The following is a 72089-nucleotide window of genomic DNA, read 5'->3' as shown; positions in this document are numbered from 1 at the left end:
CAAAAAAACAAATAACCCTGTTAAGCAGCAGCAAAGGACATGGACAGATACTTCTCAAAAGAAGACATACTAGTGACCAACAAACATATGAAAAAATGCTCAGCATCAGGAAAATTAGAGAAATGCAAGTCAAAACCACAGTGAGATACCACCTCACTCCAGTCAAAATGGCTATGATTAAAAAGTCAAAAAATAACAGATCTAGTGAGGCTGCTTAGAGAAGGGAACACGGACACTGTTGATAGGAATGTAAATTAGTTTATCCATTGTGGAAAGCAGTTTGGAGAGTTCCCAAAGAACTAAAAATAGAACTGTAATTCGACCCAGCAATCCCATTACTGAGTACATACCCAAAGGAAAATAAATCATTCTACCCAAAAGACATTTGCATCCATATGTTCATCACAGCAGTATTCCCAGTAACAAAGACATGGAATCAATCCAGGTGCTCATCCACAGTGGACTGGTTAAAGAACATGTGGTACATATATACCATGGAATACTACACAGCTGTAGAAAATAACAAAATCATTATGTCCTTTGCAGCAACATGAATGCAGCTGGAGGCCATTCTCCTAAGTAAACTAACACAGGAACAGAAAACCAAACACTGCGTGTTCTTACTTAAAAGTGGGAGCTAAACATTGGGTATGCATGGACATAAAGATAGGAACTATAGGCCCTGGAGAGTGCAATAGGAGGCAGGGGGGGCACAAGGGTTGAAAAATTACCTACTGGGTACTATACTCACTACCTGGGTGACATTAGGTTTGAAAAATAACCAAATAGAGGTTTTAGAATGAAAAGCAATAAGAAAAAATTGAAATCTCCACAGATGGGGTGATGACCAAATTAAACACTGCTAGAAAGAGCATTAATATATAGAAAGACAGGTCAGAAGTTACATAGAATGTTTCTACTCAAGGTATAATCCATGGACCAGCAGTACAAACTAGTAACCATGTAAGAAATGTAGAAATTCAGGTTTCACCCCAGGCTTAAGTTAGAATTTGCACTTTACAAAATTGTGGGTGATTTATATGCACATTTAAGTGTAAAAAGCATTAATCTAAAAAGTGTCATAAAGGGACACAATGAAAAAAAATACAGAAGATAGGGTCAAATACTGGAGGACACAGAGAGAAGGCCTAATATATATTTGAGTCCCCGAAGGAAAATAGGATAGAGACATTATTTGAGATGAATGGCTGAGAATTTTCTAGAAAAAAAATGAAAGACACCATTTTATGGCTTTAAGGAGTCCGAAGAATCTTAACATAAATAAACAGAAATCCATACCTCGGCATATCATAATATACAGCTACAGAAAACCAATGATAAAAAATATAATCTTAATGGCAGCCAAAATATCAAAGGTAATAGAAACAAAAAGTATCAGTGAGTTGACTCAAATGAGTGAGTATCTTTCCTCACACATAGTTTGAATTGTTTATCTGGTTTGTTTTAGAGGCACTTCCTTACCATTGAAAAGTAAGTTGGTATATTATTCACATAAGAACTGGGTTCAAGGTGCCTGGGTTCAAAGCCTCATCTATGACTAACTAGCTGACTAGCATGGAGTCATTTACTTGGCTTTTTATACTGCTAATGGTACCTTCCTCAGAAGCTTATGTGATGATTAGGTGAGGCGATGCCTATAAAGCACTTACAATGATGGGCATATAAATCCTACTTGATAAATGTTAAACATTATAAATATTATTTTCATAGCATACTTTAAATAATATTTATTTGCATTTTATAGCACAGATTTTTATAGGTCATTCTGTAAAGAGTCAAGCATCTTTTTTTCAATTTGCACATTAACTCATTATATTATTGATAAGGGATATGAAGAAGTTCAATATGTTCTTGACGTACATGTGAAAAGTGATTTGAAAACTAAAACTCCCCACAAAAATCCTAGTCGTAATTTAATTTATGCCACATAAAAATTGCATGGGGTTTGAATAAATATGCTCATTGTGCAGGTGATAATAAAAATAAGCTTACATCACGCGTACCATGTGCCAAGTCCTGTTAGAAGTGCTATAAGAAGTGCTATTATCTCATTTCGCAACAACGTTATGATGTAGTTATAGCTATAATCTTCATTTTACAGGAAGAAAACTGAAGCCCAGAAACCTTAATATATTACCCAAAGAGTTAGTCCACATTGAACTGGGAGTTAATCCTGGCTGTCTGGCTTGAAAGCTTTTGTTCTGTATCTTGGATGAATAAAATAAACCTTAGGGAGACTTCCTAGAAGTAAATGAAACTGGGATTTGATTTCAGTGCTTTCTGTATTCTAGGAGTATCCTTGTACACTGCTCATACAGAAGTTTATAAATGGTTGCAATGTATCTATTTAAATATTGCAAGAAGTATTACATAGAATAGTATTAAAATTAGCAATTAAAACCCTTTAAGTTGTTATATACCTACTTCTCCTCTCCACACACATTTCTTTTGTTTCTTAGATTATGTTTTTCTTCCAAATTTGAGTGAGTAGGCTCTGTAAAATTTCTTTTAACAAAATCTGAAAATAGATATGAATTAGATAGGTAAGAGCCTCACAGTGAAATCTGAATATTGGAGCCATACTGATTCTTGAGGGATGATAGAATTTCTATGTAAAACAATCTTAAAATATTGTTTTCAAAGTAGTTTTAAGATTATTTCAAAGAATCAGAGAGGAGAGATTAAAATGGCTGTTGATCCAATATTTATAACACTCTATTCTGGGTAGGCATGTAATTGTAAACTTTATAATGGTTTGAGGATTAAAAAAGAATAAGGGAGAACATGTTGGAGGTGGGCAAAAGATATACATTTTACTGAAATAGGAAGCATCTGTTAAGAACTTCAGAGAAATAGCAAGAATGTAACAAAAGGACAAAAAGGAATCAAGTTGGATGTGTTTTAATGATGTGAAATGCTACTGAAGCACTTTTCTTATTTATGATTGCCAGTTTTCCTATTCATTAAGTCAGTTCTTATTTCTGACAGTGGATGATGGTTCATTATCCTCAAATGGCAGGGATGGCATCAAGCCTGATGCATCCTGGGCGGTGAGAAAGTTGTCTGATTTCAGAAAGCTACTTAGGCCCTCCCAGGCAGTCATCGAACCTTTAAAGAATGGGAAAAGCAATACTTTCTGCTCTACTTGGCATCTATTTTGCTTATCCTGAAAGGAAAAAATGTTAGCTAAATTATAATCTGACTTGGCCTTTATTTAACATTTGTGAAGAGAAAAATGACAATAGCTTTAGTGGTAAGCACAATTGATAGATCTGAGAACTTCCTTTTTGCAGTTTTTTCCCAAGTCATTAGTGAACGAGAGCCCTTAGGACAAAATACTGGGGTAAAAATTCAAAATGGCAATGATTCATAAAATTTCTTTCTTGTAAAAAGGCCGTGGTTTTGCAGAGCTCTCGTTTTACTTTCATTTATGCCTACTTAGCAATCTATTGTTGAAACATGGTTTTGAAGGCAAATATTCACAGTGTCAAGACACTTAAATATGGCCGAAGAAGAATAGCAACAACGTATCTCTAATTTATTCTTTACATGACTCATAGGGGTCTAAATTTTGAAGGTGAAAAAGAAAGGGTTAAGGAAGGGTCACCTGAAGGACTTAGTTAACTTACTCACATGTATTTTTCTCCATAAGCATCTATTATATACGAGGCACACTGCTACGGATTGAGAGGAAGATGACAAACAAAACATATAACTCCTAATATAAGATAACCCACAGAAAAACAGGGGAACTATTCTCATAGCAGAAGCAAGTGAGAGCCCTATAATTTTCTAGGTAATAGATGCTTGATGTACCATAAATACTCTCTTCTCTTCCCACAAAAGGCAGTAATTTCTGCTAAGTGTTGAAGCAGAGAGAAGGAGGTTCTGAACACAGAAAGGTAGACTAAAGCAAGCCATTGAGTTGAGGCATGAGATGAGGTTACAACACAGATATGTAGGTGCACCAACAGTCATGGCAAAAGGAAGAAGCAATCAACTCTCCAAGAGGGGACTAAAAAGGTAGAAAAGACTTCATAAAGAAAGAGGTGTCTTTTGCTGGTTGCCTGAAGGATGATTAGGAAGGCATTTCCAGGCAAGCAAGGTGACCTGGGAAGATATTTGAAGCACTAAGCAAGAGCTTAAGGCAGGAGGAACATCTGGAGTTCAAGGCAGAATGAGCAGTTAGGTATGGCAGAAGCAGAGGAAGTCAAGGGGAATAGTGGGCCGAGATTAGAGAAATCAGAGCGGGGACTCCAAAGACCTGTCTGGTTTTGAACAATAGACAGTGGACATATGTTCATTTTTAAACAGGTGTTCAAGAGGCAACTACAGTCAAGGTAGATGTAGTATTTTAAAAAGCTATTATATTTTGCATTTTAGGAAGAGAAAGATTATTTTCATGCATCCTCTCAAACACTATTCTGTCCTTCAGATTTTCCCACAAACTCAGTCCACCTAGTCTTAAAGACTCAGATCCCAAAAGTGTCCCCTGGTTATCCCACCTTACACTTTCCTCCCTTCTTTGAACTCCTAAATGTATGAGGGTTTCCTTTGGCACTTCAGAATCCTGGAACTTTTAAACAGGCTTTGTGTTTCTAGATCAAGAAAATAAGCCCCAGAGAGATGAAATCACTTACTGAGGATTGTTAACATTCTGCCTTATATTTCTAGTTAACCTTTTATATGTATAAATCTTTACTCCCCAGTTAGATAGTAAACAAATTAAAGGCTGACTTCCATTTTATCAATTCCTACTCTCCCTTCTACATCTTGACTAATTGCTCAGAGAACAGGTTCTCAATGTAAGTTTACAGATTGATTAGTAAGGTCACTTGCTTTCTGGAATACATTTCCCTTTAAGAAAAAATTAAAAAAAAAAAAAAAAAAAAACAAAAAAAAACTTTTGGACACTCAGAAAAAAAAAAAAAAAACAGATAATGTTTATTGTACATTTAAAAAAAAAAAAAAAAAAAAAAAAACCACACTTTAGTCTGCCTTTCTGCCTTCAGAACCTCCTTCTCGCTGTTTTGACACTTGACAGAAGCTATTGTCTTTTGTGAGAAAAGGAGTATTTATGATACATCAAGCATCCATTACCTAGTAAATTATACGACTCCCATTTGCTTCTGCTGTGAAACACCAAGATCACAAACATGACTTCAAGACAATTCATTATCCACCTATAGATTACTGTCAGGTTTGCAATCTCTTGCTTTCACAAGTATTGAATTTCATTTGATCATTTCTACATCTCAACCCTATTTCCAAAGTGTCGAGGAGTATTTCTGAATCTGTCATGTCATTTTTCCTAACTGAACTCTCCTTCTTCAAAAACCTTGACTCTACTATATGTCTATGCTCTTCTCAAGGGATTTATTTTACATGAAACTAGCTCCTCTTAGCCTATATTTCATTACAGATATGAAAATATCTCTGTGATATGAGTTTTGCATGTGTAATTACCTTGTTCTCTAAATATTAAACTCCTCAAAATGAGAGATTAATAGCAACAAAAACACTACATAGTGGTATTGGAAGAATTATTCTTTTTGGGTCTTAACTTCCATAACTTCAGTGTTTGTTTTTAAGTTTACTTTCCTAATTTAGCTTGCTTCTAAGAGATTGGTTAAGAGTTTTCCAACCCTGCAGGTAAAGACCTGGAATCCACATTGTTTTTTCTTGCTACGTGCTAATATTTCTTCAATCTTCTCAAACATGAATATATAGTACTTTCTTGAGAAAAAACTTCTATTTGAAGAATTCATCCTCAAATGTAGGTGGATATTAACGAATAGAAATTAAGTCAAAAAATTATCTCCAAGAGGAAGTAAATGATGCTTCTACAAGGGCTTCCTTTGTTTGTTTCATTGACCAGACTCTTAGTTTTAGATGGACAGACCTGGATACCTGACATTGCCATTCAGTTAGAGTATCCCATACCTCAGGGACTGACTCAAATTACACAAGCTCACAGACCAATACATAAAACCAGAATGCCTATTTATTGATTTATGATGAGAAAAATAGCCGTTACACAGACTGGAATACTAATGTCAACTTTCCATTCCAGGAAACCATATAACAACTCCTACATGAGAAGCTAAATTGCAACACAAAGATTGCTTGGTGAGCATGTGATCAAAACAGGGCATGATTAAGACCTTTAGGGGCCACAAGCCTTTAGTGTGCCTCCCAACTTCCCTTATGTTATTCAAAATGTAAACAATAAAAAACTACAAAGATGTGAAAGAAGTCCAATAAAATCTTTATTTTTCCCATGATGAATACTTTTAAACCTTCACTGAAATATCAAATATCATATTCTTTTGAAACTATTTTTTTCTTTTTGCAATTTGTTTTGTTGATATCCAAAATACACAATTTATTTTTTCTGCTGGGCTCAAAACAAGAGGAGTTAATTGTAGTCCTTAGAGTTTTGACTGCAACAAGCCTAAATGAAACCTTCATAAAGGAGACTAAAACTCTCTCCTTTAGATCCTATTTGGGTATATGCCGCTAAGGTTTGTGAAGTGACTCTTCTCTGTGCTTCCATAGACTAGTTGGTCCATTTCTGATTGACACATTCTTTCCTTAAGTAGGTTAATGTATTTAATCAATTTACAGCCAAGGAAAGCTAATCTGAGAATATTCTGTCTAAGGAAAATTTGCATATGATCTGCTTCATCGTGCATGAATTTCATAATGTGGAACTCACACAGAGGGTGGCCAAATGCCCACCTCGGCCCCATAGCAGTCACCACTGAAAAGCTGAGAAAATCATCTATATCCCCATATCATTGTCATAGGCCAGGCCAAAAGATCTGCTTGGAACAACTGTTCCTATCTACAGATATTATACAGGATGGGGTCAAATTTCTATCATCCTGGGCACAACTACAGTCAGCAGCATAAATGACCACCAGCCAGAAGGTAAGATTTTATGCAGAGTGTCTTGAATAATTAAAAAGATACTTAAGGAATGAATAAATGAATGAATGTTAAGGAAGCATTGCAAAAGGCTTCAAATAATAAAGACAGTTAAATAACTATAATTTTTATGCACTACACTTTTAATGACAGATAAAATGATGGATTTAAGAAAGGCAGAGGACCTCCTCCTACAAAACACTTGTTAATTACACAAGGAATAGTCGTAACTTCATTTTGGAAAAACCCAGCAGATACCACTTCAACCAAATAAAATTATGTTAGGAGACACTCGGACCATATTCCTCCTAATATGATATACTGAGAAGAAAACAATATAACTTTGGTGATACTCTTGCCCAAAATGCATAACCTCAATTTAGTCATGAGAAAACATCAGACAAACCCAAATTCAGAGGCATTCTATAGAATCCCTGGCTCTTAAAAAAGCATAAACTTTATGAAATGCAAAGGAAGACTGACGAAAGAAGAATAAGGAAGAACAAGGAACCATGACAGTTCAATAAAATTGCCACCCCGGGCGGATCCTGAACTAGAACAAAAGTGTATTAGTGAGAAAATTGCTTTAATTCAAATAAGCTTTCGTCATCGCGAAGACCAACAGGATGTCTTAATAGTAGAAAAGAGAGTTTTATTGATTATACCAGTTTGCAAACTAAGAGACAGTCTCTAGGGTGGATCGAACGGGCTCTCTCTTCACAAAGGGAAAGAATAGGTTGAGTTTTATACCTCACATGTCCTGTATAACACAATACAGTCATATATATTCAGCAGTTTTGGGGGAAAAGCTATACATTTGAGGTGAATCAAGCGCATGGGCAATGGGTAAACATATATGCAATGTACAGCCCATGTTCAGTTTGAGGTGGGGTTTTAGCATTAAAATGAAATCAGATTTGGCTCTTTACATCAAAAGGTGAACTATAAGACACAAAGACAGTTTGTGCACAGTCCCTGTAAGCTGACTGAAACTGGTCTGAAGAATGTTTGTGGCCGAGCACAGTCATTCACTCCTGTAAAGCACTTTGGGAGGCCAAGATGGGCAGATCACTTGAGGTCGGGAGTTCCGGACCATCCTGGCCAACATGGTGAAACCCTGTCTCTACTAAAAATACAAAAATTAGGCTGGGTATGGTGGCTCATGCCTGTAATCCCAGCACTTTGGGAGGCTGAGGCAGGCAGATCATGAGGTCAGAAGTTCGAGACCAGCCTGGCCAACATGGCGAAAACCTGTCTCTACTAAAAATACAAAAATTAGCCTGACGTGGTGGCACGCACCTGTAATCCCAGCTACTCAGGAGGCTGAGGCAGGTGAATCGCTTGAACCCGGGAGGTGGAGGTTGCAGTGAGCTGAGATCGTACCACTGCCCTCAGCCTGGGCAACAGAGAGAGACTCCTCCTCAGGGAAAAAAAAAAAAAAAAAAAAAATAGCTGGACTTGGTGGTGGCATCTGTAATCCCAGCTACATGGGAGGCTGAGGCAGAAGAATTGCTTGAACCTCGGAGGTGGAGGTTGCAGTGAGCCAAGACCTCATCACTGCACCCCAGTCTGGGCAACAGTGCAAGATTCTGTCAAAAAATAAAAAAGAGAGAAAGAGTGTTTGTAAGTCCTGTCGTTTGTCCAGTTAGAGTTGTAGTGACGGGTTATAAATCAGAATTAGGAAGGGTTTGACAATTTACCTGATAACCCCCATTGTTACGGAGTTTACCGAGGATGTGGTTTTTCTTGTAGCCATAGGATTTTAGGGATTTGCCGTGTTAGCCAAGCCCCAAACCCTTGGCCTGTAGGTAGCTTTTGTTTTGTTAATGGAAGGGTCTGCCCTGATTGACAAAGGGAGGTCTATTTTAGTCTCTCAGATCACAGTTTGTAGATTATGTTTATTGAATCAATGTTAATTTTCTATACTTTAATCATACTATGGTTGTCTAAGAGGCTAACATTAAAAGAAGCTGGATGAATGGGAACTCTTTGTACTATTAATTTGTTTTTATAAATCTGGAATTGTTTCCAAATAGGTATAGAAAGGCAGAATAAGGCAAATTTCATTGATAAACAAATTTGGAATTATATAACTTGAGTAAATATATCTAATTTTTTTTGGATATATCATCTGAATGATGTTTGAAATCTGTCATAGATTAATGCCAAAAGCCATTCCTACCCAGTACACTGCAGTAGCTTCTGGAAGCCTTTTTATACCTCCACTCTTTCAGAGTTGTCATGTGCAATTTATATTTTCATAATATAGCTTTCAAATTATAACTAAAACACACATGATTAAAACATATCAATGACTACTAATTTTTTTTTATGGAAAATAAGCTTTTCCTGTCTCAGCTTCAGCCATTCCTTAGCCTTCATCTCTAAATGCATTCATTTGGACTCCTATAGAAATTTACTAGATAGTCCTTCCTTACCCCTAAATACTATGTCTTTAAGAATATTTAGGTTAAAATTTTAGACAAGATCTTTTGGCTTTCCTCCGTGATAAACAGATTACTTTCACCTTTTACACCACATCTTATATTTCCTACCCTATGTTCTGATAAAATTATATCCCTATTTAGTTAAATCAGTAAACCAAGAGTAGAATACAGTATTATTATGTATGTATGTAATTGTCTGGTTCACTTCAGAAATAAGTTGTGTATCATGCTTTTTTCTTTCCTTTCTTTTTGTACAAGTTTTTGCTTTTCCTAGATTTTCCATAGGCTTTTATTGTTTCTTATATTGTATCCTTAGTCTGTTCACTCAAACAGTTGATCAGGTGTGTTACTGCTCTTTCTTTATTCTGGAGACCTCTACCCAGGACTATGAATTCTCCTTCTGCAGTCTGGGATGCTTTCTCTCTACACCTTTGGCACAAGGCTGTTCCTGGAGTTTCCTTTCCCTGCCTTCTTAAAGACAGTGAATCCACTGGCTCCTAAATCTTATACCACTGCATCTGAGTACTGATTCAATTGGGTATAAAGTTATAGGTTGAGAATATTTTTCCCTTTGTCCTTTGAAGAAATTATTCCACTGTCTTCTAGTATGCAGTATTACTGCTCCCATTTTTATTCTTCTGTAGGAAGTGACCTCCCGCCCTCAGCCTTCTCTACCTCTAAGGTTAAGAGATTCCCCTATCCTTAGATGTCCTGAAATTTTAGAGTTATGCGTGTAGGTATATTTGTTAATTATGTTTGGCACTTGGTTCCATCATTCAATCTGAAGAAGAATGCCTTTTCTTTCATTATTTCATAGTATAATTCTCTCCATTTTTTTTGTTCTCCTTTCCTAGAATTCCTGTTAGAAGTTATAACTCTTAGGATGCTATGTATTCCTTTTAAAACATCCCCATTCCCAAACTTTTAAGGTAATTAACTTGATTTAATTCTCTGTTCTGATTAGTTTGTTATTCTGGTAATTATTTTTATTTTTTCAGAAGCCCTTTGGTTTCCTTCAGTTTATTTCACATAGCAAAATCATTTTAATTTATGCATAAAATATCTTCTTGGATCATGCCACTGTCAACTGGATTTTTTTTTTCTAAGCTCTCTGTGTTCCTTAATGTGTCTATTCAGGGAGGAGTCATTCTTTCTTTTTTACTGATGTTAAATATGTTTTAAAGTATAGGTTTTCAACAAATATCAGAAGATATTTGCTTATCTGATTATATTTTAAAAGGAAGCAGTAACAAAGGAGCTGAGTGAGAAACGTGTGTACCGTTTGCAGTACTTGGACACCAATGGGGTTGCCACAGCATGTGTGAGCAAGAAACCATCATGTTGTGGGTCTCTACAGTGCTAGATTATGAAGGTCTTTCTCTTCTTTCTAAGCCAATTCATATTTCTTTAAACTTTTTTTTTCTTTTTGCTTATGATAAGACAGCTGTGAAAAACTATGTCTGAAGGGTTAAGCAATTTAACTGTGGTTAAATTAACAGCAAATCCTATTTTCAGTTTCAATAGTGAGCTCTCGTTTTAGTGAAGCACCATTCTCACTCCAGTTTTTCAGAGTATCTTCTTACACTAATGAGTGTTGGTGATCTCCATGGTTTTAGCAATCTGATTGTCTCTCTCACTAAGTCCTCTTTGGGATATTGTCTAGGCTGCATCTTCCTCCACCTGTTTTAGCAGTTACATTTCCCCATTTTTATCTTTATTTTCTAAAAATGTGTTGAAATCTCTTTTATCAATATCTGCCTTATCATTCTCTTCCCCATTGTTATAACATCTGTATCCCTTTACTATCATCTCTTTTATTTAATCCAGTTTAAAAGGGGAGAAAATTTGCCCTTCTGGGTAATAACAAAAAGAATCGTGTGTAGCAAAGCATCTGAATCAGGGTGAAGTAGACTTGGCTGAAAACTGAAACAAAAAAAAAAAAAACGGAAAGCTAATTGAAAAACATAGTGATTCTTAAACTCTCATGTACATTAGGATAATCTAGAGGTCTTTTTTGAGAAAAAAAATCCACACCAATTCCAGACCTATGAAGAAAGAATATTCAAGATTTTAGCCTTTTTTATGCTTGCTTTTAAGTTGAAAAATAGTATGTATTTGCATAGCACTTCAAAATAATTTTTGGTGACTATCATTTGTTAGTTCACTAAGCACATGCTTGGTCTATGGATTTAAGGCAAGCAGAAGTTACTGGAAGACAGTAGAGTGAGGTGACATCTCTGGTGTTTTACCACCAAATAAAATAAGGGTAGATGGAGAAATAATGATTTTTACCTGTTACCAAACTTAATTGCTTAACAAGGAGTGTGCATATCTTCATTTTTCAGTCACTGTTCTCCTCAAAAGAATCACTATTTCTCCTCAAAAGGCTCTTAGAGCCTCAGTATGAACCCAAGAAGGACCCATCCCTCTTTTACCCATTTAGAATGTTACTTTTCAGGTTGCAGGGGAAAACTCTCTCTCAAAAGCCATAACCCATCCTGACCTTTGTGCCCTGGCACAACATCCTAGGGTACCTGTGTGAAGATGGAGATTGGTCATGACATCTGTCAAGAAAAATAATAAAATAATTCAAATACTGAGACTTCAAAATAGAAAATTAATGAATTTCAGATACGTGAAGTTCTTATTTAAATCAGATCAGTTTTCTTTCCCTTTCTTTAAGGAAAGCCAAGTTATATGAGGCATATGATATTCAAGGCTTTTAAGTTGGAAAATAGTATATATTTGCATAGTACTTTAAAACATGGTTGTAAAATATGCTATTTGATTTAAACATTAAAAATAACTTTAGATAATAAGGACAAATTTTTGAAAGTTATTTTCATTTTACAGATCTGTAAACCAAGGTTCATGCACTTACTTTTTTTCCAAAATCATATACATTTTGAAGTGCAATATTGTAACTCAAGGTCAAGTATTCTGTCTTTAAATTCTGTGCTCTTTCCATCATTTAACATTGACTCAAATTCATCAGTCACAAAATAAACTCATCCTATTAGTTCCCTGCCAGTTTTGGTGACCTTCCTATGACCCTGCTGGCAGTGAATCAGCCTACAGAAAGTACCACACTATCGGGCAGGCATTTGGGTCCAAGGTTTCTAAATATGATAGAGCTTAGAGGATCAAGCCCATAATTAATTATAGAACTTGTAGAGGGTCAGTTCATCTATTTAAAATTGCCTGATTAGTGTTCTGCAGATTCCATTTATATGAGGCTCTTAGCAATAATTCCCAATACCTATTTGGAATCCCAATTTTCAAAGTATCAAATCGGGTAACTGATGATGAGTTAGACCACCATAGCACCATTAAGATCAAGACTCTGTGGCTGAGTAAAGTTGTAGGTTATCTTTGCCTTTTCTTGGAATTCTTTAAAATTAGGTGCCTATCACTGTGTTAAGTTTAAAATGATACTACCAGCAATCAAGAGTTACAACAGACAATCATCCATTAAGTATTACTACCAATTCAAGGGAAGTAGGGAACAGCACTTTCAGTATAAAAATTGAACTAGAGTTTTCTGATGTGTAATTATAATTTTCAGCACATTGTTAACATAGAAAAGTGATGTTTTTTCTTATATAAAGTGAGAGCTGTCAAATAAAGAAGAAGAAAACTAATTGCATCTCTAATAATACCCTAGAATAGGAAACAATAGGCTAGGTAGATGGGACAGATTTTGCCTCAATCTTAGAAAAACTGCTCAGCAATGAAATGGGTTGAGTTTCTCATCACTATAGATATTATCTGAAAGAGGGCTTTATAATGGTTAGGTCCTAGTATGGAAAGTTTGGTTAGACCTTTCCAGCAATGACATTGTTTCCAATATTGTTACCTTCGTGCCATGTAACCTTAGTGACCTGGAAATGGTTATGCTGCTTCTGTCTCCTTATCTTACAAATAATTATTTAGGTAGACTACTTGTAATAATTACTTGTTGATAAAAGTAATGCTTCTTGATATCAGGTTATTGTTAATATTAGTTGGATAAAAGTAATGTTAGTAACTTTCTTCGGTAAAGTTATCTGTTTTTTTTTAAAAAAATAGGACAGTTATCCTCATCTTTATTCCATTGCCCCCAAGTACTTTTGTCTTCCTCTCTGATCAGAAAGTCCTATATAACTGAAGCTTCCCTTGTAATTCATTCCATAATCCTCCTTCCAATATCTGTAGACATTTATGAGAAGCAGAAGTGTCAAACACATGGCAGTCTCAGGACCCTGTTACACACACTTTCTTAGGACCCACCAGCTTAATAGGATGTTTAAAAATCTTCCAAAGACATTCTATCTTTACTAACTTCTACTTGGTATAATGCTAATGATCTTGGCTACTTATAGAACCTGACTTTTGAACTTACTTTATAATCTCAAACTATTGCTGACATGTTTTGCATACCTTTGTCAATAGAACGCTTCAATCTGGGGACATTATTCATCAGGGAGGGTGGTTGTCTATTTGGTTTTAACCAGTAGCAGACACGGATGACAAGGATTCTAGTGCAATCGTTCGTTTATCAGGTGATCCCGGGAAACACCATTAGGGGAGAAGATAAGTGAAACAAAGCATGACATGATATCATTTTCATCCACAAAGTTACTACTGAGGACAGCTGGAGCTTAATCCCACTGGGGAATTCTGGGGGTCAGTGCAGATCATGCCTCAGAGCTATTTCACCTTAGAGGGATAATGCTGGAACATTTATTCACCAAACTCCTTCTGTCATTTGTCATGTGCTAATTCCAGGGATATTAACACTGCCTCTGCAGGCTTGCTCTTTCCTTTGAGTCTGTTTCCACAGCTGGAAAAAAAAAAAAAAAAGTATTTAATTAGAGAATCTGAGGTGCTCCTAGTAAGCAGCCTTTGGGCAGTTAGAGATGAGTGTCAGACTATTGACTATACCTGCTTCAGTGACATATCCTTCTGTCCCAGGGATTAGTTCAAATCAAAATTAGAAACCTCTTACAGCAGGAACTGATTTGGAATCGTGGTTGGATACTTTTGAGGTGACTTACACCTATCATGCATGTTCTATGGAGCATCAGCTGTAAAAAAATGTTGACAATTAGTACAGTGTTCAAACAGGCTAGAGAAATGCTGGTTTATGCAAAGTTAAACGGTTTAAAGGATTGTGCCCTAAGATACACTGTAGCTTTCCCAAAATAGCTTTCTCCAAAATTACTTGATATGGAACATTTCCCAAACTAACTAAACCAAAGAACCTGCTTTTTTATGATTAATCCCTTTTAGGTTGGTGTTCTGTGGAACACACTTTGAAAATGCAGTCCAGTCTTCTCATGCTACAGCTAAGACAAATGAAGCTCAGAGACCTTGTGACTACTCCAGTTCATTCTTTTCATCTTATCCTGTTGTCTTTCATTTTAGTTCAAGAAATCCTTTGTGACTCTTAGTTAGGGATATATATTATCTCTGCTTCTTGAGTCATAGATATAGCTCCTGCTTCTTGACATGTATTCAGATGTCTTTGATGTCAAGGATACTTACAGCTTTCCAGTGAATAAAGTTCATGAAGTCCACCTAGTGAGCTTTTCAAGATGTGGAATCATATGTATGTGGGTCTCATCAAGAGGCTTGGCATGGTTACTGTCAGGCTTGGCTAAAATGGTGCATTTTGTTCCTATTCTGCTGTGGGAAGAAAGGCAATAATATAATGTATCTGTTAGAATGATTTAATAAGTTTGAATCTACTGGGGAGGTTGTTCCTTTTCCCTGATGCAAAGTAGGAGTGGGAACCTGCTGGCAGAGTTCACTGTAGCCTAGACTAATCTGATCAGCCCAGTGCTCCAAAATATAGGACCCAAGGGACACAGACACTGTTTGGCATTATCCAGAACAGGTATATAGGCCACTACAGGCAGAGATGTTCTCAGTACTTCCTCAGAGGCATAGTGTAGCTTCGATAGAGATTTTAGGGGAGTGAAAGGTTTTTCATGGTTTCTCTCGTCTCTCTTATTAAAAACAGCAGCTGGCCAGGCATGGCAGCTCCCGCCTTGAATCCCAGCACTTTGGGAGGCTAAGGTGGGTGGATCACTTGAGGTCAGGAATTTGAGACTAGCCTGGACAACATCGTGAAACCTTGTTTCTACTAAACATACAAAAATTAGCTAGGTGTGGTGGCACACATCTGTAGTCCCAGCTACTTGGGAGGCTGAGGCAGGAGAATCGCTTGAACCCAGGAGGTGGAGGTTGCAGTGAGCTGAGATTGTGCCTCTGCACTCCAGCCTGGAGTTCAGTGAGACTCTGTCTCAAAAAAAAAAAAAGGAGAAAAAGAAAAGAAAAAATAGAGGAAGCATATATTTAGACACTTTCTTGTGGTAGAGATTGTACTTGGCACTTTGTTTAATTTAACTCATTTAATCTTCACAACAGCAATGTGAGGGCAGTACCATTATTCCCTTTTCTTACACAGGCAAATTGAGGCTCAGAAAAGGTATTCAACTTACCCGTGGCCTCTAGCAAAATGTAGGAGAGTCCATTCCAGAAATGTACAGTTTTAGCTCATGTATTCTTCCACCTTGGAGACTGCATTGATCTATGCTAATTAGGGTCATTTCCTCAGTAAGAGGACAAGAAATCAAAAGAAAATGAAAGAAATTCAGTTGATAAACTTGTAGAAATTGATAGTGTTCAGTAATGCGAAGAAGCTATTCTTTGTAAGATAGCCACACATCTACCACTCACACAGTTACTCCATGCTAACCCTCAGAGAGATGTCGCAGTTTGATTTGCCAGATGAAAATTATGATGATTACATTGTATTCTCCTTTATGGAGGCAAATTGAAACCTTTTCCTTAAAAGGTTCTGCTTATGATCCTAGGAAATTGTCATGGAGAGATGCAGCTCTTTTTAAAGTCTTTGAAAATAAAAACAAAAGTGCACCCATGCAAGCTTTAACCTGAACAGGTAGAGTCAATTTTATTAACACATGAAGCCATATGTTGGGAGACTAGAGAAATAAGAGGACAATGAATCAATTGTCAGACTCGCATGGATAGCTGAAGGATGAAACATTTGGTATCAGCTGTATTTCTCAGATGCCCTGATTGTGTTGGGTGCAGTTTCAGTCAGTGAATAATAGAGTGAAAACAGAGGGGAAAAACAGAGAGGTAGGATAGAGAATAATTTTTAAAGAGTATAGCAGTTCTACAAAGCTCAAGCAGAAGCACTGAGAGTTCTTAGAGAAAGGGTGAGATAAATGGCAACTTTGGGGTATTCTTAACTGTAAGTGATACTCCCCTGCACACTGAAGACAGAATCAGGCTTAATAAATGCCATGACAATATATAACTTTGCCCTGGTTCTTTGGCTGCCTGGGTAGCAAATGAGTCAATGTGAGATGCTCTCTAAAGACTCTCACGGTGCCTTATGCCTAATAGATTCAACAGATGAAGCTGAGGTGTTTAAGGACTGGGAACTGGGCCCCAGAAGGCTGGTTAAAATGGAGTGGCATGGTTTGCCCTCTCCCCAGGACATTCACATTTCAGAGATAAGAAAACAGTCTCTGGCTAGCAGGCAGGGGTAATGCTGTGGTAGAGTGTAGCGAGGGATGGTAATGGAAATGCATTTCAAACCCTGACTTTGCGGGTAACTGAAAGGCACTGCATATGGCAAATGGCCAGTGTGAGGGGCCCTGAGGTCAGCCAATAATAGATGAGGAGGTTTTATAATAGAGAATAGTGGGTGAAATGGAACAGATGGAGGCTGTATTAGGCACGGAGGTCACACCAGCCCTAAGGAGAGAAGTTGGCATGAATTATGCTGCCACATTGTAAGTGAAAATATGTGATTACTTAGCCAATTAAAGAGGTAATGAATGAAGGATAGATTGGAAGGTGACACACCAAAGTTGCCAGAGTTATCATATGTCATTTAATCATGCTGATATTTCACAAGCAAGAAGAAGCTGATCAAAAGACGGCATATATTAGTGCAAAGAGCAAATATGTTGAAGTGAGGGAGAACTAACAATGTATACAAAAATAACAGTGTGAAAATGGGCAAATTACTTATCCCTCTGTGTCTTTCTCCCCTCATTTTTAAGTGAAGATTTTTATAACCCCAAATATTACACAAATGGTCAGAAGTAGAGGATTACTCTAAACTCAGTGCAGTTATTAAGCGATTATTATCAAAGTGGAATTAGTTTTCATACAAAAGAAGTAAATTGTATTTGCCAGTATGTAAGATGTAATTAAAGCATATGAACGTGATACCAAGGGCAAGACTTACTAACAAGGCAGAGGTGAAGGGCCTGAGTTTGAATTCCCATACATCCGTGATTGAATCCAAGTTTTTCACTCACCAGCTGCCTGATGTTGACATACACCTACCTTTTACAAGTTTTGTTTTACTTATCTCTAAAAAGAAAATGATCCCTGCTCCTTCAGGGGTTATGCATTTGAAGTTAGATATGTCCAAAGCCCAGTTGTTAGATATACCCAAAGCACTGAGTAAAAGTCCGAGTGTGTGCCTTTTTTGTGACTCAATTCCATAATGGAGTCTACTATACGAGAGACAAGAAGTGGCCTAAGGCAGGTAGATACTGAGGTACTAGATAGAAGCATCTACTGGCACAAGAACCATAAAGCTGAGAAAATGTGGAGTGATGAGATGGAGAGTAAATATGAGCAACAGGCTTATATTGGTGTCATGTCATGAGAACATGACAGGACCTGTGATGGGAAACATCATATTTGTGCTCATCTCTTACATTTCCCCTTGAGAGGAAGAAAGTTGAGGCAGGTCTTTAAAGAAAGGATTGTCTGCTCAGGCCACTGAATGGGTAGGAGCAACCACTGAATGGTCTTAAACTACTCTTGCACAAGCTCTTAAGCAACATGGAAATAAGGTCGATGGAAAATAAACATCAGTTTCAAAAAAAAAAAAAAAAGAAAGAAAGAAAGGAATGTCTGACATACTCCTTCACAAGTATCTCAGCACTCAGAATAACTCCCACTGATCCCCACCTCCCAATATACACACCCTTTAGAATCTTCTCTTGAGTGTGGGCTGAACCTAATGTCTTTTTTTTTTTTTTTTTTTTTTTTGAGGCGGAGTCTCGCTCTGTCACCCGGGCTGGAGTGCAGTGGCCGGATCTCAGCTCTCTGCAAGCTCCGCCTCCCGGGTTCACGCCATTCTCCTGCCTCAGCCTCCCGAGTAGCTGGGACTACAGGCGCCCGCCACCTCGCCCGGCTAGTTTTTGTATTTTTAGTAGAGACGAGGTTTCACCGTGTTAGCCAGGTCAGGTTAGCCTGACCTCGTGATCCGCCCGTCTCGGCCTCCCAAAGTGCTGGGATTACAGGCTTGAGCCACCGCGCCCGGCCTTGAACCTAATGTCTTGTTTCTAATAAATAAAATATGGCCAAAGGGATGAAATGTCACTTCCACAGTTAGGTTACAAAAGACTGAGACTTTCATTAGTTTGGCTGGAATTCTGTCTCTCTGGTTCTTCTGGTTGGATCACTCTGATGAAAGCAGCTGACATGTTGTGAATTGCCCTATGGCTTTACAATTACAAATCCAGTTAGTGATAAAATTACTTCAAATTTGGTGTAAATGAAGTACCATATTAATACTAAAATCTTACGTGTTAGGATATATGTTTAAAAGCTGTGTAAATTAAGGATAGGCTACCATTTTTATCTTTAAAAGTTTGGTTTGTAATACCTATGCCAATAGACTCTTGTAAACACTAAATAAACTAATGCGTATAAAAGTATATAGTACGAGACACTGATTGTCACTGTTGTTTTTTAAGTATATTACGTTCAGGTTTTTCGTAACAGCATTTCACTGGAAGTCAGAAGTATGACCGTACTTAAAAATCAACCCCCATTTTCCTGTCTCTGCCACAGTTTGCCTTGAAACCAAGGAACCAAGTTTGTAGCACACCACACTGAATAGTAGAGGGGGAAAAACCCAACACTAGGAAGAAAAATTTCTCAACTCAAACTTCTATAAAATTGACATAAATATCCAGAAATGCTCATAGAGTATGTAAATTTGTTTTCATTTTACTTGTCTTTTAATGTTAAACTGAATTATAATTTTTAGAATATAAGAAAACGTTTTAAAAATATGTTTTTAAAAAGTTTTTAAAAGATGCTCCATGTTCAACTACTATTTTAACCCTTTTGAAAGTCAAAGACTAGTAAAAATGGGAGAAAACTCAGTATTGTTCATGGAATACATATCAGGGATCAGTTCTGAATAAGATTAATCAAGCAGAGGATTGTGACCTAAAAGTAAGCCATAGAGGTAGAAGCTCCCCACTTATCTAAAGGCTCAAAGCAGCCAACTGTTTTCATTCAATAAATATTCTTTCAAAGGTGTTCCAATGCTATTTTAGGGGCTTGGGTTACATCAGTGATCAAAACAAACACTCCTGTCCTTTTTGACAAATCTTACATTCTAGTGGGCCAGAAATTAAACATTAAACATGATAAATAATAAATCATATAGTATTAGAAGTAGTACAGCAGGTAATTTGGACATGTCTGTTCCCCCCCCCCCCCCATGTGATTTTTTCCTTTGGAGCATATGGAGCTACTGAAGGGGTTATCACCTGTGACACTCAATTTCACTTGATGGTAGCATGGTGTTATAATTGAAGTACTGTGAAGCTGCTCATAGAGACTCAGGATGTGGGTATTTTTGAGGTATGATAACATCATTATAGAAATAGCTATAGTAATATTTGAAAATCTTTAAACATAAAATAATAATAATTTATTCCAAGAGAATATATCTCTGGATGATTTCTGGACACTTATCTTATCCCACGCAGCCATGAAAAGGTAATTGGAGTCCAGAAAGTATAATGGAAGGTTATTGAGACATTTTGAAATGGTTGGGCTGGATTTTGCACTACATGTGTGATAACATTCTTTATGGCCTGGAATCTTTTGTGTAAGTTTGGTTTTAGAATTTAATAAGCCTACAGATAGGAAATTCGGAAGTTATTTGTTCCCTCTCAAGAATCCAAAGATGGTATCTCTCTAACCCCCAGGGTAACTGATTATTACTATCTCTGGGAGAAGTGGGTCACCCATGGAAGAATCACGTATTTTTATCATATTTATGTTAATATAGTATTTTATTATGAAGAAATGTCCCTTTGTGGTTGGAAAATCAAATGACATAAAAATAAGATTGACAAAAAATAACATTTTGAGGTCAAGTTTATAGGTTCTGAAATAGTAAAGGACCTCTGTAGGTGGTACTACTTCCATCAAGCAAGTACTTCTAAAAATTATTTGGTATCTTACAGAACGTACAAGAGGACCAGGTATCAAATGTGAATGCTATAGAGCCTAAAATAGGAGCAATACTTATCACACCCCTAAACTAATTTAATGGAAATCCCATTGCTGGTTCTACTAGTTACTCAAGTCCATGAAGTCGGGAATCAACAGCTAGCACTTTTTCTATGGCTGAGGCAGCAAAGCCAACAACTCAATGAGGCTGTGCTTGCCAGAACTCCTCAGTCACACAATATTCACGTTTGTCTTTCCTGTCTCCTAGAAAGAGAGAAAGGAAGCTGGTCAAATGTTTATACCTAATGTTGAGGAGGTTAGTCAAATGTTTACACCTCAAGTGAATGGAGCCTGAGAATAATAATTTAGGAATTCTACTTAGGGAAGGCTAGATTTGTGATATTGGTGAACCCCCAGAATGGGGGAGGGATTTCAAAATTTTGGTGCTGCCATAAATGGCTGATACATTCTAAAAGCTATGTGTACATTTTTATCTAATAATATTTTTCTAATATCTTTGCATTTTTTTATTCCGTTAATGCTTACATCCCCAAAGGGCAAAATTGTACCTGCAAAAGAGTTTAATTGTATCATTTAAAAGGTAGCTACTTCTGTTCTCCTGGTAGAGACAAAAAGGAAGAAGTATGTCGACCTGCTTACTTATTTTCTACGTATATTTAAACCAGGATATATCAGTTATATTAACAATTTTAAAAGTTATGCAAAAGTTTCTAGTAAAGGTGATTCTTCATTTTATGGTTCTGTATCTTGAGAAATTCTTTGAAGTAGAGTCATTATTGCTGTTGTATTTCCTAATTAATTGTGAATACAGAGTGCTGGAACAGATACTACAGGTGTGGTCTTTATGATCAGTTTCACCACATGTACATTGGTCGTGTTGAAAGTTGAAAATGCCTTGGTCAGTTGCTTAATTTAGTTCTATTTGAGAAGATAAAGATCACTTAATTATGAAATATAGAAAGACTGAAGGGAAGTTGATAGTATGGGATAGTTCACTTCAGCATGTGAAGGATATCCTTTCAAGAGGAGCAAAGGGATTATATTTGGATTTTGTTATTATTGATTGCTGACACTGCAGCAACGAAGAGCAGGTACTCTACAGATGTGATATAGCAAATGGTTAAAACAAAGCTTGTATCTTCCTTCCTGGTCTATTTAATAGATACCCACAAAGTTGGAAAAAATAAAAGAAAAGCTATCCCCTCTTTTTCTAAACTAAAGCTATTTTCAGCTTGCAATCCTGTAGCACACTTAAGAGATAGCATTATGTGGATAATGTAGAAGTATCATACCTCTCAAGTAAATGGACACTTATCTTATCCCATGCAGCCATGAAAAGGTAATTGGAGTCCAAAGTGTAAAGTATAATGGAAGGTTATTGAGGCATTTTGAAATGGTTGGGCTGGATTTTGCGCTACATGTGTGATAACATTCTTTACGGCCTGGAATCTTTTGTGTAAGTTTGCTTTTAGAATTTAATAAGCCTACAGATAGGAAATTTGGAAGTTATTTGTTCCCTCTCAAGAATCCGAAGATGTTACCTCTCTGATCCCCAGGGAAACTGATACTAGTAAATGAGAACCATTTTAGTATCATTTTGGTTATTTTTAGTTACAGCACTAAAAAAACAATAAATAAGGCAGTCTGCCTTTGGCGTTTTTCTCAAGGTATAGGATCTCAGTTCCCAAAACTGGGGGCTGAAGAGCTCTGATGAAAAGGTCAGAACTGCAGCCATGCATCCAGGAATTCCAGCCCCTTAGTTTAATGAACTGAATTGTACTTTCCTAAGATCTAATCATAAGCATTACTTTAATAGCTACCTTACAGAAATAGATGAATCTCTTCTTCAAAGGGATCAGAGAATGCATTAATTTCTTATTGCTTTTTGCCTAAAGATATTCTAAGCCTAGCATCATTTAAGATATAGAAAAACCATAGCTATTGAATTTCATTAAGTTTTGTTGTGTCCATTTCTAAGGGTATCTAAATCATTATGCATTGATTATCTACTGTTCACTCTTAACTCAGTAGAAGAGGGAAACATAACTATGTGAACACACGCCAGGCAATGCACAGGGCTCCCTGCATGCATCGTCTCTACTTGAATCTGGGTTCAATATGAGCTGAACATAAAGATAATTTGTTTTTCTTTTTATTATATTTGTGATATGTGATTATTTGTGAAAACTTAAGGAATACAAAACTTACAAAAAAGGAAACTGAGTTTTCTCTGAAACTCAGAACCTTACCTGCACTCTTGACCCAACTGCTCACAATTCTCATGGGACTTGGATAAATTACTCAATTTTCTAGTTTCAATCGTTTTCTTCACTCTTTTCCCACTTCAGCCTACGGGTGTTCTCTAATCTTCCAAACGCTAACAACAGTTTTTCTTCCATAAAAAAAAAAAATCTCTTGTTGATTCTGAATTTCTCCTCCTTTCTCCTTACTACCAAACTTTTGGAGGTTGTTGTCTACAGCCCATTTTGATTTAATGCTTCTGATTCATGCCTCAATATACAGTAGGCTAGCAATTCTTTCCACACTCAATGAAAACTATTATAAAAGTTACAGAAGTCCATCTAACTGCCACATAGCTCTTATTCCTTCTCTTATTTTGCCCCCTTGTAGACTGTGGTACATTCTAAGAAAATTTTCCCTCAGTTTTATATATATACACACACATACATATATATACACACACACACACACTACTTTTTTCTAGTTCTCTTTCTTATACTTTTATTGTTGGTTCTCAGACCTGGTGATATGGTTTGGCTGTGTCCCCAGTCAAATCTCATCTTGAATTTTAGCTCTCATAATCCCCACATGTAGTGGGAAGGACCTGGTGGGAGCTAATTGAATCATGGGGGTAGGTTTTTCTCCCATACTGTTCTCGTGATAGTGAATAAGTCTCATGAAATCTGATGGTTTTACAAAGGGCATTTCCCCTGCACACCCTCTCTTGCCTGCCACAAAGTAAGACATGCCTTTGCTCCTACTTCACCTTCCACCATGATTGTGAGGCCTCCTGAGCCCTGTGGAACTAGGAGTCCATTTAACCTCCTTTTCTTTACAAATTACCCGGTTTGGATATGTCTTTATTAGCAGCATGAGAAAAGATGAATACACCTGGATTCTTTTTCTAATCAAATATCTTAAGTATCTTATATATTGATATATCCCCTACTTTCCCATTTCTCCTTTGTCTCAGAATCTCACTCTAATCGATGTCATCTATTGCCATGTCTCAATACTATTCTCTATGCTGGATCATCAATACCCTTGTCTATGTCATCAATACCATTCTCTATGCTGGAAATCTATTCTGAGAAACATATTACTCACTTGGATACTTAATGAATAACTCATATGTACAATGTCCCCAATACATTATTTGTGAAACATATCATTTGAGGCTGCCCTTTTCCAGATGCCCATTCCTAAACATGTTTTGCCTTCATCCTGCTTTGAAAAGAGTCAAATTACCTGGAGCTATAGTTCTTGTATAGTTCTCAAGATTTTAATCTTAAGGCCAAAGACAAACATCATAAGGAGAGTGTATGCAAAAGGTGAAAAGAGCCTGTATCTCCAAAGGCATCAATGAATAACAGGAAAACTTCCAACACCTGACAGTATCTGGACTTCATTTTTGAAAACAAAACAAATCTTTATTGTTTCCACAGGAAAGGCAAGGCAGGGCAGAGTACACAGTTTAGAACTGGCTGATTTGAATAATTTCAGCAGGGCCGAAGATGTTACAGTGGTGCCTATTTGCCTGCTACCTGGTACTGAGATGATTAAGGTGAGGAACAGTGCTGCTTAGAGAGTAGGGCCAGACAGAGAAGGGAATGACTCTGGATTGGTTAGCTTGCGTAACAAAAGCAAGCCCTGACTTGATCCTTCACGATCTTAGCTGTCCTTAGGAAAAGTTGTATTTCCCTGGCCAGAAAGACTTTTGAGATGTCAAAACATCACAATATACAGAAAACAAAAAATATAAACAATGAGAAATCAATTACTTCATGCAAATAATTTAAAAAATGAACTAAAAGTTGGAACTGGTAAAGGAGTGTCAACAGAAGGTAGAAATTTTATAATGATGCTTGAGAGAGTGATATAAAGACAGCTCGGGAAAAATAAATGTTAGCATAGAACTGTAGTTTTGTTAGTAAATTGAAAGCTAAGATACTGATAAAAGAACCTGATGTTTCGATGCTACAACTCTAGAAGCACAGTGGTATGTCCTATGGTGGTTTGAGTATTTAATTTTACATGTTACAAGCAGAAAGGAATTGGGTATTTAGAAAGGAAGCTAGTCCCAGCTACTCAGGAGGCTGAGGAAGGAGAATTGCTTGAACCTGGGAGGTGGAGGTTGCATTGAGTGGAGATCACTCCACTGTACTCCAGCCTGGGCAACAGAGCAAGACTCTGTTTTAAAAAAAGAAAAAAAGGAGCCGGGCGAGGTGGCGGGCGCCTGTAGTCCCAGCTACTCGGGAGGCTGAGGCAGGAGAATGGCGTAAACCCCGGGAGGTGGAGCTTGCAGTGAGCCGAGATCCGGTCACTGCACTCCAGCCTGGGAGACAGCGAGACTCCGCCTCAAAAAAAAAAAAAAAAAAAAGAAAAAAAAAGCTAGCCTGGAAAATGTATCTTAGAATTATTCTAAGAGAATTATTTTTAATTCCTTTCAAATATAACAATGCAGAGCAGTTCCTGGCTTCCTCCCTTTAGAGAGTAATCACGGGGGAAAAAAAATCAGTCCTCTCATTGCTTTACTTAGTCTGGATTTTGGAGCTCACCTGAGAATAAAAAGTTTGACCCTGGTGGAAGCAGGAGGTGAGACACACAATATAAGCAGAATTCCAGCATAAAAATATCACAGGAGGCACCAAAGTTGAGTTATTCAGGACCTACAGACTATTTTACACTATGGCTTCACAACTTGAGTTTTAGGATCAATTTCAAGGAAAGAAGCAACTTTAGTTTATAGACTCTGATGTGTCATATATACTCACAAAGTGTTCTCTCTTAACCCCACACATTAAAGTGAGAGCTCTATTATTTGTATCCAGAGAGCATGCAAGAAGCACAAAGTTTAGCACCACAAAATGCACTGCTCTGTGTCCTGCGGAAACATTTTAGGATTGGCCAGGATTGGCCTATTGATTTATTGTTTAGGATGAATAAAGGAGCAAGAAAGGGATAGGGCAAACAGCCCAGGAGACCAAAGCTTTTGATTTATTGACAAAACAAGTGTAGGCTTCTGGCCACTCTCAAGGCGACACCTTTATAAACCGGAGTTTGTTTCTATTCTGGATAACCTTGAGGACAAGTGAGTATGTCTGTTCTCCAAATCCTAGAGCCTAGTAAGGGCTGTAATCAGACACAAATCTACCATTAATGAACAGCGAAGCTTTCTGTGCTACTTTTGTAGCAGTGAGACACAGTGTTTCTAATCAGCTGAGAAACTAATTTCTACCTTAATTCCAGTAAAATGAAAGGGTGCTTTTTCATGGATAAATTCCCAATAAAAAAAGCTCTCCTATGGTATTGCTAGGGCTTCAGTGTTTGTCCCCTCCAAACCTCATGTTGAAATTTGATCTCCAGGTTGCAAGTGGAGCCTGCTGGTGAGGAATTGGGTCATGGGGGCAGATTCCTCATGCATAGATTAGTGCCTTCCCTCAGGGGCAAATGAGTTCTCATTCTCTTAGTTCCCTGAGAGCTGATTGTTAAAAAGAGCCGGGTACATCCTCTCTCTCTGGCTTCCTCCCTTGCCATGTCCCTGGACACTCTAGCTTCCCTTTGCCTTCTGCCATGAGTATAAGCAGCTCAATGTTTAATTGGTCTGCGACTCTGAAAACTAGAAGGTTTATGATTGGGCATTTCTCACCCGATGCCCAATATTGAAATTCCTAGTTGTCAGAGTCATTAACCAATTAAACCTTTTTTCTTTATGAATTACCCAGTTTTGAGTATTCCTATATAGCAGCACAAAATGGTCTAAGACAGGTATGTATATCATGATAGCTTCAGAAAGAGTGTAATTTATATTCTTTAAGTATTTGAAACTTTGAACTTTACAGTTTATGAGTGTATCTGTAATTATAAGGATTTAATCATAATAAGCATTGTTTTTGAAACTTTGTAATAAGTTTAACCCCTTTAGACAAATTATAATTAATCATTATTAATATTTTCCTTGGAGTTTTCCTGTAACCATGTTTGCTCTTTCCAAATTTGATGTCCTAAAGATAAAAGAACATAATAGCTAAGGATACATGCTCTGCTGTTTTAACCCACTGCCTGGGTTTTAAGGTTTTAATCTTGGTTTAAATACTGTACTTACTGCCTGTGTAACCCCAATCAAGTATGTAAGTTCTCTGTGCCTCAGTTTTCTCATCTGTAAAGTGTGATTAATAATATTATCTCTTCTTAGAGCTATTGAAAAAATTGGATAAGGTAACATAGGCAAAAGTACTTGATGCATAATACAGTACTTGGTAACTGTTTATTGCAATTATCAGTTTCTGAGAATTATTTTATAAAATCCCTGAGTAAAATCAATTGTATTAAAGCTCCACAGCAGATCAGTTCTGTGGCAGTAGAAGTAAGGCTTTAAGATGGAATGTCAACTTTAAAACATATTTTTGGAGTGAGTAAGTAGGGTTTGGGGAAAGGTCACTTTCTCTAAACAATGATGGTGTAAAATTTCCAAAAGAATGAGTGCTGGATGGATAAAAGACATTTTATCCATCTACATTTGAAATATCAACATTAGTGTCTAATTATTGCTACCTCTTTAAACATTTGTTTATATTTTGTGATGTTTTGAAAATTGTATAGGTGTCTAGTCCATTCTTACATGTTCTGTTCTTGAAATGATTATTTTGTATGATATTGTGTTGTTCTCCATTTTGACTTAGTTTTTGTCTCATACATGTAAAATCAATCTTCCACATACCAGACCATCTGTTCATTCCAGCCTTCCAAGCTAACCCAGTGCGGCTATAATTGGTATTTTGAAATAACCTTGAGTATGTGGACTTACACAACCACAGTCTAGTATATTACCATGCATTAATAAAAATAGCGTCGTATTTCTATGGAAGAGGAAGAAAAATACCCAGAGTAAATCTTGAGTATACTGAATTTCCACTTTGTCACCTACATGTGGTATTTCTGTTATTTAGAAATATTTTTTCTGTTAAACTGGATATAATAGATTGTGTGTATGTGTGTGCATGCCTCAGAGAGAGAGAAGCAGAGACAGAGAAAGACAGAGGCTTAAATTTCTCAGGACATTGCAGGTATTGTCTTCTGCACCAAGATACATCAAAAACAGTCAGGTCCATTAAACCAACATGGATACTCACTGGTAACTCTTTCATTCATTTGATGATATGGTATGGATATATGTTTACTCGATTGGGCTTTTACTTTGCATTGAAATTGAAGCAACATAACATCGGTTTCCTTAGTATTGTGTTTGACTTGCCTATGAAATTATTTTCTCATAAATGCACTTAGATTTTTTGAAAATATCTGTAAAGTTATAATTGTTTCAGCAACAATTTCCTGAGTGTACAATATATCTTTATATTTGTATACCAACATTTTGAAAACAGTATGGCTGATTTACATTTCCCTGAAAATCTTGAGTACCAGGAAATATTACTTTAATCCTTCTCAATGACTTTGGGAATAGATCTTCAGTTATTATATATGTACATTCCAAGAAAGAGAGCAAAAGGTCACATGTTTCTCAGAAGCACGTTCATTTTGACAGATTTTATTTTCTAGTGATGATTGTAACAGTATCTCCCATCCACATACTCTTCTGAAATGTTTCCTTGACTTTAACCCAACAAAAAGTAGAGCTGAACTTTCCATCCCATTGAATCTAGTAAGCCCTGTGATTGCTTTGACCAACAGAGTATGGCAGAAGTCAGAGCCAACTTATCTACCAGACCAAGCTAGCACAGTGCCTAGGGCTTGTGATACTGTTAGGGGCCCATGAAAATATTTTGATTTTTTAAATCAGAAAAAAAACGATTTTTTAAAGAAAATGTTTGAATGTATACTTATATTTTCATCTTTATATCAACACTGTCATAAAATATAATTATAGATTTCAATTTTATGTGTGTATTTATTTAATATGCCTTAGGAAAATGTTCATGTTCACTTAAGTACCAAAAGATCTTAAGAAAAGGTGTATTACCTGAATTATAAAAGATCCCAGAAAATTCATTTCTTTTTCAAAGAGCTAAAATTTTGAAGTGATTAAGTATTTAAGTATTTTTGAACTGAAACACCACCAATCTGTTTTCTGCTTGGTCTGGCAACTTTCAAGTTCAGCTTGGAGAAAATAATAGGCTTTGCTTAAGAATCCCCTGTGTTGTTTCAAATATCTGTTCTGCAGGAAGAAAATCGACTGCTTCTTATCATATTCTAATGGTCAATGGCCCTCACGATATTGGTAGTATATTTAGGAGAGAAAGATAAAGATTTAGACAAGATAGTAGAAGGTAATTTTATGTTCATTTTTATAGTTAAGTGAGAAAATAAGCCAAAGTGTAAATGACATAATTATAGAAGTATTTACCTTAATCGAGATCTCCTTAAAAAAAAAAAGTGACCATACAATTTTCAAAATTGCTGTGAGTGTTGTGAAAATTGGTCAATATAATGAGCGTGTATTTTAAAATCCAAGAGAAACAGGGCAACATGAGCAAAGCTATAAATTTAAAGCACTTGGTTACATGTTCTTTTAGAATTCTAGAAAGAATACATGCCTCTTCCCCACTCCAGGACACACACAGGCACACACATGTGCACGCTCACACACAACTAATGATGAAGACCCACATCCGGAAGGTTAGAATAGGAAAGATGTGGACTCCTATAAGGACTCAGGTAAAATGGAGGGGAAGGTTGGTCAGGACAGAGTGATGAAGAGGCATTTATGTGGAAATGAACTATCTTCTAGTTTCACAGAAAAATAAAACGCTTTTCTTTTCCACATTAGAACTGAAGATAATGTAGAACATATGCCTTTTCACTCTACTTGAAAATGATACCAACTCTGTTAAAGAAAAAACTGAGCTATGAATTTTTCATTATCTTTGAAAGTAGTTGTACATTTTTGTGGCAGATGAATTTTGTTACAGTGTCTCCAGTCTCTGGTATAGCAAATCCCTCACACAATAAATCTTTTATGACTGGAGAAAACTGTATGTTTTTTGCCTAAATAAATTTTCCCATGAGATGTTCTTCAGAAAGTATAGCAACTTTAGAAACGTTCAATTGTGGAATCTATTTTAAGTTTTTGGCACAATGAGACCAATTCTTCAATTCACAAAAGGTAATGTAGGCATTCACACTTCCTGGAAGAGCTAGCTCTCTTTAGGGGAGGAAGCTACTTCCTGTTTTGTCTGTGAGCAGAAGTACTCTCGCCGAAGTCACTTCTTTTTTTTTTTTTTTTTTTTCTTTTGGAGATGAAGTCTCGCTCTGTTGCCCAGGCTGGAGTGCAGTGGCGCCATCTTGACTCACTGCAAGCTCCGGCTCCCGGGTTCACGCCATTCTTCTGCCTCAGCCTCCTGAGTAGCTGGGACTACAGGCGCCCGCCACCTCGCCCGGCTTTTAGTAGAGACGGGGTTTCACTGTGTTAGCCAGAATAGTCTGGATCTCCTGACCTCGTGATCCGCCCGCCTTGGCCTCCTGTAATCCCAATCCTGCTGGGATTACAGGCGTGAACCACCGTGCCTGGCCTGCCGAAGGTACTTCTACCCCCGGCTTTCCAGTCAGTATTCACAAGGCTCGGGGCAGATTGTCTTAGGTTGCCATCCTTGTGGATCTTTATTGCTGTTGCTGTAGAAGATTTTTTTGCTATAGGAGAGCAGTCTTCTACTTCATTCTGATAAAAGCAGAAGTAAAGGATTTGGGAAAACTTTCCCCCTTTGAGCCGAAGCATCCTGTAGATGAAGTAACAGGCTAACAGCAATGCAATTTGAGGCTCCCTTTTTGATAAAATCGAAAGGAACCAAGACACAAATATCAGAGGGTCTAAAGCAGTGCTGGTAGGAGAAACCAGGTCTTTACAATTTCAACTGATTATTATTTTCATAAGACTTTATTTCACAATGTCGTGACCTTGGTGCTATTGACATCTTGTGCAAGATGATTCTTTGATGTCACGACCATTCTGTGGATTGTAGAATGTTTAGAAGCATCTCTGGCCTATGCTCGATAGATACCAGTAGCACCCCCCACCCAGTTGTGACAACTAAAATATCTTCAGGCAGTTGCCAAATGCCCCCTGAGGACAGCATCTCCCCACAGCTTATTTTAATTTATACATAAAGTCTGGCGTATTATTATGTATTGAATGGATACACTAGCAAGTGAAGGTGATTAAATTGTCTGTTCCCATTGCCTGGTATACAGATGATTACTAAGCAAATAATCATTCTCCCTTCCAGGCGTAATATCTTGTAAGTAAATTTGTTTACACAAGATAAGTTCCAATGTTTGCCATGGGAGAGTAGTTCATCTAAAATAGATGTTTTCGAATGAAAAAAACATAACTAAGTTCCAGTTGAAATTGGCTATTTGAGGCCGGGCGTGGTCGTTCACGCCTGTAATCCCAGCTCTTTGGGAGGCCAAGGCAGGTGGATCACGAGGTCAGGAGATCCAGACCATCCTGGCTAACACGGTGAAACCCCGTCTCTACCGAAAATACAAAAAGTAACCGGGCGTGGTGACAGGCGTCTGTAGTCCCAGCTACTCGGGAGGCTGAGGCAGGAGAATGGCATGAACCCGAGAGGCGGAGCTTGCAGTGAGCCGTGATCGCGCTACTGTACTCCAGCCTGGGCGAGAGCGAGACTCCATCTCAAAAAAAAAAAAAAAGAAAAAAGAAAAAAGAAAAGACATAGGCTATTTGGTATAAAATTTGTCTCTGCTCCCTACTAATAACTCATTACAACAGTAAGGGAATTTTTTTTTTTTTTAATATATATTTTCTGCCCGACCACGGTGTCTCATGCCTGTAATCCCAGCGCTTTGGGAGGCCAAGGTGGGTGGATCACCTGAGGTCAGCAGCTCAAGACCAGCCTGGCCAACATGGTGAAATGCCGTCTCTACTAAAGATACAAAATTAGCCAGGCATGGTGGCGGGCGCCTGTAATCCCAGCTACTCGGCAGGCTAAGGCAGGAGAATTGCTTGAACCAGGGAGGCAGAGGTTGCAGTGAGCCAAGACTGCGCCATTGCGCTCAAGTCTGGGCAGAAAGAGCAAAACTCCATCATTAAAAAAAAAAAAAAAAAAAAAAAGAAAAGAAACATTTTCAGAAATGGGAAAGGAGATGATAAAATTTGGGGAACTGGAAACCAAAAGAACATATGGTAAATACTTTGGCCCATCTGAAAATCTAAATTCTAAGCTGATCATTGTAAAAGCTGGGAAGCACCATGATTTGCACGCACACACATCACATCTCATGAATCCATGGCACTAGATCCACTGGAAGTCAGAAGATAGTGGTAATAATGAAAAGATTGGTCAAAAATCTGTTTAATAAGTCTTGTAGACTTCAGATCTTCCCTCCAAGCAGTAGGACAACTTTCTGTGATGCTGCAGAAACCTCAAGATTTATCCTCTAGAAAGGGTAAAACACAAAGATTTGGTACTGGCTGAGTACAAGAGGCAGCACCAAGTAGTGTTGAAGGCTGTTTATGGAACACGGGGAGATTAAGCAAAAAACTGTCCACACAAAGAACTGTCCAACAAAGAATGTTGACATTGTAGCCCTTTCACCCATATATATAACTCTGAGCTTTTATCTTCTCAGTGGGAACACAAGAGGCAATGTGGTGTTCTGGATGCTGAAGCCAGTCTGCTGGGTTGTGTGTTAGGAGTTAGCTGTGTGACCCTGGACAAGTTACTCAACTTCTCTTTATCTCACTATCCTCATTTATAACACTGGGATAAAAATAGTACCTTTCTAATAAATTTCTTGGGGTTAAATAAAATATTACCTTATAAGTACTTGGAACTCTGGCATGTAATAAATACGAGGTAAGTGTTTATTGCTATTATTATGCCCTGGGATCAGCTTAGCCCAAGAGAAAGGACCTAAAGATGTATAGTCACGTTTTTATGGCGTACAAGTTCAATCACCTCTCAAAAGACTTACAATTAACAAACTTCATGGGCTACTCCTGGTTTTCAGTTAACTTTCAATTCCCGTATGTAAATATCAGTAGTTAGCCAAGAAACACCAAACATTGAGAGAAGTCTTTAATATTGAGGTCAGACATCAAAACAAACAAAATAATATTATTCAGTTTGAAGGAAATGCAGATATTTCATTTATAAAACTTGGAAAATTATTAATATTATCAGAAAGATAAGAGAAAATACATTCATGAAGCCAGAACAGGTTGCTATGCTGCTATTAAAGAGTATTAACAAGAGCTGTAGGGAATAGAAATATGATTTTAAGATATAAAAACCTCAATAGAAAGTGTAAAAGGTAAGTTTTGGGTCTCCCAGAAAATACTGGTTAAAAGCAAAGAAGAGAAAGAGAATTAGAGAATCAGACCAGAAGTACTCACATCTACATAAACTGTGGTGTCATGTAACACTTTAACATGCCTAACCTATGGTAACTGATAGCAATACTTAGTATAAAGTAGAATAAAGGTATCTTAGTGATAAAAGATCTTTAAAAATTAACTTCCATGAGTGTTTTTCAGGAAGCTATTGAGCGAAAGTAGGAGTGTATCTAAGAAAGAAAAAAAAAAAAAAAAAAACAGCCTCCAATACCAGAGAGATGAAAGTGAGTTCCAAGTTGTTGATGAAAGAAGGTCTAAGTAAACAGCTTTATGTCACAGCTAGAGAGCGATTAACCCATACTGGTCAGAGCATTTGAAGACTAGTATGGTTCAAAGAAGGTTCATTGAATCACAGATTGACTTGGTAAAATATTTCAGAAACATCTGGCATCTTTAAAATTGAAGTGTTCATAGAGCAATCTCATGAAAGTTGATCATTCTCCCATAAAATAAATTAACCATTTTCTCCATTCATATATTTGAAAGACAGTGAAATTATCACAATAGAATTCATCTGCTAGAAATCTATACTGCTTCTTTCAAAAGTAATGAAAAATTCATGCTTGCTGTCGTTTTTTAAAGTATTCTGTGATTTCTTTTTCCCTAGAATGGTGGCTTAGCATTTTATTTTGATCCCTAAGGTTTCTCATCATCAGTTCACAGTGGTTATTTGTTATTCCTGAGCAGTGTTCTATATCCACACAGTCTCATCTTTGTGAAAAGAGCACTCTATTCTCTTTTCATTAATAAATCCTTTTTTCTTCCTGCCCTTGGGAAGCAAGCACTGAGAGAGAGTTAAGAAAATGTTCCCAGGCCTAAAATTGACTGCCTTGGGATTAAGACCACAACCCATGAGACAGAGATGGTTAATCTTTTAAAGAATGTGCAGCTCACAACACAATAGGTGTTATATAAAGAGTAGACAGAAGGGAATTTCTTTTTTAGTTGTAGATAGACAACATGTAATTGTACAGGGTACAAAATAATGTCAACATTTATGAATGGAATGTGGAATAATTAAATCATACTAGTTAACGTAACCATCACCTCAAATACTTAACTTTTTTGTCATGAGAACATTTGAAATTTATTCTCTCTTCAATTTTGAAATGTATAATACTTTATTCTTAACTATATTCACCACATTGTGCAATATAACTCAGAACAAGAAAACACACATTTGTCTTGTCTAATCTCTTTTGTACCATTGGGCCATCACTTCCCTGTTCTCTACATCCCCAGCCTCTGTTACCACCACTCTATTCTTTGATTCTAGAACTTCAATGGTTTTAGATTTTACATATAAGTTAGAACATGCAGTATTTGACAAACTGTACCTGACTTATTTTACTTAGTGTAATGTTCTCCAATTCCAGAGGGATGGGAATTTCTAAGAATACAACCCCATACGTCTCTCCACACAGAGCTGTATCTTTTTTAGTATCTCTTCACTTGCCTTCAAAAATTCAAACATGTTCAAATCTACTATATTGCCACCAGTAATCTTTGAAATTCTTCCAAAGTCCTCTTGACTGTAACAGACATGACTGGGAATGTGGTGCCACAGGAAGGGAAATAGACTATGAGTTGAACACTTGTCTTTTAGTTCCACTTCTGCCGAATTGTTCTAGAACCCTGAACAAAGCATTTAAACTTCTTGTACTGCTTTATTTGACAAGTAGATAATAAAGACAACACAATTTGACTACTTTTATGGTTGAAAAATGAGGTTTAAAATAGCATGTGTATGTATAAGTGTATGCATAAGTGTTTAATATAATATAATGGGTTATACGTATGAAATATTAACTCCTCTAACTTAATCCACGTTTTAACCCTCTGAAAAAGCTGGTTCTGAATAATTATCATGTTGATGGTAGAAGGAATTGAGTTTAAATCTTAGTTCTTTTGATTTGTTTTTGCTAGTATTTAAAAGGTAGTGGTGTGATTTCAGATTATAAAGAAATGAAGAAAATAAGGGCAAGGGCCGTAACTTGAAGGGTCAACTCAGAAATTACTAGATATTTTGAGATTGTAATCATTTTGCTTTTAAATTTAACTGAAAAGAAGGTAAATAATAGTCTTGGCAAAGCTAAAATCTGATATCTGAATCTCTCATTTTCTAACTTTGAGGCAACTGAATGGGCTAACTTTGAGGTAAAAATGTTGATCTCATTGTCAAGGGTCCAAAAGCTAAGTTATTGTAGGTTGAGAAGAAAGGAGACATTGCCTCATCTTATGGAGATTATTGCCTAATTTGTGAAGATAAAGGAAAAACAGTGATGAACAAGGAATTGGCTCAAAGGCCATACAGTCCAATTGAAGTAGACGTGGATTATGATATGCTGCAGTTTTCAAAAGTGTGTTATCTTGTCCCTTGAGCACAAGAATCTGTAGTTCCTTACACTGTCACGCTGTGATGAGAAGTTTCCATCTCTGCTTCTACCACTTTTTTTTTTTTCCTATGAATAAGTAAACCCTCCTCATGGTTCATGCTCTCACTCTCAAACACTAAACTCTGCACTCCTTTCTCAGCCTCTGGCTTTGCTTTCTTATGGCTTCAGCTTTCTTATGCCTGGTACTTTCTTTTATGTTTTCTTCTTCCTCCCTCCCTTTTTCCCTCCCTCCTTTCTTTCCTTCCTTCCTTTCTCCCTTCCTTTCCGTCCCTTCACTTCCCATTATTTCCCTTCCTTCCCTCCTTCTATGGACATCATTTAGTGGGTACTTCAGCTTCCATGTCACCATTCTGTGACCATTTCTTCATAAGTCATGTCAAGTTCTTTACAAGATTGAATTGATGGGTCTGTTAATATCTAATATAGAGAAGCTTCCCATGGAAACAATTCCAATGTGAGATTTCCCATAGGCCTTTGCAAACTTAATTACTGCCATTGACTAAGGTGTCCATATTTTGTCTAATTAAAACCTGAACAGCATGGTAAAACTGTGTTTTTTAAAAATTTTCAGAATGTAATTGTGGCATGTAAATTATTAAAAGAATTCTTTCTTATATGATATATAAATGCAGAGCCTGTACGTGTTTTTATTATTGATTATAGTCAACTAGTAAACTCCAGCATGAGACATGTTCCAGTTATAAAATAAAAAACAACTACTTTTTTGCATTTTTCATAAAAATACTGTTTAAATAATAAAAGTACCATCTTATCAGCACTCATATTGCATGTTTGACTTTAAAATATGTTTTGAAATTTTTGTCATTTACCTTCTACAGTAATTTTGGTGTTATTATTCTCATTTTTCAGATGAAGCATTGGAAGCCCAAGAACATTCTATTATTTTCTTTTGAAACTATCCAACTTTAGGTTGTAGGTTTATCTTCTAACTTCTTACTTTTCCAATCAGACCAAAGTACCTTTTATCCTCAATGTTATCTATATGTCAAATGAAATCAGGTTTTAAGGTAAGCCACATTTTCTATATGAATTGTAAAGAAGAATAAGTAATAGAATCAAAGTGACTGAAGATGAAGTAAACACATTTTTATCTTCAAAATCTTTTTTAAAAACTTATCTAATGAGAAATATTGCTTATTTTCTATGAGGTGAACTTTCTGATGTGGTTCAAAGTATGTCAGTATACACCAAAAATCATGTGTAAGATTTTATTGCAGGCAGAGATGATTAATTCTTTGGGGTCTATTTTAATCATTCCCTTTTTGAAGTGCAGTGACAGTCAATATATTACTTTAAAGTCTCTGCTTTACATAAAGTTGTAGTGTGAAGCTAAATTTAAACAATGGCAAAATATCACAAGATGTGAATGAAAAGGGGCTATTTCTTTCACAGGCAGATTACAGTTTCCAATGGTTGTATTAATTCAACCACAGAATACATGGGATTAATTTTTTGATTTCATATCGAGACCTTGCCATGAGCAAAATAATAAATTTTTTCCTCTACAGAAGAAGCTTGTTAGCTACACTTTCATCACAGAGCTTATATAATTACCCTTCAGATTACTGCTCAGATGCACTAAATAGGAAAGCGAGAGTTTTCTTCTAATTGGCTGCTATCAGAGCTGCCACAAGAAATGGTAGATATGGTCCAGTTATCAAAATTTTAACAAAGATGGAAGTTTTGTTTGCTTTTAATTTATTTCCAAGGACCTCCACACCTTGAATTTGGAATTGATCTTTAGTCATGTATGAGAAGAATATTCCATTCACATGCCAACAATAATCAGCACCCATTGCACATCCTGGTGTCTCTGCTAAAATGATTGAATCCTGTAGTAACTGCAATTGCTGATACTATCTGCTGGAAGAGTGCAGTGTAGACAGTAATTGGTTATTGTGAGTAAGAAGATCTATTCCAGATCATTTCACACCATATGTCCTCAGAGGACCTTCTCTTCCACTCCTTTTAATCCTCTGCTAGTGATTTAACTTTTTAGACCAATTTATGATTTGACTTTTCCTTTCTCCAGCTCTGATTCCTTCATGAAATGAATTGAAAGTACTCTGTGTAACTGAAGGCAAACTTTTAATCAATTGGATTTCAAGGGTGAGGGCTGAGTCTATGCCATGCAATGACTGGACAGTAAATCACCTACCAGAATCTGCTAAACTTCACATGGTGCTCTCCTCCAAAATGGCTTGAGAGATCTGCCATTGGGAGCACACTCCCTTCAACTTGCTGTTCCTGTACTGGAATTTGTTTTATTTGATCCAACCATATCACCACCTAGGTAGGGTAATTCCTTGCCCAAACTGTGAAGTCTGTTAAGTCCATCTTTGAAATAAAAATCGGTGACATTCTTTTACTGTCATTGTCCTTCTCTTAATTCCCATCAGGATAACTAACAATCTCCTGCCTGCCTCCTGCCTATGATATCCTGCTTTCAAGAAGGAATTATTGGTGATCACTTAAGCAGTTGTTAGAATGAATTTCTGTTAACTTTCTCAGGGGCATTTTAATTTGAAGTGTTATTTTAACTGTCTCCCAAAAGATGATTTGCCTCTGTGAAGGGAATCAAGGAATCTTGAGCATTAGTGAGCTGGGAGGAAGGGATTGGGAGGAAGGGGAAGAAAGAGAGGTGAGGGGCCAGGTGTAGTGGCTCACATCTGTAATCCCAGCACTTTGGGAGGCCAAGGCTGGCAGATCACTTGAGGTCAGGAGTTAGAGAGGAGCTGACCAACATGGTGATACCCTGTCTCTACTAAAAATACAAAAATTAGCTGGGTGTGGTGGCGCACGCCTATAGTCCCAGCTTCTCAGGAGACTGAGGCAGGAGAAATGCTCGAGCCCAGGAGTTGGAGGTTGTAGTGAGCCCATATTGCACCACTGCACTCCAGCCTGAGGGACAGAGCGAGACTGTCGAAAGAAAGAAAGAGAAAGAGAGAAAGAGAAGAAGGAAGGGAGGGAGGGAGGAAGGGAGGGAGGGAGGGAGGGAGGGAGGAGGAGGAAGGAAGGAAGGAAGGAAGGAAGGAAGGAAGGAAGGAAGGAAGGAAGGGGAGAGAGAGAAGAAGGAAAAAGAGAAAGAAAAAAGAAAGAGAAAGAGAAAAGAAAAGGAAGAAAGGAAGAGGAAGGAAGGAAGGAAGGAAAGAGAAAGAAGGAGGGAAAAGAGAGACAGAGAGGAGGGAGGAGAGAACAAGAGAGAAAATATATGTGACAGCACAACCTTCAGGACTTACAGACTTCATAGTTGTTTTATGTGACTGCTTATTCCACTATAGGCCTCATTATTCCACTGTGAGCCCAGTGGGACTCATGCCACATATGCTTACCATAGCTGGTTGGGGTTAGAGGCCCTGCTCAGTGTGAAACCATATTATAAGACAAAGAGAAATGGTCCAAGTGGACATGATACCTAAAACTCTAATTTTATCAGGATTTCATTCTGAGGTAAGTAGATCCACCAAAGAATAATAAACAGATCTAGTCATTAGGAAGTTCACAAAGTTAACAAGGGGTTACCTGATTTTCTTCTAAAAAATCATGATTTAGCAGAAGAAATGCATTTGAAATTTGAAAATTCTACTCTTCCAGACACATCTCCCCCTCACCTTTTTCTGTGCCTCTGCTTCTATCTATCTCTCTGCCACTCCATTCCCTCTTGTTGTCTTTACTGAGCATAATCTTTTTATAAGCCGCTTTTGACTTTACATATTTGTGTGGATTGATGATAACGTGAGAAATAGTGCAGTAAATATCCAGATTAATCAGAAAGTAGTCACCTAGGGCAGCATTTTTCATTTTAAGCAACAACTAGAAAACAAGTGGCCTTTTTAAATGCCCATAGTTGATTAATGAAATGCAAGATTTATTGTGAAATGCTTGGAGGGCCCACCAGAGGATCTCCCCTCAGCTTCCCAGAGAGAGCAAGAAAGTGCTTTTTGTATTTCACTAAAGTGATTAATTTTTATGTAGGGACTAACTTTCCTGTCTGTATATTTATGAGGCTTAGGAGAGTCTATTCTCCTGATGTAACAATGACATTACTTTACATTTACATAGCCCTTTATGCTTTTTGAAGTGCTTGAAGATGTACCATTTCACCTTATCCTGACAGCCACCCTCAAAGACTAGTGAGGAGGCTTCATTCTCTTTCCCTCATAAATGAGACAACAGAGGGCAAAGAAATTGACTATTATCTTAGTTTGTCTTTGTTAAAACTAGGATTAGAACCTGTTATATCATTCCTATCAGTGTGTCTATCTGTTCTTTGATTAGATCGAGCTATCTAAACTGAAGAAACAATGTTGCCATTCGCTATAAATAAAATGTAGACATCATTTAAATAAAAACAATTGGTCTATATTGTATGTAATTTATAATTACATACTTTGTAAGTTACTCAAATAGGAACAATAATGATTACTACTGAAAAGTGAAAAGTTTGTTTTAAATAGAAATTTTGCTATGTAAATAAGATCAGAAAAATATAATTTCCAACAAATTTAGTGGACTTAAATTATTTGAAGGATGGAACCCCATGACACAGGAAAATACACAAACTATAAAACCCTTGAAGTCAACCTAGGAAATACCATTCTGGACGTAGGCTGCAGTAACGGTTTCATGAAAGAGATGCCAAAAGCAATTGCAACAAAAACAAACATTGACAAATGGGATCTAATTAAACTAAAAAACTTCTGCACAGCAAAAGAAACTATCATCAGAGCGAACAGGCAGCCTACAGAGTGGGAGAAAAATTTTGCAATCTGCTGCATTCTTATAACCAAAGCAAGTGCCGACAGCCAATCAGATTCAAAGAGTGAGAAAGAGACTCCATGTCTTTTTGGGAAGATAGATCACCAAAGTCACAGTGCAAAGGGAAGAGAGAAAGACTGTGGCCAATTTTGCAATTTATCTTATTACTTATATGATTATTTTTGGTTTTCAGCAGATTATTATTTGATTTGGTGAAGTAATTGATACTGCTACTTGAGATTCCTCCATGCAGTTAGCTGGTATGCTATGCTGAAAATACATGTGTCTATATACAAATTTTAACTAAATGGAAGACATTTGAAACTTCTGGTAGTCAGAACAATTGAATTTTACATTAGAATGATTCTATAATTTTAGAGTGCAATTTAGAATAAAATGGTTAATTTTAAATAACAAAGCTCAAGCAACATACTGACTCAGTGTGTATCAAAACAATTAATTCCAGGCCGAATGGATCCTGAAAATATTTCTCAGGAAACCACTTTTTATACATTTATTAGAAATGGATAGATATTCTAGTAGATCTGTCAGCTCATCTCATGTATTCCCTTGAAACATCCTCTTAACTGGAATTTTCGAAGTGTTTGCATGTAGACAGATGGAGCAGGGGGAAGAGAGAGAGAGGGAGAGAATGTATTCATATTTATCTTTGTGTATGTTGAACTAAGCAGGGCACAAGGCAGACATTTTTAACATTTTATTTTTCTTCTTAAACTTTATGTTTTTCAAACTTTCACTTCTGTTTCCTGTGCAAAGTATGAAAAATTTCAAAATACAAAAATCTGAAGATTGACAGTATTAAAATAGAACCATTTAAAATTAAAAAAAAGAAATCTTCAAAATATGGAAGCATCAAATCTGAAATCTGGATTGTTTTTTCATGATTTCAAAACTTGATATTTTTAGCTGGGCATAGTGGCACATGCCTGTAGTCCCAACTACTTGGGAGGCTGATACAGGAGGATCACTTGGACACAGGAGTTCATAGCTACAGTAAGCCATGATTGTGCCACTGCATTCCAGTCTGGGCAACAAAGCAAAACCCCAAACCCCGACTCTAAAACAAAACATAACAAAACAAAAACAAAACCTTGATATAAAAAATTATATTTTAATTACTTTATGTTTCCAAATTGATAAATAGAAAAGAAGCAGTAGCTGCTTTGAATCCAAATACGTGAATTTTAAAAGATTGTCATAAAATTATCTGACCCAAAGTTATAGAAACACAATTATGCAAAGTTTCAATACATGAACATTAAACAGTAGTTTGACTTAATGGAAACTTGTAATATCAACTTTTGTGACAAAATACAATTTTTTATGTAGAGCCAAAGATAGATAGCTCATCCACCTGATTATCGTGTTTCATGGGGATTCCTTCAAATAACTTAAATCCACTATATCCTTGAATTTTCACTGATACTAGTCTACTGTAAGTCATTACTGCCTTGGAGAATCAATTTCTCATACTTTATTATTTCATTATTTTTTATTTTTGATACATAGTATTTGTAGATGTTAATGGGGTACATGTGAAATTTGTTATATGCATAGAATGTGTAATGGTCAGTTCAGGTTATTTAAGTATTCATCACCCAAGTATTTATCATTTCTATGTGTTGAGTATATTTGAAATCCTCACTTATAAGGCATACACAGTGTCCATTATACCACTCTGTATGCCTTTGCATACTCATAGCTTAGCTCCCACTTGTAAGCAAGATCACGTGGTATTTGGTTTTTGATTATTGAGTTATTTCAGTTAGAATAATTGTCTCCAATTTCATCCAAGTAGATGCAAAATACATTATTTCATTCTTTTTTTATGGCTGAGTAGCAGTCCATGCTATGTATACACCACATTTCTTTATCCACTCATCGGTTGATGGGCACTTAGCTTGATTCCATATCTTTGTAATTGTGAATTGTGCTGAGATAAACATGTGTGCAGGTGTCTTTTTGATGTACTGACATCTTTTCCTTCGGGTAGATACCCAGCAGTGGTAGATCTACTTTCATTTCTGAGGGAAATCTCCACACTGTTTTCCACAGAGGTTGTACTCATTTACATTCCCACCAGCAATGTAAAAGCTTTTGCTTTCACTACATCCATACCAGTATCTATTGTTTTTTGACTTTTTAATAATGGCCATTATCTCTGGAGGAAGGTGGTATCCCATTGTGGTTTCAATTTGCATTTCCCTGATGATTACTGATTTTAAGAATTTTTTCATATTTTTTTGGCCATTTGAATATCTTATTTTGAGGAATATCTATTCATGTCATTTGCCCACCTTTTTTTTTTTTATTTTTTATTTTATTTTTTTGTTGTTGTTTTTTTTTTCATTTTAATATTTTATTACATTCAATAAATGATTTTAAATTTTTATTTATACCTTTTAAAATTTTCTTATATTGACACATTTAGATCATACAAGTACAGCTTTGTTCCACCGGTATATTATGTATTAGTGAAACCTGGGCTTTTAGTGTACAAATCACCCAAATAGTGAACATTGTACCTAGTAGGTAATTTTTCAACCCTCACCTTCCTCCTAGCCTCTCCCATTTCAGAGTCCCAGACTATATTATTTCACTCTATATGACTATGTGCAATCATTATTTAGCTTCTACTTATATGTAAGAGCATTTGGTATATGATTTTCTGTTTCTCAGTTATTTTATTTAGAATAATGACTTCCAGCTCTATCAGTATTGCTACAAACGACGTGATGTCATTTTTATATGACTGCATGATATTCCATAGAGTGTATATGTGTGTGTCTGTGTGTATATGTATGTGTATATACATATACATTTCACATTTTCTATATCTAATTAGCTATTGATGGACACATAGGTTGATTCTGTGACTTTGCTATTATTGGTTGCAATAAACATATGAGTACCAATTTTTTTGATATAATAATGTCTTTTCCTTTGAGTAGATACGCAGTAGTGGAATTCCTGGATTGAATGGTAGTTCTATTTTTATTCCATGAAAAATCTATACTGTTTTTCGTAGAAGTGATAGTAATTTAAATTCCTAACAAGAGTGTGTAAGTGTTCCTTCTTCTCTGTAGCCTTGCCAATATCCGCTGTTTTTTTTTTTTTTTTTTTTTCTTTTTTTGAGACAGAATCTCATTCTGATGCCCAGTGCAGTGGCTCAATCTCAGCTCGCTGCGACCTCTGCCTCCCAGGTTCAAGCAACTCTCATGCCTCAGCTTCCTAGGTAGCTGGGACTATAGGCAAGCACCAACATGCCTGGCTAATTTTGTATTTTTATAGACATTGGTTTTGCCATGTTGACTAGGCTGGTCTTGAACTTCTGGCCTGAAGGGATTCACTGGCCTTGGCCCCCCAAAGTGTTGGGTTGACAAAAATGAGTCACCGTTCCCAGCCTTAACATTTTAAGTAACAGCCATTCTGATTGGTGTGAGATATCACATTGTGTTTTAATTTGCATATCTGTGATTATTAATGACGTTTAGCATTTTTCCATATGTTTGTTGGCTACTGTATGATTCTTTAGAAAATGTCTGTTAATTTCCTTTGCCCACTTTTTAATAGGGTTGTTTTTTTCTTCTTAATGAGTTGTTTGAATTCCTTGTAGATTGCTGATATTGTCTTTTGTGAGATGCATAATTGGCATATATTTTCTCCCATTCTGTAGGTTATATTTCTCTGTTGGTTCTTTTGCTATGCAGAAGCTTTTTAGTTTAAGTAAGTCTCCTATGTCTATTTTTGTTTCTGTTGCATTTGTTTTTGAAGTCTTTGTCATAATTTTTTCTGCCTAGGGCAATACCCCGAAGAGATTTTTCCACGTTTTCTTATAGAATTTTTATAATTTCAGATCTTACATTCAGGTATGTAATCAATCTTAGTTAATTTCTATATATGGTGAGAGATATGAGTCCACTTCATTTTTCTGCATATGGTTATCCAGTTTTCCCACCACCATTTAGTGTAAAGGATGCTCTTTCTCCAGTGTATATTTTTGTCAACTTTTCCAGAGATTATTTGGTTGTACACATGTAGCTTTATTTCTGGTTTTACTCCATTATGTTCCATTGACCTATGTGTCTACTTTTATACCAGTAACAGTTTTTGTTACTATAGACTGGTAAGACTGGTAGTATAATGTAAAGTCAGGTATTGTGATGTTTCCAATTTTATTCTTCTTTTTTTTTTTTTTTTTTTTATTATACTTTAAGTTCTAGGGTACATGTGCATAACGTGCAGGTTTGTTACATATGTATACTTATGCCATGTTGGTGTGCTGCACCCATCAACTCGTCAGCACCCATCAATTCATCATTTATATCATGTATAACTCCCCAATGCAATCCCTCCCTCCTCCCCCCTCCCCCCTCCCCATGATAGGCCCCAGTGCGTGATGTTCCCCTTCCCGAGTCCAAGTGATCTCATTGTTCAGTTCCCACCTATGAGTGAGAACATGCGGTGTTTGGTTTTCTGTTCTTGTGATAGTTTGCTAAGAATGATGGTTTCCAGCTGCATCCATGTCCCTACAAAGGACGCAAACTCATCCTTTTTTATGGCTGCATAGTATTCCATGGTGTATATGTGCCACATTTTCTTAATCCAGTCTGTCACAGATGGACATTTGGGTTGATTCCAAGTCTTTGCTATTGTGAATAGTGCCGCAATAAACATACGTGTGCATGTGTCTTTGTAGTAGAATAATTTATAATCCTTTGGGTATATACCCAGTAGTGGGATGGCTGGGTCATATGGTACATCTAGTTCTAGATCCTTGAGGAATTGCCATACTGTTTTCCATAATGGTTGAACTAGTTTACAATCCCACCAACAGTGTAAAAGTGTTCCTATTTCTCCACATCCTCTCCAACACCTGTTGTTTCCTGACTTCTTAATGATTGCCATTCTAACTGGTGTGAGATGGTATCTCATTGTGGTTTTGATTTGCATTTCTCTGATGGCGAGTGACGATGAGCATTTTTTCATGTGTCTGTTGGCTGTATGAATATCTTCTTTTGAGAAATGTCTGTTCATATCCTTTCCCCACTTTTTGATGGGGTTGTTTGTTTTTTTCTCGTATATTTGTTTGAGTTCTTTGTAGATTCTGGATATTAGCCCTTTGTCAGATGAGTAGGTTGCAAAAATTTTCTCCCATTCTGTAGGTTGCCTGTTCACTCTGATGGTAGTTTCTTTTGCTGTGCAAAAGCTCTTTAGTTTAATTAGATCCCATTTGTCAATTTTTGCTTTTGCTGACGTTGCTTTTGGTGTTTTAGACATGAAGTCCTTGCCCATGCCTATGTCCTGAATGGTACTACCTAGATTTTCTTCTAGGGTTTTTATGGTATTAGGTCTAACATTTAAGTCTCTAATCCATCTTGAATTAATCTTCGTATAAGGGGTAAGGAAAGGATCCAGTTTCAGCTTTCTACTTATTTGCCCACCTTTTAATGGCATTGTTTGTTTTGTCCTTGTTGATTTGAGTTCCTTGTAGAATTTAGATATTAGTCTTTTGTTGGACGCATAATTTGCAAATGTTTTCTCTCAGTCTGTAGGTTGTCTGTTCACTTTGATGTTTATTTATTTTGCTGTGCAGAAGCTTTTTAGTTTAGTTAGTCCTATTATTTTTGTTATTATTGCATTAGCTTTTGGGGTCTTGGTCATAAATCCCTTGTCTGGGCCATGCCCAGAGAAGTTCTTCCTAGGTTTTCTTCTAGAAATTTTATGATTTCAGGTCTTAGATTTAAGTCTTTAATCCATCCTGAGTTAATTTTTTGTAAATGGTGAGAAATAAGGATCCAGTTTCATTCTTCTACATGTGGCTATCAAATTTTCCTAGCACTGTTTACTGAATATGGAGTCCTTTACCTAATTTACGTTTTGTATGATTTGTTGAAGACTATTTGTTTCTATCCTCTTTACTTTCTTTCATTTGTATTTTATGCTTTTCCTTGTAGAATTTTTTTTACCACCTTGATTAAATTTATTCGTAGGTGGGTTTTTTGTGGCTACTATAAATGAGATTGTCTGTATAATTTTTTGACTATTTTATTATTGGTATATACAAATGCTACTGATTTTCACATGTTAATTTTGTGTCCTGTGACTTTATGGAATCTGTTTATTAGTTCTAAGAGGTTTCTTTATTCAACTGTTGATGGACACTCAGGTTAATGCCATATGTTGGCTATTGTCAATAGTGCTGCAATAAACATGGGAGTGTATCCCTTTGATATATTGGTTTCTTTTCCTTTAGGTAAATAAACAGTAGTGGGATTACTGGAACATATTGCACTTTTACTTTTTTTTTTGAGATATCTCCATACTGTTTTTCATAAAGGCTGTATTAATTTGTATTCTCACCAATAGTGTACAAGAGTTCCCTTTTCTCCACATCCTCATCAACATCTGTTGTATTTTTGTCTTTTTAAAAATTGTCATTCTAACATGTAAGATGATATATTATTGCAGGTTACATTTCCCTGATGATTAGTAATGCTGAGCATTTTTTCATAAACCTATTGGTTATTTGTATGTCTTCTTTTGAGAAACTTAGATTTTTTTCTGTTTTTACTGTTAGGTTGTGTGAATTTCTTATATATTCTGGATACTAGTTTACAATGAGATGAATTTTCAAATATTTTCTCACACTCAAGAGGTTGTCTCCTCATTCTCTTGATTGTTTCTTCTGCTGTGCAGAAGTTTTTATTGTTTAATATCGTCTCATTTGTCTATTTTGTTGTTGTTGTTTGTGCTTCTGAGGTCTTAGCTATAAAATCTTTGCATAGACAATATGTCCAAGAGTTTTCACTACGTTTCCTTCCAGTACATATATTGTTTCAAGTCTTACATTTAAGTCTTTAATTTATCTTGAGTAGATTTTTATACATGATGAGAGATAGAAGTCCAGTTTTAATCTTCCACATATGGTTATCCAGTTTTCCCAGCACCATTTATTGAAGAGCATATCCTTTCCTCAGCGTATGTTCTTGGCAGCTTTGTTAAAGATTAGTTGGCTGTAAATATGTGGATTTACTTCTAGATTTTCTATTCTATTTCATTAGTCTATGTGCCTGCTTTTGTACCAATACCATACTGTTTTGGTTACTGTAGCCATATAATATATTTTGAAATGTGATGTTCCCAACTTTGTTCTTTTTGCTCAGGATTGCTTTGGCTATTTAGGCACTTTGAGACTTTTAGAAGTTTTTTGCTCTTTCTGTGAAAAAAAAATGATATTAGTATTTTATAGGGATCGCACTGAATCTGTAGATTGCTTTGGGTAGTATGGTCATTTTAGTGCTGTTAATTCTTCTGATCCATGAGCATAAGATGGTTTTCCATTTATTTCTATCCTCTTTACTTTCTTTCATTAGTATTTTGTGCTTTTTCTTGTAGAAATTTTTTACTATCTTGGTTACATTTATTCCTAGATGGGTTTTTTTTTTATAGCTATTATAAATGAGATTGCCTTTACAATTTTTTTTTTTTTTTTTTTTTTGAGATGGAGCCTTGGTCTGTCACCCAGGCTGGAGTAGAGCCACGTGATCTCGGCTTGCTGCAAGCTCCGCCTCCCGGGCTCACGCCATTCTCCTGCCTCAGCCTCCCAAGTAGCTGGGACTATAGGCACCTGCCACCACGCCTGGCTAATTTATAGTACTTTTAGTAGAGACGGGTTTTCACCGTGTCAGCCAGGATGGTCTTGATCTCCTGACCTTGTGATCCACCCACCTTGGCCCCCGAAAATGCTGGGATTACAGGCGTGAGCCACCACGCCCAGCTGTGCCTTTATAATTATTTTGACTATTTTATTATTGGTGTATACAAATGATACTGACTTTCACATGTTAATTTTGTGTCCTGTGACTTTATGGGATCTGTTTACTAGTTCTAAGAGGTTTTGGTAGAGTGCTCTGCTTTATCTAAACGTAAGATCATGCCATCTGCAAAGAGGGATGATTTGCCTTCTTTTTCCTCATTTTGGATACTTTTTTATTTTAGTCTCTGACCTGATTGTTCTGGCTAGGACTTCCAATAGTTTATTGAATAGGTGTGGTGAAATTGGGCATTGTTATCCTGTTCAAGTTATTAAAGGAAATGTGTTCAAGTTTTCCTTGTTCATTCTGATGTTAGCTATGGGATGGTCACATATAACCTTTATTCTTTTGTGGCATGTTTCTTCTATGCCTAGTTTGTTGAGAAGTTTTGTCATAAATAGATGTTGAATATTATTAAATGTTTTATCTGCATCTATTGAGATCATCATATGGTTTTTGCCCTTCATTCTATTGATGTGTTTTATCACATTTATCGATTTGTGTATGTTGACCCATCCTTGCATCACTGGTATAAATCTGAGTTCATTATGGTATATTATCTTTTTGATATGCTGTTGAATTCAGATTGCTAGTATTTTGTTGGAAATATTTGTGTCTACATCCGTCAAGGATATTGGCCTATAGTTTTCTTGGTCATTTCCTTGTCTGGTTTTGGTATCAGAGTCGTAGTGGTCTTATAGAACAAGTTAGAAAATATTCTCTCCTCTTCAATTTTTAAAAAATAATTGGAAGAATATTGAAACTAGTCCCCCCTTTTATTTTCTTTTAGAGCAGTTAATCTGTCCAGTTTTGAGTTTTTCTTTCTTGGAAGACTTTATTACTGATTCAATCTTTCTTACTTCTGGTTATTAGTCTGTTTGTTTATTCCTGATTCATTCTTGGTAGGTTGTGTGTTTCCAGGACTTTGTTTTGTATATTCTTTATTCCTTTCTTGTTTTCTTATTTTTTGTCATTGTGATTTGGTGGTATACTATAATAGTACCATTTGAGTCGTTTCCTTTCCTGATTTGTGTGTTTGCTCTGTGTGTGAGTTTTATACTCTTGTCGGTTTTCATGCTGCTAGATGTTGTTCTTTTGCTCCCAGATTTAGGATTCCCTTTAGCATTTCTTGTAGAGCTGCTCTGGTGGGTTTAAATTTCCTCAACTTTTGATTGTCTAGGAAATACTTTATTTTTTCTTCATTTACAAAGGGTACTTTTACTGGATATAATATCTGGATGCAGTATCTTTGGCTGGTAAGTTTTTTCTTTCAGCACTTTTAATATATCATTTCATCCTTTCCTTCCCTGTAAGGTTTCTGCTGAGAAATTTGCTAATAGTCTGATGGAAGTTCCCTTATAGGTGACTAGATGCTTTTCTCTTGCTGTTTTTAGAATTCCCTCATTGTCTTTAACTTTAGATAATTTGTCCATAATGTACTATGAAGCAGACCTTTGTGCATTTTATCTGTTTGGCGATCTCTTAGCTTCCCGTAAATAGATGTCTAAATTTCTTGCTAGACTTCAGATGTTTTTATCTATTATTTCATTAAACAGATTTTGTAATCCTTTTGTTTTTTCTTCACTGTTTGGAACAGCAATAATTCATATATTTGGTCACTTTATGTTTTCCCATGTCACATAGAATTTGCTTATTTCTTTTTAATCCTATTTTTCTTCATTTTAGTTTGACTGGGTTATTTCAAAAGACCTGTATTTGACTTCTGAGATTCTCTTCTGCTTGATGTAGTCTACTGTTGAAGCTTTCACTTATATGTTTTTCACTTCTAGATTTCTGTTTAGTTATTCTTTTGATATCTATCTTTTTTTGTAAATTTCTCATTCCTGTCATGATATTTTTTAAATCTCTGTATTATTTTTTCATAATTCTCTTGTATATTACTGAGCATCTTTGATGTCAGTATTTTGAATTTCTTTTTATTTGAAATCTGTTTCTGAAGAATTATTTTATCCCTTTGGACAAGTCTTTTGTTTGTTTGTTTTTTGCTTTTTCACCTTTCTTGTGTCCTTATGTTGATATATGCACATCTAGTATAACAGTCACCTCTTTCAATATTTCGAATTTGCTTTCATAAGAGAGAACTTTTTCCTGAAGATGTATCTGTGGTGTTTGTTGTGTAGGGCACTTTGACTTTTGATTTTGGGTGAGTACAGTAGTGGAGTTAACATATAATTTCTTATACTATAAACAGTGTCAGTGGCATCTGTAATTTCTTTGGTGGTTCAGGGTTTTGTTATTAATGAAGACTGTGGTAAAGTTTTGTTGGGATCTAGGACCAGGTGTGCCAGTCTTAGAGCCCCAGTGGTGTCAGTGGTGAGTTTAGCATACCTGTCCTTGGACTCCAGGTTAGCATACACTGGCACTAATGTTAGCAGGATCAGGCAGGCCAATTATTGAGCGTCCAGGTAGCTTGCTCAGGTGCTAGCAATGACAGCAGTGGGCTTGGTGGATGGGTGGGTTGTCAAACCCCTGGGTAGCAGGCATGGCATCAGTGATGGCAGTAGCAGTGATGGAACAACCCTTTGGGATACGAGTGGTTTGCACTGGTTTTGGTGGTGGTTATGATGTGGGTGGGTCAGTCCCTAGACCCACAGGTGGCACTTACAGTGGCTTCCATCTGTGGGAGTAGTGACAGGTTGAATGTGTCTGACCTCAGACCCCAGAAGGTGTGTTCTGGTGCCACCATGGTGGACTGGGCTGGACAATCCTCAGACCCTTGGATACTGTGCTTTGGTATTAAGGGGTGTGGAACAAGCTGGATGGTCCCCTTAGACCTGCAAGGAGTACATGCTGAGGCTGGCTATGGTAGGCAAGGATGGGTATTTTCCAGGCCACTGACATAATATTCAGGTGAGAGCAGCAGCACCTGTGTGGTCCTGCTACTGGAAAAAGTGGGGTGGCTTTCCCTGGGAAAAGCCATAGGCAGAGAGCTGAGAGGGTGTGGGCTTTGCTTGCACCTTAGCCCACATAGTCAACAGTGGCAGCCATCGTGGGCAGAGAAATTTGTTTTTAGGATGTGGCTGTCCCTCTGCTGAGTAGTGGGGGTTGTTGCCTCCGGCTTTCACCTCTGCACCAGCAGCAGAACAGGATGGTTTGGTGTGACCTGGGATCTCAAAATGACACCATGTTGTAAACCCCTTCTCTATTAAAAATGCAAAAAAAAAAAAAAAAAATAGCTGGGTGTAGTGGCATGCGCCTGTAATCCCAGCAGCTTGGGAGGCTAAGGCAGGGGAATTACTTGAACCAGCGATATGGAGATTATAGCAAGACATGAGCCAACAGAGCGAGACTCGGTCTCATTCTAAAAAAAACAAAAAAAGGCACCATATTATTGCTGCTTGTGTCTTGGGGATCTATGGGACTCAGCATGAGCTTTCAGGTCCACCAGGGTCTAGGGCTCACCCATTGCTAAGATTATGGGAGTCTGTGGCAAGAATGTGTATCACTGGAGGGGTCTCTCACTTTTCCTTTCCTTGCAATGGGGAGCCTTTCCAGACCCCCCACCAGTCCCTAAGGAACAGGCTGCCTCACTTTCCTCTCTTACCTTGCTTTTTGTGCTTCCTTCCACTTCTCTGTTGAATTCCAGCGTTCTCTCTTAAATGGTCTATTCAAGTTGTGATTATCTATTTACTATTATCGTTCCTCTCCATTGAAAATGGGAGCATCAGATGCAACTAGTCAGCTATTTTGAAGCTCCTCCCTCCTCCATACTTTAAAAAGATAAATACTTTTCAGTGTATGCTATTGATTAACTCAATAATATTGCTCGGAAACCTTTAATAGCTCCCTATAACTTGGACACTCACACACACTCTCTGTCTCTCACAGATGCATGTGCACACACACACACACATACACACACGCATGCAAACAAACCAAAATCCATCTTAGCTTGACATGGCAGGCTTTTAACATTTTTGCTCCACCTGTTTTTCTGGTTTTAGCCTCTGCATCCCTTTTATGTGTACCTGCTTTGAATTGAATGCTTGTGAATTTCAAAATTCATATGCTGAAACCTACATTCCCAGTGTGATGGTCTTTGGAGATGGGACTTTCAGGAGGTAATTATGTCATGATGGTGTAGTCCGCATAGTGGGATTAGTTCCTTATAAGAAGAAACAGAGCAGTTGCTTCTCTTTTTGTTTTCCACCAGGTGAGGACACAAATATATATATATATATATATATATATCTGATGCCATATATATCATATATATATGTATATATAGCAGAGAGCATATATCTGTTAGAAATAAATGTCTACCAGAACTGTTAGAAATAAATTTCTATCATTTAAGCCACCTAGTCTGTGGCATTCTGTCATAGCAGCCAGAACTAACTAAAATGATACCCAATGCTACAGTTCAGGAAATTTGACATTGATGTTACTTAAACATAACATGAGCTCTCTGACTATTGACCGTTAGTCGTGTCCTTGAATTTTTTTCTTAAAATCTAGCTTAAATATGATGTTCTCCATGACTTTGTTTCTAATCAACACAGAGGGCCTCTCTTCTCCCACCCTGATTCCAGGGAGGAAACATTTATGGCATATATTGCATACTACCCTACTTGGTAATATGTATAATCTCTCCTATACAACTGTAGATTATTTGAGGAGTGCTAATACATCTTTTTAACCTTTCTGGTCCTAACAATATAGCAACTTGCACAGCATAGTAACTTGTACATGGTAGGTCTTCAATAAATTATTTATTAGTTGGGGTGACTGTCTTTGCTATAGAGATGGCATTCATGTATTTGAGCGGCCAATTACAAAATGACTATAGCGGAGGGACTATTATTGTTGCCATTTTCCATGTAATAAAACCAAACCATTAATGTCTGTAATAAACTCATTCAGAAATGCTGAGTCATTTGTTTGTAATTAGCAAGGAAACGGGCTAGAGTCACCTTACACATTACTGGATAAATCCTGAAGGGGCTATCAACTTGAAGCAAGGTTTTCAATATCAGTAAAAAGAGATGCCTGCTTTTATCAGATAAGTCATTTCCCTCTGGTTATCTGAATCTTCATCTTTGCCTACTTTTATTCATGCATTTTTGGGTCCTGAGCTTGGGAATATTAATATTAACTCTAACTGCCTTATTCCCATTTTTGGTTCTGAACACTGACATATTTTCCCTTTGAACTTCTCTATTGCCATTGCCATCTCTACTTTGGTCAGAAATAAGACCAGAGTGAACCATAGCAATCATAGGGTGACCAAGACAGGCTTAACATTTTCCTCAGCTTGAATAAACTTAAATGTCTTTGTTCCTAATATAGGACTCCTCTCTTTTCTTAGAGTATTTACTATAGAAAACTTGTAAGAAATTGTAAATCTTTTCTCTGTTCCTTTGAGATGTAAATTTTCTCAAATCAAGAATGTGTTTCTCAAGGACCTGAGACCTATCCCTTTGAAATGTAATCATAAAGAAAGATAGGGCCCCTGCATCCCAGTGTATGTGGGAGGATAGCCGGCTAACCCCTGTAAGTGACAATCTGTAAATACCTTAAACAATAATTAGCCAATAAGCATCTATAAAGCTTGGCTAGTACCGGCTTCCTTTCAATTTGCTTTAGCATAGATTGTAAATATCTATCTTAGACTTCAGTTTGTTGCCTACACCACCGAGAACTCAACAAATACTCTGTTTACATAAAGGAAATCTCTCCAAAGTGGAGTGAGTGGTTTCTTATAAACTCTCCTCTATTAAGTTTCTAGTAGGTGACTCAATGTACAGGTGTTTACAGACAATTAATTATCACCATGATATTTTACTAGGTTGATTTACAGGAGAGAATGGGGAAAAGGCCAAAAGCTAAATTATTTCCCAACTATCATGCCCGTGTGTTTGCTCTGTGTTAGTTGGTAATTCAAATTCAACAGTTAATAGAAGGAGGAAGATCAAAGATGGGAATACACAATGACTGATACCTAGCATTGCCTAGCCATGTTTGCTTTGGTGTCAAATCCAGTCAGAAATTTTTTTAAAAAAATTAAAGAGATCAATACAAATGCTCTATTATTATGCTAATAAAGAACTATTTACTTAGAGGAATGCCCTAAAGTGAGTCCTAATAAGTCAAAAACGAAGCACAAGAGCCAATTTTTATCATAAGTTAAGTCATGCTAAATATTCATGAGCGTTCTCTTTGAGAGAGTGCTTCCATTAATAATGTTAAAGATAATACATAAGTTATAAGAAAACTACTTATCATGTGTAAAGATCACAGAGGGTTGGGCCTTGAGATAAGCAAGCTTTTAAAAACTTAGAGGGAACAAAGTGAGTCAACAAATACTTTCAACTCAACCTCTAGTGTTAGACCTTACCCTTATATTTCTAAAGACATAACTCAGATGCCATCCTTCACTCCTGATCGTTATGGAGAACAGAGTACAGACACACCCTTAGGACTACAGATGCTTTAGTAGAGGTCAAACCAAGGTATTTTCAAGATAACAGTTTCATTATAGGAGGGGGCATGTAGGAGAAGGGACAGGCAAAGCATGGAGCAGATAGTGGTAAAAGTTACTCTGCTGGGGCTATATGGACTTCAAATGCTATCAGGTAGCAGGGTGGTTTTGAATTTATACTATCAATCCTCTCAATTATAATCTGAGAAGATAATCAGATTAATACCTATGTTGACAGTGAGAGGGCAAACAGGCCATTTCTTCAAAAAAAGCAATGCTTATATCAAAACAGAATTTAGGCTAAAGTATGAAATAAGAAAAAAATAACAAAATTCCAAACAATGAACAAAAGAAAATACGTTTTAGATTTATGGAATGAAAATAACAACAAAAATAGATATGTTCTTGGATTTCATTAGGATTAAATGTTGTAAAAATGTAAATCATATTCAAATTCACTGATTTCAAATGAATTTTAATAAATGGGGATTTTTGTTATGTCAGATTTTTAAAATAATATGATAGAATAATTTAATTGTAACATGATAACATTATATTATTCATTATTGTTAAGAATGAAGAGGATATGGAAATCTCCTATAGAATCATCAACTTTTTGGGACTCAATTTCATAACAAGTATTAATAGGTTCAAAATCCTGCCTATTTTTTCTTCTAGTAATTACATTTCTAAAAATTTGTTCTAAGAAAAGACTTACAGATGCTCCTAAAGATTTAATGTAAGATTGGCCTTATACTAATATGGATAACAAAAAATTGAAACAAAGCTTCTATAGCCGATTGGCTAATCTCATGAAAATTCATCTAATAGAATAGTAGACATAAAGAGTTACATTTTACAATTTAGAATTAGAGAATATAAAGAAAATAGGTAAAAAACAAGTTGTAAGACAATGTTTAAAGTCTGATTTATTGATATAATTTCTCTATGTGTGAGCATACATATACATATATATATACACTCTCTCTCTCACCTTATATATATATATTACCATATTTCTCACCATATGTATATGGTGAGGGAGAGAGAGAGCGACCAAGTTTCAAGAATGTTATGAGTGGCAATTGCTGTGTTGTGGATTTTGATATTATTATGTAGGAATGAGTACAGAAAGCCATGCATTGTGGAAAACAATGTGTATCACCGACTGATGCTGTCAGCTGCAGATAACAGTAGTTTAAATTCAAAATAAATGTGGCTTAAAGAAACAGTTGCTTTTAGAAAAAAATCTGTATGTTGGCAGTTGCTTCAAGCTTTGACTCAGCTATTGAACAATGCTATCAGGGTTGCTGATTCTATTTTTCTGCTTTGTCACGCTTAGCTTAGACTGTTAGTTTTTATCCTTGTGCTTGTCTCATCACAGTTGCAGGATGGCTACCAGATCTTTAGCTATTACATCTGCATTTAAGGTAGATTTAAAAAAGACTAAATGATAAAGCCCACCATGTGTGATATCTCTTAGGAGAAAATCAACAGCTTTTCCAGAATTATTCTCTTAAAGTAATTGACTTTTTATCTCATTAAGCAGAACTGGATCATGTGGTTACCTCTAGATTCAAAGCTACGTGACAAAGTCAGGAACCTGATTTCCATAAATATTTTACACCAATAATTCTTATACTTGACTGCACATTGAGGCCAACACTTATCAAACAGCATTTTAAAATACGAAAATTGTGTGTCTGCTTTGTGACTAAGTAAGAAACGGAAAAGAGTCATTGACAAAACTGTAAATTCTTTCAGTATTTCCAGATGAAAAATGAGCCCTTATTTCTCACCTTATCCAATCCCTTTTCGTATCAGTTGCCAGCAAAGCATTTAATTGCTTAACTCAAGTACTAGTTCCTTCATTAAAAACATAAAGGAGAATATTCATTTCAGATTTTATTATGCTGGTCTAGGAAAAGGAAAAAAGATGTCTGTGTAGGAAAATCCTGTGAAAGAACTTAATGGGAACCAAAAAGAGTACCAGTTTTCTTCCATGGAAAATATGGTATTGTCCAGGAACACTCTTCCAGGTTATCTGATTCTATACGTCTTTGTGCCTTTCATTATCTTTGAGCTGTTTTACAACTTTAGCTGATAGGGATGCAAATAATTCTTATTCATAGACATACAAATACATTTTGTTTGGTGGAAATACAATGGACAATTATCTTCCCCCACTGTGTAATATGTCAGTTTTCCATCTATGGTAAGTTTATTTTAGCATTTCTTATCTGCCAGTATATGTGACTTTGAATTTTTCTTTGAACCAGTTTTGACATTGTTCTCATTGACCCTTTAATAACTTAAACAGAGTCTTTGACATGAGTTAATTTTTTATAGTTGTGTGAGAGTCATGATTATAGCCTAAGTTACTTTTTAATAGTTGAAAGATGAAGTTGAGGTTAATAGGAAAATTAAGATTTTGACTTGATTGTATGCCTGAATTGGTCTCACTGGGAGTGAGCTTTATTACTGTGAATAAAAGAATAATTGATTTTATGAGTTGTGAGTAGGAGATGTTTCATTGACGGTTTCAAATCTGGGACTTAAGTAGATAAAAACAATAACAAAAACTTACCAACAAACCTTCAGAAAAAGAAGTAGCTACAGAAAAATAATCATATCAAAGTTATCCAAAACGAATTTATATTTTGTGCTTTAGTCATGAATTACAATGAACATTAGCCTCTATTTCTTTCACTCTTTCAACCCAGTCTTCCTATTCTAGTTTAATAACAATGATAGAATAATACTTGAGAATTCTTAAAGTGACTCAAACTTGGGCCATTTGATAATTGTTTTAAGAATTTTTCTTTCAAAAAATAAAGGAAAATAAATGAAAGTCTTCCCTTAATTTTGCTAAATTTAGAAGAAAAAGTTCTGGTTCTTTCAATTTTATTCAAGGACCTCGGAAGGAACTTAATGTCTATTTTTTCTCAAAACTAATAATTCACCTGTTTTTTAAACTTTGTTATATTTTATCAAGTATTTGATAAGTGAAAAAATAGCAAATGCATGTATTCATTCACGTTGAATTATTAGTGGCTAAAGGTATTGTCCCTTCTAGGAAAGAAACTTTTAATGACTTCAGGTACCATGGCAGTTTAGTGTCAACTCTTTTGGGGGGTCAACATGGACATTTCATTACATCAAATTATACCCCATAAACTGCATGTTTTGCTAAGCAGTACCACTGTCTTATCTTTACTTACAATATTAACTTTCTCATCTGTATGAGGTACTTTGAAATAAATGATTTTTACAACAGGAACATTCAGTATGGGTCTAGTAATGTGAATAAGCTTTGGACAAAAATAACCAAATACTAAACACTATTGACCTTTCTGGATTTAGCCAGTCAGCATGAAATTTAATTTATACCAGTATTTCTGAAGAGTGGTGAAGTGTAAAACATTCTCTCTATAGGAACTCACCTACTCTATGGATTTTTCACTGTGTAAAACAGGTAATGGTAGAATATTTACATTGTAATGAAAGAAAAAGCCATTATCAAACAATAACTGCAAAGAAAAGGTAGATTTCCATCTTAAATGCTTATAAACTGCAGTTAAGTTTGGAACTAGCTGAGCCAAGGATCCATCTTGCCCTTAATGAAATCTGAGCCAGATCCATTGCATGCTGGGAGTATCACCGTTGGAGACAGCTCTGTGGCAAATGAGTTACTTGATTCACCCAAGTGAATATAACAGCCATTTTCTTGAACAGTTGGAATCCTTTTGCTGGACGGATAAGCTTTTAAAAACAAAAACAATCTGATAATAGCTCTGTTTACCTACCCTGCCAAAAGTACTAACGGCAAACCTATGTTTAATGAGGCAAAGGGTAGACAGAATGTATTGTAGAACCATGTCTGGCAACATCTCAAGAGAAGGATATAAGTTCTGTTTGAGCAGCCACTTCTACGGAGTCATATTGGTATAAGTATCTCAGAAGGTTGGTGAGAGAAGGTGAGAACAAAATGAATTGAGTAGAGCTCTCTCTTCTAGGGCATCCTCTTTATTTCATTTAATTTTTAAATATCTGTGTTCTGTAAAATATTTCTTTATTTGAAGGGTTCCATCACTGAAAATACTATAGAAGAACATTCCTGTAAAGCAGTGGCTCTCAATAGAAGATATCTTACCCTCAGGAGACACTGACAATATCTAGAGAGTTTTTTTTTTTTTTTTTTGGTGTTCCTAACTCAGGGGTGATACTGGAATCTAGGTGGTAGAGGTCAGGGATCTGTGAAACATTCTACAATACACAGGACAAGGGCAGCCTCCACACAATGAAGAATTATTTGACTTAAAATGTCAATAATGCCGTGGTTGAGAAACCCACCTATAAAACAGAACTCTGATTTCTATAACAGCTTTAAATTATCTTCAGAAGAGCTGGGAAATATTGATTTTATAATATCATGATTGTTATTTTTCTTTATGTTCTAGAAGAATCCCAGGATATTTTTCTTTTCTTTGAGAAACAGCTTGCTTGGTGCAGTGATGAGAGAAGATATGGAATTATATGTGGGATAAAATTTTGATTTTTTATACTTATTAGTGCTGTAGACTTGGGATGTACCTTATTCTTTCTCATTTCTTTCTTTAAAAAATGGAAATGATAGTAGCATCCAATGAACTATTGTGAAAAATAAATAGAAATGTATTTGTTTCACTATTTGTTTATATAAACAAGAAACAAATATAAAAATCTCACACATGGGCAGTTACATGTATAGCAAAGTTTTTAAATAACTCTCCTAAGGTTATGGAAGTTTAAATTTAGTTGATTGGCTCTGGTCAAGACAATCTTAATGTTCTTCTCACTTGACTGAACTTGAAATAGGCTCCTTTCTAACTCTAGCTCTAACTCTAGTACCGCAGTTTTCTTAGAACGTTTACTTCAGAAAACTTATAATTGCAAATTCTTTTTAAGCCTCTTTGAAATGCATATAAATATTCTCCCTGCCTCTTGTTAGTTTTACAACCAGGAATGTCTTTCTCAAGGACCAGGGAATCATCCCTTTGAAGGAAGATAACACCTCTATCTCTCAGTTCCTGTGAGGAAGATAGGAGCCTAACTTCAATGGGTACCTATTAGAACACACAGATGGCCTCATAATAGAGAAAAACATGGGCAAACTCAGGAAGAACACAATGTCTTCAACACATTTTATTGATTAATGTTTCATACTAATGTTCTCCAATATTTTTCCACTAGTTCATCCCAGTGCTTAAAAACCCCTCCTGTCTTCTGTTTCAGAGGAATTAGCTTCATTCGCTTTGCCCTATTGCAGTAGTCTTGAATAAAGTCTTTTTCCCCTATTTGAGTTTGTTCCATGCAATTTTTCTTTGATGTCTCCTGCTTTGGCTCAGCCCCTACATTAAATTAGGGTGAGCTAAAGGTTTATTCTACAGAGACTGAAAACAGGATATGAAGTGGAAGATGTCACTGGACTTAAATAGCCTATCTATAAAGGCAGGGAAGAGGAAAGCTGACTTGTTTCCTCAGTATTATCAGGTCCAATCTGCTAAGAGTGAGTGCCAACTAACAGGGAGATTTCTGAAATTACTGACCCTGCCATGGAAATGTCAGCCATCCTATGGCCCAAATTACCCCGTAGACAGAGCAGACAACAAACCACTTCATGGGTTTGAATTTCTCAGCTAGACCCAGAACTATTTACAGGACAGCTTTACAGCATTGCCCAAGTTATTTCATTTCTCTTGAAATGACAGGATCCAATATGCTATATGATTTAATTTCTTAGACCCCAAATGTCGCATATCACTCAGCTACTTCCCTAAAAATAATGTAAAAGGGAAAATGAAAAATCCAGGAACAGAATAACAATTAGTTTATTCAGGAATTGAAATAGAATGCTACATTGTATTGGGCAGAGTCTTTAGTGCTCATGTCTTTTGATTCTCTCAGTTCATATTCAGAGGTTGGCAAACCATTTACTTTCTGCAGGCAAAATCTGTAGGCCACTTATTTATGTAAATTAAATTTTATTGGCTCATAGCCACACCCTTTGGTTTAAGTATTGTCTGTGGAGGTTTTCTCACTAAAAAGACAGAGATAAGCAGTTGTGACAAAAACTCAATAGTGCAAAAAATCTAAAATGTATATTATTTGGCTCTTTATAAAGAAAAGTCTTCCAACTCCTATATTAAGAGTCAGAAACCTGTAGAGTTTCTGTTATTTAGCCAGGGTTACACAGCAGGGCTAATTATAAAACTTCTTTGGCCTGTAATGACCAGCTTGTAAGTTTTTATGTTATTTATAAACTCATTTCTATAATTATAAAAAGGTAGATAAGAGTTCAGGTCTCTTAGGGAGCCAATTAAATGGCATTCCTGTAAGTATTCCTGGGCTCTGAGTAAGCTGAGAAACAAAATTAACAGAGGTGGCTCTAGTATCACTTTCAGTATTGATTATGGCCCAACGGGAGGGTGTGGCTTGTGTCAGAGTCATTGGCCCTGTGAACTAAACCCCAAGATTAAGTAGATGTATGCACTGGGCCAGGGCAGCAACTCCCCTCACACTACCAGAAGGACCTCAGAACCTGGAGGTAGGAGGGTTGAGATAAACATGCCAACTTATTCTTGTTTGCCAATCACTCTGCTCCCAAGAGACTGGGTGAAGGAAGACTTAGATAGAGGATAGACAGAGGTTTGTGATGGGTGAGTCGTTCATCCAGAAAACCAGGAGTGGAAGAAAGGGTTTCTTTCTGAGAGTTCAAGCATATATCTTAATGAACAAAGTGGGTGATGAGATTTGAGATGGTTTACAATTTATATATTGCTTATTTGCACTTTTAAGTTTTTTCAAATGAACAAAATTTGTTTCAGTTTAAAAAGGAAAGAAAAAAACTTTAAAATATGTAAACCTATGTCATGTATGAAGGTTTTTCTAGAAGCTTTATAGAGATGAAGCATTAAGAACAAAAATGCTTAGTTGCATTTACATTTGGAAAATTTTGTGAGGACAAAATTCATGCAATTTTGAAGTTCCTATTTGTTTTTGTTGTTCTGCTGTTGCCTAAAATTGTTTTTTAGTATTCACAATTTGATCACCCTAAAGGCTTTAATGTTATTAGGTGGCAGAGGATATATACACCTGGTGATAATATTAGTGCATATAAAATATTATAGTATAATTAACAGTCAAGTAGTCTTCTTAAGTTTTCTTTCCAATTTTGAGCAAGTGTTGTTCTGCTCCTTATATTGTTTAGTAACACCACTAAAAATTTTAGAAATATGAAATCACATTGTGACTATTACTGCTTCCATTAGCTGACACCTTTGTGTCACAGCACACTGACATATTCTGATAAATTCCTCCAGAATACAATTTAGTTTTTCTTATAAGTAATCTCTGCTGTGCTGTGCCTCTGCCTGAGGTCTAGCCTTTTGCCCACATCCTCACTTAATCAATAAAAAACCTAACTAAATGTTTGGGAAAATTAATGAGTTCTCAGTACACAATGTATCCAATATCTTGATATAAATGTTTTTCTTCATAATGTTACATATAGAAAGATGCATATTATGGGATATTTTCTATTATTTGGAGGAGAGTGATGTTTGTTCTTGCATAAGATAAATGTACCACCAAGGTTGTGAAAAACAAACACAAGCCAAAAACTCAAAAAGAAAAACAAAATATGAATTCCAATGCTAGTTCAAGTTCACATTGGGTTGTATGCTTCTGTCTGGCAGGTTAACTAAGAATCTACATAGAACCATACTTTTGTAACAGTGTTGTAGGAAACGCATCAATGCAATTTAATTTCCTCCTAATTGAATACTTACTTGGGCTCATGGTATAAGTAGGATGAAGGAGATTTCCAGGCAAAGTTTTTTGTATGAATTGTTTTATTTTGGCCAGGCAAGGTGGCTCATGCCTGTAATCTCAGCACTTTGGGAGGCCAAGGTGGGCAGATAATGAGGTCAAGAGATCGAGACCATCCTGGTTAACACGGTGAAACCCCATCCCTACTAAAAATATAAAAAATTAGCCGGGCGTGGTGGTGGGCGCCTGTAGTCCCAGCTACTCAGGAGGCTGAGGCAGGAGAATGGCAGGAACCCGGGAGGCAGAGCTTGCAGTGAGCAGAGATCGTGCCACTGCAAGCTAGCCCGGGCAACAGAGCGAGACTCTGTCTGGGAAAAAAAAAAAAAAAAAAAAAAACAGTTTTATTTTATTCATTGGCATTGAACAAAAACCAAGACATTTGCGTGTTGACACACAACATATGACAACAATATCAAGTCTAGAAAACTTAAAATATATTATTCTAGATAATCACAAAGGAGAAAATCTTCTGTAGGTATGAATAATATAAAGGACCAGATGAACCATTCATGTTCATTTCAATACCAACTGATCCTCAAAACATTGAAATAATTATTCTTATTATGTTTTACTAAAAGAGCTTCCTGGCTAAAGATACAAAATATTTCAAACCTGCAAGTCTTCAGAAAATTAGTTACAGCCCCATTTCTTGCTCACTATATCTAAATAATAATAAAACAAATTATTCTTGAAGAAATCACTAATCCTACTGAGGGTATCCTGTTACTAAAGAACATCTTTAAATTGTGTGCTTTTTTCTGAACTTTGAATTTAAAATGTTTTCTATACATGTATTAAGATATTTCATTGCATTCATATTGCTGAACTTATTCTTAATGTCCTGCTGATCGATCGTATGGGTAAGAGAATGTTCCGTTTTGGCAAATTGGCACCTCCTTTAGACTGAAGAGCAGCCTTGACTGGTAGCATAGCTGACATTCTGATCTGATCTCAGTAGGCAAAGACAGACAAGCTGTCATCTTCCCCATAAAATGGTTGCTATGCAGAACAATCCTGTCTGGTGGGAAAATGTTAGATTTCCCTGGAGAGACACTGCTGCATGTGGATTTATATTTATTGCAGATTCACTTGATTTGGTAGATGGATTTGGATGGAAATTCTTATTATTAGTCAGCCTGATGTTTCTTTAATGCTCCTCAGTGGTATTCCCCTATAGCTATGTCTTGGCTGTGCAAACACAAAATCTCAGTTTAATGATTGGTATCCTCTCTGGAGATTTTTATTCTCTTCCCTACTCTCTTCCTGGAATTCTCTATAACCTTGTGGGGCAAACCAAGTTAGCACTTAGTATATGTTTGCTGTAAAGTGTTGAGATATTTTATAATGATTTGCCAATTGGAAGCAAAATAATATTTGAATATTCAAAAGAAAATGTGTATCTCAGTGGTTTGATTTCATAATTGGACTCACTTTGCTAGAAATACCAAAGTATGTATCATTTTGAGCAGGCATTTACATCTTCTTAGCATCCTGCCAGTAGTCCAATTATCCTATCTGATTTTTGGCCCAAGCTGTCTGGATTAGAAATAGTACATACTCAAAAGAGCTATAGTTAAGAATTTTCAAAATTCAGTAGTTCAAACAAAACAAAAGGTTCTTCCTTCTTGCACAGTGGTGCAGTGTGTGTTCCAAGACAGCTCCATAGTTACTTATACACATGGATTGGTAAGCCTCTATACAGGACATAAGCTTTCTACGGTTACTGCTATTTTGCCATTAGGGAGGAGAACGGAATGAAGGACTGATCTCAGAAACTTTCTCTTAAGAAACTGAGGCAGAAATTACACACATCACTTTGATTTACATTTTCTTGACAAGACCTTAGTTATCTGCCTATGTGCAAAGGGCATTAGAAAATCCAGTGATGAGGTATTATCCATATCCCAGCCTCAACTCTATGCTGTGTACTAAAGGGAGGCATACTTTCCTGGATGTCTAAGGGTGTCTTCTGTGTCATCTTCATTTCCTCAAACACTGTGCTTCTTTATAGGGAACCATGAAACACAGTAGGTTCCTCTTTCATGCCCTCCAAGGGACATGAGGGACATTTTACTTTGAGCCCATACAACAGCTCTTTTTTAGCCTTAGGCAGAGGGTTACTTCCTCAAACCTCTCATCTTAAGAAATCTTCGGGTGAGTCGAGTGATAGGTTCTATATTCTACCTCCATATATGTCCCTAACACTCTGGAACACCTGTCAAGTTCTTGACAAGGATATCAGTATACCCTGGTGTGCCCCTATGGCTGCACCAAGAGCGACTCCAGGGTGGGTCTGCCAATTTCAGCTCAGTGACTTGTCTATCAGGTATAGTCAGCCCATCTCTTCATTTTGAAAGTACCTCCAACCCATACAATTTTTTCTCTCAAAGGTTCCTCTCAGTTAGTTTTGTGATGGTGGTGGGTGTGGTGATTCTCTTAATAAAGAAGATGATATCTCTTACAACATCATCATCATCATCAGTTCCTCTCTTTCTACCTTCCAGTATTTTGGGAGCCATCAGTCAAGGACTGGCTAGGGTGATGATTGGGGTTACATAGTGATACGGTTTGGCTTTATTTTCCTACCCAAACCTCATTTTGAATTGTAATCCCCATAACCCCCATGTGACAAGGGTGGGTGGCAATTGGATCATGGGGGTAGTTTCCTTCATACTATTCTCATGATGATGAGTGAGTTCTCACGAGATCTGATGGTTTTATAAAGGGCAATTTCTCCTGGGTTTTTCATTCTCTTACCTGCCACCACATAAGACATGACTCCTTCCCCTTCTGCCATGATCGTAAGTTTCCCGAGGCATCCCCAAGTAGCATCCCCAAGTATGCTGACCTGTGAGTCAAACCTCTGTCCTTTATAAATTACCCAGTCTTGGGTATTTCTTTATAACTGTGAAAACAGACTAATACAATGAAGTAGTACCAAGAGAGTGGAGTACTCTTATAAAGATACCTTAAAATGTGGAAGCAACTTTGGAAATGGGTAACAGGCAGAAGTTGGAAGAGTTTGGAGGGCTCAGAAAAAGACAGGAAGATGTGGGAAAGTCTGAAACTGCCTAGAGATTTGTTTAATAGTTTGGACCAAAATGCTGATAGTGATGTGAACAATGAAGTCCAGGCCAAGATGTTCTCAGATGGAGATGAGGAACTTATTGGGAACTGGAGCAAAGGTCACCCTCACTATGATTTATCAAAGAGACTAGTGACATTTTGCCCCTTCCCTAAAGGTCTGTGAAACTTTGAATTTGAGAGAGATGATCTGAGATTACAATTCATTCTTAAAAGGGAAGAACAGCATAAAAGTTTGGAAAATGTGCAGCCTGACAATGAAATAGAAAATAAAACCCCAATTTCTAGGAAGAAATTCAAGCTAGCTACAGAATTTGCATAAGTAATGCGGAGTCAAATATTAATCACCGGGACAATGGGGAAAATGTCTCCAGGGCATGTCAGAGATCTTTAAGGCAGCCCCTCCCATCATAGGCCCAGAGGCCTAGGAGGGAAAAATGGTTCTGTGGGCTGGGCCTATGGTCCCACTCTTCTGTGCAGCCTGGAGACTTGGTGTTCTGCATCCTAGCCACTCCAGCTTCCCTTGTGGCTAGAAGGGGCCAAGGTATGGCTTGAACTGTTGCTTCAGAGGATGCAAGCCACAAGTCTTGGTGCCTTCCATGTGGTATTGCGCATATGGGTTCACAGAAGTCAAGAACTGAGGTTTGGGAGCCTCTGCCTAGATTTCAGAGGATGCATGGAAATGCCTGGACGTCCAGACAGAAGTCTGCTGCAGGAGCTAAGCCATCATGGAGAACCTCTTCTAGGGCAGTGTGAATCACTCACATCTAAAAAGGATGTGAGATCTGAAAGGAACCAGGTGTGGAATTATATGGTTTGACTCTGTGTCCAACCCAAATCTCATCTCAAATGGTAATCCCTGTAATCCCCTGTGTCAAGGGATGGAAGTGATTGGATCATGAGGGTGATTTCCCCTGCTGTTCTTGTGACACTGAGTGAATTCTCACAAGATCTGATGATTTTATAAATGTTTGTCACATTCCTCCTTCACACACTCTCTTACCTGCCACCATGTAAGATGTGCCTGCTTTCCCTTCCACCATGATTGTAAGTTTCCTGAGACCTCCCCAGGCATGCAGAGCTGTGAGTCAATTAAACCTCTTTCCTTTATAAATTACTCAGTCTCAGGAAGTTCTTTATAGCAGTCTGAAAATGGGCTGACACAGAGAACCTGCTGGGAAACTTATTAACAAGCTGAGAAAAATTTCTTGAGTGAGTTTTAGATTGGGTAGAATTTATCTTTCATTGTTCCTACCTTTTAAGCACTAGTCACCAATTCTGGGACAAAAGCATTCTTACTCAAAATATTTCCTTTTAGACCTTGTCTATTTCCGTATGTTATTTTATACAGTTGACACTGTAGCACAGCTCCAACTTTTAGTTAGCAATTGGTAGTTATTCAGTATTTCATGATGTTCACCTTCAGTGAGTTTATTAAATCTTATTATTGTCATATTGTTTGTAGACAGTTTGGAAATTACAAAGAAAGAAATATTTTATTATGAATATTTCTGAAAATTGTGCTTTGTGTAGTTTTTAAATATCGAATTATCTAGTTGAAAAAAGTTTTTGAAATTAAGAAAAGTCATATGGAGAAAGAAGGAGCAAGAGAGAAAGGGAAAGGTGGTGCCAGGCTCTTTTTAATAATCTAACTAATAGAGCAAGACTTCACTCATTACCTTGGGAAGGGTACTAAGCCATTCATGAGGGAGAGGGATCTGCCCCCATAACCCAAACACGTCCCATCAGGCCCTACCTCCAACATTGTATCACCTCTCAACATGAGATTTGGTGGGGAGAAATATTCAAACTATATTTTAAAAAGTATGGAGCTGAATGTATTAAGATAAATATAACACTTGAATAGCCACCACCACATCAGGAAATACAACCTTATCAGCAACTCCAGAAGCCCTCAATGTGCCCTTCCCAAAAAATAGCCTCTTCTCTGTCCCTAAGGATAATCAGCATCCTGATTTCTATGGAAATCATCTTAATTGTCTTTGCAGTTTTATCACCCAAATGTGCATAACTAATCTGTAACTTATTTTTTAACAGTTTCTTTTAGGTGTAATTGATATATAATCCACTACACATATTTGAAGAGTGAAATTTGATTTTTTACATGTAATTATACCTGTGAAAGCACCACCACAATCAAGATAATAAATATATCTATCAGCCCCAAAATTTGCATTATGTCTCTTTGATTTCCTTGCCTCCACACCCTTCACTGCTACTCGTACTTCCTGGCAACCACTGATCTTCTTTCCATCACTATAGAGTAGCTTGCATTTTATCGAATTTCATATAAATGGAATCATACAGTATGTGTGTATTCTTTTTGTTTGGTTTCTTTCACTCAGCATGATAATTTTGATTTTCATTGATGTTTTTGCATGTATCAAGTTTATTTGTTTTATTGTTGAGTAGTTTTGCACTGTATGCATATACTTTATTTTGTTTATCATATTGTTTATCAATACATCATTATTATGTATTGGTGGACATTTGAATTGTTTCCAGTCTTTGGCTATTAAAAATATAACTGCTATGAACATTCATGTACAATATTTTATATGGGCATATGCTTTTAATTGCTGTGATAAATATCTGGGGGTGGAAAGGCTGGATCACGTTTAGCTTTTCAAGGAATTCCTGGACTGTTTTCAAAGTGATGGTAGCATTTTACATTCTCACCAGCAAAATGTGTGAATTTCAGTTTCTTGCTGTTCTTGTGAGCACTTCATATTGTTGGTCTTTTTAATTTTAACAGTTCTAATAAGTGTGTTATTGTATCGCATTTCAGTTTTAATTTGCCTTTTCTGAGTGACTGTTGATGTTAACCTTATTTCATGTGCTTATGTTGTCAAGCACATATCTTCTTTAGTGAAGAATCTGGTTATTTTTTCCTATTTAATAATTTGAGATATTTATCTGCTATTACTAAGTGTTGTGTTTTGTTTTGTTTTGTTTTGTTTTGTTTTGTTTGAGATGGAATCTTGTTCTATTACCCAGGCTGGAGAGCAGTGGCGCGATCTCAGTTCACTGCAAGCTCCGCCTCCCGGGTTCATGCCATTCTCCTGCCTCAGCCTCCTGAGTAGCTAGGACTACAGGCACCGGCCACCACGCCCAGCTAATTTTTTGTATTTTTAGTAGAGATGGGGTTTCAACCTTGTTAGCCAGGATGATCTTGAACTCCTGACCTCGTGATGCGCCCACCTTGGCCTCCCAAATTGCTGGGATTACAGGCGTGAGCCACTGCGCCCAGCCTGTTTTCTATTACCAAGTTTTGAGAGTTTTTAATTTATTCCAGAAAAAAGGCCTTTATCAAGTATAAGATTCAAAAATATTTTTTCAAAGTGGTGGCTTTTATTTTTATTTTCTTACTAAGTTATTAGAAAAGAAAAGGATGTTAATTTTGGTGAAGTCCAATTTATCAGTATCTTCTTTTAAGCATCATGCATTTGGTGTCATATCTAAGAAATCTTTGCTGTATCCAAGGTCACAAGGATTTTATCCTCTATATTCTCCTAGAATATTTATGGTTTTAGGTGTTAAATTTAGGCCTATAATCCATCTTGAGTTAATTTTTGTATATGGTGTGATACATGGATTGAAGTTCACTTTTTAACTTATGGATATTTTATTATTATAACACTATTTTATTGAAAATAATGTTCTTATTTTTCCTATTGAATTACCTTTGTACCTTCACCAAAACTGGATTAAACATATATATGTAAATCTATTTCTATACCCTCTAAATTCCATTGACATATTTGTCCTTTATCTTTAAGAAAATTTGTCATGGTTTTGGTAACTGTAACTTATAAGAAACTTTAAAGTCAGGTAATATTAGTCCTCCAAATGTTTATTTTCAAAGTTGTTTTTGCTATTTGATACCCTTTTGCAATTTCATTTGAGTGTTAGAATCATCTTGTCAATTTCTACCAAAAAGAAAGCTGCTGGAATTTTGATTGAGAACATGCTGAATCTATAGATGAATTTTGGAGTAACTGAAATCTTAAATATTTTGAACCCCTAATCCATGCACAAATTACATTTTTTTTTTTAGATCTTGAATGTTTCTCAGCAAGGAAAAATAATACATCTTTAGCTAGATTAACTTTAAATATATCATATTTTGATGCTATTATAAGTGGCCTTTAAAATTGTTAATTTCTGATTGTTCACTGAAGTATAGTTAAATAAAATCAATTATTGTTCCTTATCTTGTATTCTGCTGAACTGCTAAACTTGCCTACTACTAGTTCTAGTAACTGTTTTTAGCTTCATATGATTTTCTTTATATATAATCATGTTATCTCCTTATTAAAACGCTTTGATGTTTTTCTTCCTGTATGGATGCTCTTTATTTTATTTTATTTCCTTATTCTAAACCTCCAGTATGATATTGAATAATTGTAGATAAAACTTCCACTACAATATTGAATAAAAGTGGAATGATCACATATCTTTGCCATTTTCCTGTGGTGGGGGAAGCATTTCGTCTTTCACCATAAAGTATAATCTTAGCTGGAGCTTTTCATAGATGTTCTTTATCTAGCTGAGGAAGTTCCTAGTTTTCAGAGAAGTTTTTTGCTTTGTATTTTTAAAAAGAAATCATAACTATTTGTTGAATTTCAACAAATGCTTCTTCTGTGTCTATCAAGATGATTATATGGTTATACTTTAGTTTGTTAATATGGTGACTACAGAATTTCAACAAATGCTTCTTCTGTGTCTATCAAGATGATTATATGGTTATACTTTAGTTTGTTAATATGGTGACTACATTAACTTTAATTTTGTCATTACATTAACTTTAGTTTTGTCATTACAATAACTTTAGTCATTACATATACTTTAGTTTGTTAATATGGTGACTACATTAACTTTAATTTTGTCTCTCTCTGTCTCTCTCTCACATTTTATAGAGATGGAGTCTCGCTCTGTATCCCAGGCTGGAGTGCAGTGGTATGATCTCAACTCACTGCAAACTCTGCCTCCCAGGTCCCGGTTCAAGCAGTTCTCCTGCCTCAGCCTCCCAAGTAGCTGGGATTACAGGAAAGTGTCACCATGCCACGTTAATTTTTGTGTTTTTAGTAGAGACGGGGTTTCGCCATGTTGGCCAGGCTGGTCTTGAACTCCTGACCTTGTGATCTGCCCACCTCAGCCTCCCAAAGTGCTGGGATTACAGGCATGGGCCACTGTGCCCAGCCTCAATTTATCTCTTAAAGCAACCATATTACTTGTTCCATGGGGTGTCTCACAGTCTGCATGTTAGTGATTTCATTTGCATGGTGCCACTCTAGTGTTCCTTTTTTTTTTTTAATATAGTTTCTGTATATTTTGATATATAAGCTCAGTTAGATTACAGTTCAATTTATCTTGGTAATGCTTCTTTTTAAGTGCTTTACTTTTTTGATTATGAAGCACATGATGGCTCCATCCAATAGAGTACCTACTATCACATGTGGTTATTGAACCCTTGAAATGGGAGCTCATATATAAATTGAAGCATATGATTAATATAGGATATACACTGGATTTTGAGGATTAGTACATTTTTTAAATGAGGTTACTAGAAAATTTAAAATTATATATATGTGCCTGAATTACATTTCTTCTGGACAAAGCTAACTCATGACGTCTGATTATCTCTTCTTTCATGTGATGTCAGAATACACTGAGTCTTAATGACTCAATCCATTAATTTAATAAAGGTAGCCAAATAATGATATTCCAATTCTGTCATTCTTTCATCATTTATTTGTTGAAATACACTTTTAAGGAGAAACATTACCTTAATTTTATATGGTTACCTAGTGGTGCAGTTTGGATAGGAGTGTCAGGGTAATTTTTAAAAAACTATTTTATTTAGTTATTTGTTCCGAAAATAAAAACATGGTTCCCTTGCATCCTCCAAATTACCTAGAGTTTTAGTATCCTTATGAATTGATAGATTTAAACACATTTTATGTGTTTTGATCATTTGCAGAGATTTTATGTATTGGTGCTCAATTTGCTACTCTGTGGCCATTGTAGTCTCTTTAATTTAACAACAATATACGGTTGACCTTTAAGGAACAGGAGTTTGAACAGTGCAGATCCAAACACAGATGGAAAATACAGTATTTTGGGAATGGGTAACTTATACACGGATTTTTTTCATCTAAACTCAGATGGAGAATACGGTATTTTGGGGATGCAAAACTTGCTTAGTGGAGGGCTGACTTTGCAAGTCAGCCAGTTCCACAGAACCAACTGATGGATTTGAGTATGTGGGGATTTTGGTGTGCGTGGTGTCCTGGAACCAATTTTTCACATATTCTCCATCTCTACTGA

The sequence above is a fragment of the Rhinopithecus roxellana genome, chromosome 17 (assembly GCF_007565055.1).
Source record: "Rhinopithecus roxellana isolate Shanxi Qingling chromosome 17, ASM756505v1, whole genome shotgun sequence".
Taxonomy (NCBI): Eukaryota; Metazoa; Chordata; class Mammalia; order Primates; family Cercopithecidae; genus Rhinopithecus; species Rhinopithecus roxellana.
The sequence above is the reverse complement of the archived record's forward strand: the minus strand, read 5'-3'. Positions refer to the sequence as shown.